Source organism: Vigna umbellata, chromosome 7, assembly GCF_029865625.1.
Source record: "Vigna umbellata cultivar VRB3 chromosome 7, Vumbellata_1.0, whole genome shotgun sequence".
NCBI lineage: Eukaryota > Viridiplantae > Streptophyta > Magnoliopsida > Fabales > Fabaceae > Vigna > Vigna umbellata.
In genome coordinates this window covers 1,864,288-1,936,376 of record NC_142171.1, presented here as the reverse complement: position 1 = coordinate 1,936,376, position 72,089 = coordinate 1,864,288, and the positions used below count along the sequence as shown (strand labels likewise).

At 35.6% G+C, this 72,089-nt stretch overlaps 4 protein-coding genes and 1 pseudogene across 5 annotated transcripts in view; all 5 read right to left on the bottom strand.

Annotated features, from left to right (window-relative positions):
* Positions 1–2,592, bottom strand: part of LOC148194931 (DNA-directed RNA polymerases II, IV and V subunit 3-like) — a 2,968-nt gene extending 376 nt beyond the window's left edge. Inside the window, exons 1-3 of the mRNA XM_088095566.1 lie at positions 2,048–2,592; positions 1,502–1,739; positions 1–57 (exon numbers count right to left, since the gene is read on the bottom strand). The exon at positions 1–57 is cut by the window's left edge and continues 376 nt beyond it. Of these exons, the coding sequence (XP_087951692.1) occupies positions 1–57; positions 1,502–1,739; positions 2,048–2,493 (741 nt within the window). The 5' untranslated portion in view covers positions 2,494–2,592. The remainder of the gene's footprint in view (positions 58–1,501; positions 1,740–2,047) is intronic.
* Positions 2,593–6,819: 4,227 nt separating this feature from the next.
* On the bottom strand, positions 6,820–9,229 carry LOC124830225 (sulfiredoxin, chloroplastic/mitochondrial). Of its 2 annotated transcripts, XM_047303882.2 has the most exons (6): positions 8,871–9,229; positions 8,613–8,782; positions 7,808–7,904; positions 7,474–7,515; positions 7,194–7,287; positions 6,820–7,109 (listed from the first exon to the last, which is right to left on the bottom strand). In XM_047303882.2, the coding sequence occupies exons 1-6, from the start codon at positions 8,941–8,943 to the stop codon at positions 7,094–7,096; spliced, it is 492 nt and encodes a 163-aa protein (XP_047159838.1). In that variant the 5' UTR covers positions 8,944–9,229; the 3' UTR covers positions 6,820–7,093. The 2 variants fall into 2 exon arrangements, with proteins under 2 accessions (XP_047159838.1, XP_047159839.1); XM_047303883.2 differs by lacking the exon at positions 7,808–7,904 and having other exon boundaries at positions 6,947–7,109; positions 7,474–7,507; positions 8,871–9,206.
* Positions 9,230–33,420: 24,191 nt separating this feature from the next.
* On the bottom strand, positions 33,421–42,016 carry LOC148194930 (putative arabinosyltransferase ARAD1). Its single transcript, XM_088094436.1, has 3 exons — positions 40,898–42,016; positions 39,701–40,066; positions 33,421–34,107 (listed from the first exon to the last, which is right to left on the bottom strand). The coding sequence occupies exons 1-3, from the start codon at positions 41,855–41,857 to the stop codon at positions 33,931–33,933; spliced, it is 1,503 nt and encodes a 500-aa protein (XP_087950562.1). The 5' UTR covers positions 41,858–42,016; the 3' UTR covers positions 33,421–33,930.
* A 7,657-nt stretch (positions 42,017–49,673) lies between these two features.
* Positions 49,674–58,268, bottom strand: LOC148194929 (putative arabinosyltransferase ARAD1). Its single transcript, XM_088094444.1, has 3 exons — positions 57,150–58,268; positions 55,953–56,318; positions 49,674–50,360 (listed from the first exon to the last, which is right to left on the bottom strand). The coding sequence occupies exons 1-3, from the start codon at positions 58,107–58,109 to the stop codon at positions 50,184–50,186; spliced, it is 1,503 nt and encodes a 500-aa protein (XP_087950570.1). The 5' UTR covers positions 58,110–58,268; the 3' UTR covers positions 49,674–50,183.
* A 10,965-nt stretch (positions 58,269–69,233) lies between these two features.
* On the bottom strand, positions 69,234–70,998 carry LOC148194928 (cytochrome P450 89A2 pseudogene; annotated as a pseudogene).
* Between the last annotated feature and the right edge of the window lie 1,091 nt (positions 70,999–72,089).

Here is a 72,089-nt window from a genome sequence, read left to right as displayed (position 1 = left end):
TGCTTTCTTGATCACCTCATCATCATATGAGTATGCCTCAGCGTCAACCACCATTACCTAATAAATGCCAAAAACATCACATTTGATTTTCATAGATGGAAAAATCAATCTTCTAATTCGATAATGCAAATTATATCAAAGAAGGATTCATTACAACAAAATAAATTGAACCCAAAAAGGGATGTTAACTGTTAAGTTTAAGCACCGCATATAAACATTTCAAAGTAGACAAAAATATGTATGACATTGTCGCTGACAGAATTAGCCAGATAGATCATACACTTAAGAACTCTTAATGTGCCTTCCTTTGACAACAATATCTTCAGTAGATAATGCTCCAGAATACCATACACCCACACCTCATGAGCTGGATAGCAAATCTTGATACTAAATTCTCGTTTACAGTAAATTTCTTTGCGGCTCAAGATTCTCTATGAAATTGATAACTTAAAAAACTGAATCAGTGCAAGTCCTTCACATTCATTCTAGCAATGTTTTGTTTTTCTTTTTCTTGGCACTTGAGATTATAGTTATCAATCTCAGATAATGACCAAACCATAAAACACAAGCATGTAGCAATAGCAGAAAGCAGGATAATGAGGAAAATTGAAAAGTCAATCACTTAGTCAATATTCATTATATATACATGATTAGCAATAAAAAGTCACACTTGTAATGCAAGAGATGATAAGCATGGGAACGCAAGAGTTAGTTTATTAAACATTCTGATCAAGTAGTGGGAAGGGTGCAAATTCAATATATATCCATAATTAACAATAAAAAGTCCAGGAGGTAAACAAACACATAACAGTAAATAATAACAAAAATCAAGGACGCACCACTCATTTGTGTTGGTCCTTACCCTACCCCCAGCCTAATAAAACAAAGTGTTTAAGGGTAAAAATGTTCACAAAACAGAAAGTTCACAAAACATTAGTTCTGTATAAGAGTTGTAAGTTAATGTATATTTGGATGAACAGGAAGTTCACAAAACATTAGTTCTCTAGTGCTTATGCTCTGGAAAACATATTACGTCTTAAATACTGAACGTGCCTTCTGCATGCCATTCTATAAGCCTATCCAAATTAGCTGAAAAACAAACTTGCAAATTATTTATTTTATACACAAGCAGCATCATGCTTTCAAAAGCATCAAATTACTAGTGTCTATCGTTGAACACACAAAGAAAACAAACGAAGTACCTCTAATTGCACTTTATTCTCAACTTTAATCCAAATGGTTGAAGTGAAAGCACACAATGTTCAGGTTAAAGGATTTGCATAAACTTGCGAATTTGATCAGAAATAATCGGCATGCATATGTTATGATAAATTCAAAAAAACAATACACTAAAGTGATCAAACAAACTAGCATTTAATCACCAAACACATAAGGCATGCGAGGTAATTTTGTAGTTCTGCACAGAATATGGATAAGATAACAACAATGGTAGAAAGTGCATAACCAAATTCATAAGAAAACAAATGAGAAGAACCCAAACCTGTTGTGTTACTGGATCAATTTCAAACACACGTGTAGGGCTGCTATCAACCCATTCTCTTTTCTCCTCAAGAGTCAGTGTCTCCATCAAGTCCTCATTTATATGAATCTCTGGTTCATACATGAAAGTGACAGTTGCAGCAGGTGACCACTTGGCATGATCTTTGCCAATCCCCTTCCTAGCTATCGCTCTCAGCCTCAGCTCTTGTCCTCGCCTCAGCTTCACAATGATAACCCCCCTGAATACACGCAATTCAAAACGAAGAATATCCATATGAAAAAACTAAATACCCAGTTGAAAACGAAGAATGCCAATTTAAAAATAAACACATGAGAAAAAGAAAACACATACGGCAAAACGAAATACCCAGTTGAAAAGGTAGAACACCCATTTGAAATCAATTAAGACCATTTCAAAAATCTAAATACCCAGTTGAAAACGAAGAACAGCAATTTGAGAAAAACAAAATACCCAGTTGAAATCAACAAAGACCCATTTAAAAACCAAGGGTTTAAAACCAAAAATAAAATGAAGAAAAGCACGCACCTGTTCTCGGAAGAATCAGAGGAAGCAGGGTCAGAGAAATCGACGGGAACGACGGAGGGGTCGGAACTGTAAAGGTCTTTGCTGGAGACGTCGAGGGTTTGATCAGTCATACACTTAACCCTAAGGTGAAACTCCACGGAGCAGAATTCACACTGGCCGTCGCCGTCACACGCGTCGCAGTCACGTGAAAAGCGCATGGACATGGCTCGCTCACTTGTGAGCGGAATGAGTCCAAGTCTGTGCGCAATGAACTCGTCGTTCAGCACTGACGAATTCACTTCTATCTCCACCAGATCAATCGCGATCGTCGGCACCTCCGCGATCATTACGCGCCGCAGCGCGTTCGCGATACTCGCATCCGTATCCCGGAGCTCGAACTTGGCATAATCATCCTTCAGCTCGCGGATTTTCACCCTCGGCATGCGCGCATACGATGCACCCTCCATCGCCTCCCTCTCTCTCTCCTCTCTTCCTCTTTCAGACAACACTGAAAAATGTAAAAACCCTTTTCAAAACCCAAACTTTTAGTTTGTGTTCTCTTACTGCAGGGATATCATCCTCATAAGCAATGGATATTTTAAAAATTAAGATGAAAAAGATGTGGAATCACTTTTATTTACTTAATAGTTTGAATTAAATAAAAAATATCTGCATAATTTAGCTTTGGGAATAATTTATTTTAAATATAAATAAAAGTGTCCATTTATTTTCATTTCTTTGAAATATTTTTTGTCCTAATTTTATATTATTACTTTTAATTATAACATTAGTTAAAATAATAACTAACCCAGTTGGTGAGCTTTAGTGAATTATATGTATGTTCAGAGTGTTCTATGTTTGTCATTGTCTTTTATAACAAAATTTCATATTAATACTACGATAATAAATTAATAAATAAATAGTCGAAATTTAAGAAAATATATATTTCAAAAAATTTAAAATAATTCATTTAGCATCTTCATGAGATAAAAGAAGCAAGGAAAATATGAAAATTAGGAGAAAATGAGAATAACTGGATTCAAAACAAGACTTTAACTTTGAAATATTATTAATATACTCTTTAGTATAAAGTAATCAGAAATTGAGCTAGGATTATTCGTAGAAAACCGAATTTTATATTCATACAGGGAAATATTTTTTTTAAATCTTGTACTCATGTCTCTCGATTTTAATTTTAAGATTAAATATATTTTTAATTTAAAAATGTTACATACAATTTAATCTTCAAACTTTAAAAATACCTAATTGTATTCAATTCTTTTGACATGTCAAATATTATTTTATAATAATATTGAGATATTTATATAATTTAATTTTAATATACGTTAACTTAAATATTAGCATGAAAGACTATTTAATATGTAAAAAAAAACATTAATATCGTTGAATTAAAAATAGTATAACCACTAAATTTTAAAGATTGAGATCAAAATATAAGTTTTAGACCAAGACAAATTTTAATTTTGTGTTGAAGTTTAAAAATTAAAAACATGTTTAAAATTTAATTTTATTTCACTTTACAAATTTTATTCCAACATGACATTTTAGAATAAATAAAAATAAACAAGTTTGGCTGATCTTGGACATTCTAAATGCGTATGATGTATTAAAGATGAGAATCACTTAATATGTTTGAATTTTTCTCTTTCATCTTAAGACTTAATCATATATTCATATTTTATAATTTGACATAATTTTAGAAAGAAGATTTCATTTTCTTATTTCATTTTTCATTAGAGTTTATTTTTAAAAGGTTTATAAAGTTTGGAAAGGAAGTTTCATTTCTTTGCATTTCATTTAAGGTAAGGTTAGAGTTATAAGATTAATTTGGTGGTAAAATTGGAAGGGAAGGTTGAAGAGGTCCTAAGTTAAAGTCCCTCACTTAATGATTTAAGAAAGTATGTTTCATCTTTTGTGGTGTTCAAGTGAAGTATTAATCATCTATTCTGGTATTTCAAAGAAATTGATTTATCATTATCTTTTGATTTTTTTTTTAGAAAATGTGTGTTTTTTTCTTGATTGTGATTTTGCATGTTTTACTTTGATCAGTAGTTGTAATATCTTATTCAAGATAATTTCATAATCACTTTGTTTCAGGTGATTCCAAGTGGATTTATGATCTGTTTTGATATAAATTAGTATAAATTGTTTATATGTAACTTTTTCTATTTCTTATTCATTGAATTTCACTGTTATTGAAAAATATTTAATTTTTATTTACTTTGCTAAAATACTTTGATATTTGTTATTACAATTTAATGCAAACTTAAGGATTTAATAAAAATAAGTTTTGAATAGCTTAATTTTTAAAATTAAAAATTTAACTTCAAACCATATCACCCTTTCTTTTCTAGGTTTTATTCAATCTTTTCTCTTATTCTAACACCTGAGATATTTAAGAGTTATAAGGTTAAAACAAATTAAATCATAATACTAATAAAAACATTTGATCACTTTAAAAATGGTTGAAAGTATGTAACAAAAATCAATATACAACAAAGTGCGTGACTAATGATTAAGGACGATTTCCAACTAAGGAACCCCTTCCTATCGGTTACAACTTTCGACATACGTAAGCACCAAGTACTGAAAAGGTCAAATCCAAACTCCTTCATAAATTGTTTAATGCTCGGGCTTTGGGACCCTGTGTACCGTATGTTTGTCCGGTCAAACCCAAAAAATCAAACATTAACCAAATGGTCTAACTCCAAGACTGATGACATTTGTCGAAATCTCTAGACCAAGATCCTTTGGTCAACCACTCTAGGTCGATCTCCCTCGGCCGACCACCTTTGGTCATCCATCTTTTCGATGAACTCTTGGGAATATCACCCATGGTCACCCTTGACCGACCACTTTGACCGAATAACCTTGTTGATCAATTACAAAAAGTCATTAACAAGAATGGTGATCACAAATCAACCTATTAATTGTTGATTAAGGTATGATTGTGTTGTGATTAGACCGACAAAAAGGTAAAGCCCCATAACAAGTACTATAAATAAGGTCTAAGGTATGACTTTCAGATATACATGCACATAACATGCATTACGACATTAATTGTTAACCAATTGGTCATCTATTGACTTTAGCATCATAATACATTTTCCAGGTACCATCCAATTGGACTAGAAGGTGACCCAGCATCTATTCGACCACATCTGAACAACTTAGACACACAAAAGACTCAAAATTGAACAATTTAGACTTTATACGACATGAGAAAATTAACTTGGGTTAATCTACTTTTCTATGAAAAACAAAGGGTTCCATTAATCAAACAATGATTAAAATTATTCTTTGTGCTGTCTATGCCTTATAACAAGTATACAAAAGCCTCTTGAGCTATCCGCTAAACTCACCTCGGGCTTAAGCACCAATATGCAATTTGTGTTAAAGATAAATATACAAAATATCTTTAAGCTATACAAAAATAAGTTGTTGGTTTAAAAGGTTTACCAAATGAAATTTCTCTCTATGCCACCAAGAAGACAAGTTACAAATGACCGCTTTAGAAGCTAATGAAGGCTTGTGTATGCATATGTATGTTTAGCTAAATTGACAGCAAGCTTTATTTGTATGACACGAATTTTATTTATAGGCATAAAAAAATATTTGTTATGTCAAAAGCTTTTACTTTGTGTCAATGCTTTATGAGATATGTGTGACTTTTAATACTCCTTCACTATTATATTCCTTTGTTGAGGGAAAGAACATGTTTTGTCTGGACAACTATCTTTTTATTGTACTTATTGCACTGAAATACGTACAACGCTTATAGGTAAGCTGTGTATGCTAGAATCTACTTTGAATATCATGACGTATGCTCCCATGAGTCTAAAGACATAAGCTTTAGAGGGCTTTGCATCTTTGGATGGTCGTTAGTCTTTGGTGTAGTTATTTAAAGATTTTTTTTTCGACATCATCAAAGTCTGGAGTGATATTTTAAACAAACATTTATGTGTAGAATTGTGTCCAATCTTGTAAGGTGAGGTTTGTAAGGTCTAATAGCGGTCCGACAACGGGTGGAATAAAAATGCGCAAGAAACAAGAAATATCGCTAGGATAGACTTTAACCATGACTCTGATACCATATTAGAAAGTGAGTTTTAAGCCTAACTCAACTCCACAATACGGCTTGTAAGGTGAGGTTTGCACCTCACTTATATATTATAATTTAGCCTTATCTCTAGTCGATGTGAGACTTCCAACAACAATAATAATAGAAGGACTGGTATCCTAGTATTACTTATGAAAATAATAACATTGTTGAGAATGACATTATTTGCAATGTTGATAATAATACTATTATAATTAATAATGTTGAGTATAACAATACTATTAGTAATACTAGTATTTCTGGTGAAGCAGCGACCCTAGTATTACCAATGTTAGTGGTGGTAGTAATTGAGTTTTTTTGGATTAACTTTTTTCACAAACACTTCCAGAGAAGAAAATGAAAAAAAAAATGAAAAAAATATTTAGATTGATTTCTTCATAAACTAAAATTTAACAGACATGCGAGTTCCTTGACTTTAACTTCATTAGAGAGGGTTTCTCATTCTTAAAAATTTTAAGTATTGTTCTTCTCTTTATTTGTTTCCCATCCTTGATTTTTTTTTCTTAATAATTATAATAAGAATAAGAGTACAGACCTCGAGAGATTTACATTATGGAAACATGTTTGGCTAAATATGTTGACAAAGTTGTTTGCTTCAGTGTTTTAAGTAAGGCAACAGATCTTGGTGTTGTTTTTTGATGCAAGAGAAGGGTAACAGATAATAACGCTTGATGTTGTTTATTGTTCCTAACTTTGTTATCCTTTTCTGGATGGACGAAACCAAAATGTGACCAGAAGAATAGTGCTTTCTACAAAGAACTTGAGGAAGCAATAACAGATGCAGCATAACACAGTAAGAGAAATCACATATATCATTTGCAATGTCCGCAGGAATCACAATGCTATGAGAAAAATAACACTTCTGTGTTGTGTCCTGTCATTGCTAATCGTCATATACCAACTTTGAACAATAAGATGATCACAGCTTAGCGCAGATGGTGCCTGCACAATGCAAAACGAAAACCAATCGACTGAGATGACGAATCTGAGTCACATAAACTTTACAAAAGAGTTTACCAAACCTACCTTAGAGTCTCTTTTGTACCACGGCGTATTTTGCAACGGATGGTGGGGAGTCCAAGGCGTTGGTGAGCCTCATAGCGATGACAACCAGAGAAACCTACAAACCAAAGACAATGGAGACATTGTCATATTATGTTTTCACTGTGAGAAGGCATGGATGGATCTTCAAAGCATATTGATTTTGTTGTTGGTGGAATCTTATAATTTTAACTATGAGCAGCATGACCAGGTAACAATGTAATAAAATTATAAGATTCCACAAACAATCCAGAAAAGAACATACCGTAATAGACTCCATCAACCTCCAGGACATCAATCTGCATCACTTAAAAGAAACTTGAATCAACAGTTCAGCAATATATTTTCTAGAACCAGACATTTATTTAATAACAATGGTATTGTAGTTAGAGCAGGACTGCCATCTGTAACTGGTGTTAAATTTTGGTTACTTTCCCCACTTTCTTCCGAATAATTGTACTAAAATTCAACCAAGCTTTGATAACAACTATTCACAATTCCACTCAAAATAAATGATAGGGGATGCATTCTGTCTTATTGTCCTCTATAAGTTGAAACTAAGCTTAATAATGTTGTCCGAAGCCAAAAGAGATTAATACCAAATCGTTGTCGAAATGATATTTTTATTTTCTTGTAGAAGTCATGATCTGGTGAAAGTTCTCTTAAACAAAGTGAGTAATCATCATAAAGGGCCATCTGAAAAAAAAAATACAAGAATTGGAGAATAAATGTTTTAGGATTGTTGTCTCAACTAAGCCTCAGTCACAAGTACACAAGTACACAATATAAAAGAAAATGGCTGTAACAATGAATCTTTGCATCCATCGGTAAACTCCTAAAAAAAATCTGACTCTGAAAGAGAGGGGACCTTGATAACTACTAAAGGCTCTATCTATGGCTAACAAACATAAGGGTCGCCCTGTTAATGGTGGAGATACTACAAAGAAAGACATCTCAAAATCTCCTTCAGCGAAACATGAAACTCTTACCTCTTAAATGAAAGTAACAATAAGGAAAAAGGGAAAAATCTTTCTATGCAAAGATAATAGCTCATTAACAGTTTGGAGTGGGAACGCAGATACTGCTATTCCAAATTCCAGTGAAAAATTGTTCCAACAAATCAATAAAAATCGTTTTAAGTTGGTTGCTTTCACATTTTTTTTTCTGTACTCGCAGATCTGAATAGCCAAAGCTTGAAGACCAAAGAAAGAAGCAATTTAAGCACATAAATCCAATTCAAACTACATCCAATAGATCCTGAAAACACAGAAAAGCCAACACCCGTAACTTCACTTTCCCATAAACCCAACTGAGACATACCAATATAGCAGAAACAGTACATAAACTCCAAAAGTAATGGAAAATATTTTAAACATGAATCAGCATAAAGGAGCAAGTGGTTACAGGTACTTGGAGACCAATTTCCTTGATACTATCCATTAATTCCTTTACTTTGTTTGGATCATTTGCTCTGGTCCTCATCAAAGGCCTTCTAATCTTATCTATAGGAATTTCCAATATCACAGGACCTCCACCCCCACCACTACTGCTTCCAGAGCCACCAGGTGGAGCACCTAAACAATTAAATAAACCATATGAAAATGAAACAAAGAGAATAAAAACGCAATTTCAATTGACAGAAAGAAATAGAGAGTATTGCACCGTTGGGGTTGGACGAAGCAAACATGGCGAAACTCCTTACGGTATTTGGAACTCGCAGAACAAAATTTGCCATTTTTCTTCTTCTTCTTCTTACCAAGGTATTTCATTTTTTTCTCTCACGGTTCTAAATATATAGTCAAAATGGTGTGAACGGAGAACCTGATGATTGCTATCACCACTCAAGCATGGCCCACTTAAATTCAACGACCAAGATTGTTCTTTTGAAGCTATATAATAGACCCTTCAACACGGAATTCGCTCCACAAATTGGTGAGAGGTTTTCCCTTAAAATTTGATTCCAAATAATTTTCAACTTCGCCGGGAACCATGGCAGCGATCGTTCTTTCTCATGAACTTGTAGAACACTGGCAGCTATGGATTGACATTAACCTTTCCTCAATATTTAAAAGGTTAAATATGTTTTTAGTATTTAAATTATTGTAGTTTTTGATTTTCGTCTCTGTTTTAAATTAAGGTACAATTTGATCCTATTTTTTTCAAAATTTTGGTTTTAGTTTCCGAAAACTAACACCGTTAAAAATGTGGTAGTTTTCGAAGACTAAAACCAAAGTTTCGAAGATTAAAACTAAAATTTCGAAAACAATGAAAATCAAATTGTACCTTATTTTGAAAGAGGGACGAAAACCAAAAACAGACTAAAAGCATATCTAACCCTTATTTAAAAGGCTCATATGATTTTTCTACAGAATTGATTTACTTTATAGTTTAGATTTTATAAAAAAAATTATTAAGTATTTAAAACTTCCAAGTAGATTTTTATGTTTAATATTTTTATCAATTGATATGTAGGAGTAATTCTTATAAATATGAAATTTATAGTAACTAATATTGTTTTTACTGGTGTTGTGAGCGTGTATTTGATACAAGTGGTATTAGGGATGATAGATATTGGTAGATAAAATAGTTAATATCTACATATATTTATTATTTATGAGTTAAGGATGGTAGATATTTTATTATTTATTTATAAATAGGTCAATTACGGGTATTATATTATCTAATATGTGGATACTTATTATTTGTAAAAAGTAAAAATAATAATTTAATTTATATTTTATTACAAAATTAATAAGTTAAAGATCAATGAATTTCAACTTTAAGATAGACTATTTCAATCTGTTGTGCTTTGGGCCTACCCACAACTTTAAACAAATTTAAAACATTTGAAACATAAGTTAATATATTAATATCATAATGAATTGATATGAAAGAATGTAATATTTACGTTTGTAACAAGGATTTCTAGTTATATTTCATCTTCCTAGACTGGGAACAAAACCATACAACTTGTGTTTTTCTTGGTATGTCAATGACCCATAATATGTACCAACAAATAGTGAGTCTATTAATTAAATTTTGATAAAAATGGATAATATTGAGTAAAACATACACATCAATGTATGACGCGATATACAACTCTCTTCTAGACTCAACCATCCATGTTTGCATATGTGATTGTGTGTGTGTGTGTATATATATATATATATATATATATATATATATATATATATATATATATATATTTTTTTTTTTTTCTTTTTTAGTTTTGCGAATGAAAATTATTAAAATACCCTTAACCTTAAAACTTAGAATTCATGATATATAAGGGTATTTTTGTCTACTAAAATCTGGTACACATTGCTAAAATGTACTAATTGAAAAACAGGCATACGCGCGTTATCAATTTTGCCCAGGAGTGCAAAAGGATAAGTGTGGGGGTGTGACGAGTGCATATTTATGCCCACATTTATGCTTTAAAATTTAAATTTTTTGATGAGATATTTGTGCTTAAATGATTGATTTAAAGAAGATTTGTGATGATTGGATTGATTGTGTTTGGAAATAAAGGGGCGTAAAAAGTGTGTTTTAGCGCATAAATTATTCTTGGATGTTCTAATGTTTGTTGATGCAACTGAAATATAAGCTTTGTTGGTCCAAATTTTAATTCAAGGCCCAAAATCAGAATTATTATGAAAATAAGAAATTAGTTTATTCAATAAAAGGAGCTGAGTGCACCATTGTTTTTACAAATATACACTCCCAACTCTGAAACAGGCCCAAGAAGACCAAGCCCAAAACATTGAACCTTCTACACCCTAAACTTTCTTACACACACCTCTCCTACCACTAACTAGTCAGATTTCACCATATTACGCCATGTGGCAATCCATCACCAACATACCAAACCGTCCAGATGATGCCATATCACTGATCCTTGCACTCACTAGTGAACCAATCAGAACATGCCGCCTCTGCCACATCACCCTCCTCTGCCACATCATCGTCATCTTCCACCCACTGAAACCCTAATTCCCAATCCAAACCCTAGCCGCCGTTCCACTTCCTCTAGGCCATCCGCCGTCAGCCACCGCCGCACCATGTGCCGCTGTGAAATCGCACAGCAACCACCGTCAACCACCAAGGCCGCCGCCAATTCAAAATCCAGCTTGTCGTCATCATCACGCAACCTTTCTTCTTCCTCGCGAAACCGCGCCACCGTCCATCACGCACATCTATGGCAGCCACCAGAGAGTCGCCGCAAGCAGCTCCATTACTCTTCTCATCATCATCTCGTCGGGCAACCATCTTCCTCGCGCCTCGCCACTACAGCGCCGTCGCTGCCGTAGAAACCCTGGCGTCACCATCGTCACAGATCCACCTCCACGCCGCCGCACTGCTAGCCGCTAGTCACTTCCGCCACGACGCAAATGGCATCAGCCTTCATCGCGAGCAACATCCTTGCTCCACCATGTCGCGCCGCCACAACATCCACCTTCATTGCGTCATTAACGACGACACCACTTCCTCCATCTCTGATCGCCACATCTCCCAGCCACGATGGCCACCATGCTGTCGTTGCCTTCGTTCTCATCCATGGACTTTGCAACCTCCATCATCAACGAGAGTCATCTCCTTCGCACAACCTGCACTCAGAAAACCAAGAACCAGAAACGCAAAAACGCGGGCAACGGCATAGAGGAGCAATGCGGCACATGAGCTCCCTTTCCCCCCAATCTGAAACCCTAATCTTGGGTGGGAAAGGGGCTGAGACGTGTCAGTCCCTCATTGGGCACGCCTTTATGGTCAAAATTGGTCAAAACTGGTCAAATAGATTGGTTCTAGTCAACTAAGGGGTTATGATGCAATTTTGGAGAATTTTGAAGGGGCTAAAGTGCAGATAGAAGAAATTTTGGGGCTTATGTGTAATTTTGGAAAATTTAGAATAACTAAAAGATAAAATCCAGTTGTTGAAATAATTTAATTTGGGAATATCAACAGAAAATATCTTCCAAATAATATTATAATTATCTAGATCTTTAAGTTATTTGGAAGATATAAGATAAAAGATTCTGTCAACTGAATATTCAGAGTTCAAGCCCAATCAAGCCCTATATAAAGAGACCCACGGGAGGCAGAAAAGGGACTTCACTTCATTCATTCATTCACCACTTCTCTCTCTCTTATTTCATCTTGTATTCAACTCCATTCATGGAGAGCTAAACATCTAGGGCTATTCTGCTGTAATTCCATTATGGATTCTGAGGTTAGATTGAGTTAGTGCAATTGTTTATTTTGATTATTGATTTAAGTTGTTCTCTCTCTATGTCTTTGATCTCCCTATCAAGTTAAAAGCAAAGATTTTTGCATCATAATGTGTTTGAATCTACATGCATATTGATTATATGAGTTCTAGGGTTTCTAGGTTTAATTGAGAATCTACTTTGATTTAATTTACGAACTTTCATATGATTAAATGGTTTTTACTATCAATTGAGAATGTACTTTGATTGGTAGTAATAATTTCAACTATAATCAATTGAGAATTTACTTTGATTGATTAGTTTTTAATTTGGTTGGCGATTTAAGAATAGACATGATTAAACACAATAGGATTTGATTGAGAATGTACTTTGGTTGAATTCATTGTGAATAATCTAGAAAGGTTTTGCATTTGATTGAGAATTTACTTTGGTTAAGTGTATGATCGTTCTCAAATTAATTAAGAATGTACTTTAATTAATTTGAAACTTAAATAATAATCAATTGAACAATTATCTGTGAATAACCGATGATGAATCTATCTTGGAAAAGCAGTGGAATTAGCCTATTTCATTATAATCGTTTTTAAGTTTCTTATTTGTTCTTTAAACCTTCTCCAAACATCATTTTTATTCTTGAACATTGCATTGCATTCATAAGATTCAAATATTAAACGGCAATTCCATATTTGTTGGGAGACGACTCAGGGTTACTTTAACCCTATCTACTTTCTTGAATACTACTTGGCAATACTGAAGTTGTCTTGAAAAGTAGTATTAATTTGATAGCTTCAACGACAGCCTATCAGGGGGTCTCTGACTTCATTAATTGTGACCTGCAGGAGAGTGGACAATAAAAGAGCACCATGAGTGGTCTGTCCTCCTACAATTCACCGTCCCATGGCCACTATGCGCGGAGGATCCTCATCAACCCAAAGCTCTACTAACAAGTGTAATAAGTAGGATTTGTAGTAGATCATGAACCTTTGGTGCTCACACAAGGTCCGTTAGGATCTTCTGTGAGGATGTCCCCCCTTTGTTGTTGGGACATCATATACATTTTTTCTTTAAGAAGCTTTTGATATGCTTCTTGTTGTTGGAAGCATTTCGTGACAATTCTTATGTGCTCGTGCAATTTTTCCTCCATTTGGAGCTCTGATGAGTGCATATTTATGCCCACATTTATGCTTTAAAATTCAAATTTTTGATGGGATAATTGTGCTTAAATGGTTTATTTTAAGTGAACTTGTGATGATTGGAATTGTTGGGTTTGGGAAATAAAGAGATGTAAAATGTGAGTTTTAGCGTATAAATTATTCTTGGATGTTCTAATGTTTATTTGTGCAGCTGAGAATATAAGTTTTATTGGTCCAAATGGCAATTCAAGGCCCAAAATCAGATTTTATTTGGAAAATTCAAAAGGGGCTAAAGTGCAAATAGAAAAAATTTCAGGGTATTTGTGCAATTTTGGAAAGTCAGAAAATCTAAAAAATAAAATTCAGTTGTTGAATTTAATTTGGGAATATCAACAGAAAATATCTTCCAAATAATTTTATCATTATCTAAATCTTTTAGTTATTTGGAAGATATAGGATATAAGACAATTGAGTTAATATCTATCAAATATTCTTTAAAACTGATTTAATCTAATGAATATTTGAAAGATATAATATATCAACAGAAAATATCTTATCAACAAACTATTCAGAGTCCAAGCCTAATCAAGCCTATATAAAGAGACCCAAGGGAGGCAGAAAAAGGGGACTTCACTTAATTCATTCTCTCATACTCCTCTCACTTTTCTTTCATCTTGTATTCAACTCCATTCATGGAGAGCTAAGCATCTAGGACTATTCTGTTGTAATTCCATTATGGATTCTAAGGTTAGATTAAGTTAATGCAATTGTTTATTTTGATTATTGATTTATGTTGTTCTCTCTCTATGTCTTTCATCTCTCTATCAAATTAAGAGCAAAGATTTTTGAATCATAATGTGTTTGAATCTACATGCATATTGATTATATGAGTTCTAGGATTTCTAGTTTTAATTGAGAATCTACTTTGATTTAATTTAGGAACTTTCATATGATTAAATGGTTTTTACTATCAATTGAGAATGTACTTTGATTGATTAGTAATAATTTCAACTATAATCAATTGAGAATTTACTTTGATTGATTAGCTTTTAATTTGCTTAGGAGATTTAGGAATAGACATGATTAAACACAATAGAATTTGATTGAGAATGTACTTTGGTTGAATTTATTGTGAATAATCTAGTAAGGTTTTGCATTTGATTGAGAATTTACTTTGGTTAAGTGCATGATCGCCCTCAAATTAATTAAGAATGTACTTTAATTAATTTGAAACTTAAATAATAATCAATTGAACAATTATCTGTGAATAACCGATGATGAATCTATCTTGGAAAAGTAGTGGAATTAGCCTATTTCATCATAACTCTTTTTAAGTTTCTTATTTATTCTTTAAACATTCTTCAACCATTACTTTTATTCATAAGCATTGCATAACATTCATAAGAGTCAAATATTCGAAAGCAATTCCGTGTTCGTTGGGAGACGACTCAGGGTTACGTTAACCCTATCTACTTTCTTAAATACTACTTGGCAATACTGAAGTTGCCTTGAAAAGTAGTACTAATTTGATAGCCTCAACGACAGCGTATCAAGCTCCATCTCTTGCTTTAGTTACTCAACGCCTCCTGACTCGAGGCCTCTGTGCTTTTTGGTTTAGGGCCAAAGTAGTCTTTCAGTCCAATAGATCCTTCAACGACACACACAACTTAGGTGGTCCAGCCGACCCTTGGCTATTGCTAGAATGTCCTCCCAACCTTGACCAACAAATGTACCCTAAGTCTGTTGCTCAACCAACTCATCGTACATATCATAATAAACTTTGATACTTAAAATTTTTTTACAATAAATTGATGTTAAACCACTTCTTCTGCGGTTCCTATTTCTGTTGGGTTTTCTCAAATATGTCCCTTTCTTATTTCTTTTTCCAATTGGTCCCTAAAAGAGAAAAATTGAAGCAATTTAACGATAGGAAGTCAACTGCTTCAAATTTTCACTTTTAGGGACCCAATTGGGGAAAACAAAATAGGAAAGGGACTTATTTGAGAAAACGCAACATAAATAGGGACCACGGAAGTGCTTTAACCTAAAATTGATATGAATTATGATAATGGGTTAAGAGTGTCTACTTACAATTCTTTGGGATATAACTTGAGCTGTCTGGGATGTCATCTAACCATTGGACTTAGTCTGTTCAACCTTCCACAATTTGTACCTAGCTAGTGGAGGTGCTAGGTCAGGTGACTCAAGACCTAAAGCCTCAACACGAGTTTTTTTCATCTTTTTTTTCTAATAATGCATAATCACAACGTGAGAGTACGTGTAATGCATCATTAAGTCTCTGCCTTTGTTGGGCGGCTATCCTTTTTCCCTATGAAACAATAAAAGTTAATAAGCATAAATCACAAATTAATGTATTGTATGACTATAACAAAATATTAAAAAACATACATGTGAGTCCTCAGAAAGTCTAAATGCTTTAAATTGCACAAACTCCTCCTCAGTTATTTTATATTTTGGACAAGGAGTATCATCATGTCTAGCCCCGAACATGTATAAACGTGTAAATCTAGTCTTAAAATCCCTCCACCGGATTGCAATGTGGGATAATATCTTCTTCCTTAACCTATCAGAATTAGGAATTTCAAAATTTTGCTTTTGAAAACAAAAATAGTGTTAAAGCATCTTAAACAAAAATAATGTTAATGGTTTAAGGAAAACATCTTAAACATACCAAAATATCCTATTTTTCTCAACCTCAGCAATATCATCCCAAGTGGGAATGACTATTGAGACACGTGTTTTTGCTAACATGCCCAAATAACACCTAAACTTTTCCACATATGGGCCACTAGGAGTACCCAATTGGGGATCAATCTCCACCGTTAACTTCTCCCTGACAACGTCACGAGATGTGACTTCAGGCAACCGAGTCATAGATCTACCATGTCCCGTCCTTCCTAATCCAGAGTTCGTCATACCTATTTACAAAGTGTTAGTACAATAAAGTTAGGACAGACAAAATAAATAAATTGTGAAAGTGACTAAAATAATAAAAAGACACTTATTTCTCCCACATGTCTTCGTTGTGATTACTTCAAATTGCATGTATTTCATTCGGTACATCATCAACCTCATTTTTAATGGTTCTTGATGAGAAGGAGGTTGTCTCAATTATATCTAGAGAGTCTTGATCATCACTTGTGTGCATGGTTCTATCTTCCAATACCACTGACCATTTATGATTCGTTGGATCAGTGACATAGAATATTTGTCTTGCTTGATTAGCCATAATAAATGGTTCATCCGTATAACTCATCTTGTTAAGATCCACCAAAGTGAACCCAGGGTCATCTGTCATAAAACCAGAATTGCCTATAAACCCATTTACACTTGAAAACTGGAACTCTAAAACTAACATAATCAACTTCGCAAATTTCTTGTATTATTCCAAAATAACTCATTGATGTTGTAATTGGATTATTATCCTTGGAACTGGCAAAGTGTACAGCTTCAGCTTGTAGGGTAACTTCACTATTTTGAACTCAACTTTTATTATCTTCCTCCTTTGAATAGAAACAATAATTGTTTATGAAATAGCCGTTGAAAGTGATCACATTGATGTTAGGTCCATGAGCTAGTCTCAATAAACTTTCATAAATTTTTGGAGTCGCATAAACCTTTTTCTTAAACCAAGTTAAGAAGAATTTGTTATGTTCATGAAATGTCCACTTTTATTCATATGTGGGTGTGCAGACTTTATCTCATCAATGTGTTGTGCAATGTCAGGAATAACATCATATACGTTGTTTAACATGTACAAATGAGCTTGATTAACTTCTTTTCTACTAACATTTTCAATCTCCAGTCCTCGAACTCCCTTACCTTCACATTTGTCTTCATGTCTATTCTTTGGAAGTCCTATTGGTTCATAATTTGACATATAACTTGAACAAAATTCAGTTGCTTCCTCTGCAATGTAGCGCTCCTAATCGAAGCTTTAGGTCGAAATTGATTCTTAACATATTCCTTTAAGATCTTCATGTATCTCTCTACTAGGTACATCCACTTCAAGAAAACCGGCCCACATATTTGAATTTCTCTCACTAGATGGACAATCAAATGAACCATGATATCAAAAAATAAGGGTGGGAAATACATTTGCAATTGACACAATAGCTAATGACCTCATTTTGCAAATCATCTTGTTATTGAGGATCAACAACTTTCTTGCAAATGGCATTAAAAAGCAAAGTCAAACATGTGAGAATACCTCTAACAAAAGCAGGTAATATAGCTCGAATAACTATTGGTAAAAGTTGTTGCATTAAGACATGACAATCGTGAGACTTTAAACCAATTAACTTTAAATCGTGCATAAAAACAAGACTACTAATATTTGATGAATAAACTTGTGGAACCTTCACACTATGGAAACACTAACAAAAAAATTATTTTTCTTTTTTTGAAAAAGTGTGACAAGCTCGAGGAAGATAGGTGTGTCTTCCAATGGATTATAGATGTAACTCATATCAGATTCCCATGTTAGCCAAGTCTTATTGTGCTTTCAGTCCACCTTTTGTCTTTCCTTTTATGTTTAGTAAAGTCCCCACAACATGATCACATACATTTTTTTTAACATGCATCACGTCTATGCAATGTTGCACATCAAGTTTACACCAATATGGAAGATTAAAGAATATTGATCGCTTCTTCCAAATGTTTTCTCAATGGTCTTCTTTTTATGTTTTCCTAACAGAACATCAGTGTTCTTCACCTGCTTGTATATTTCTTCTCTATTGTGAAGTATAGACACAACATCATCTTCAGGACTTCGATTAAACACTTTTTTCAATCTATGGTAAGGTTGATTTCGAGAAAGGAATCTCCGGTGTCTTGTACACACATTGTTTTGCCCATGCTTCAATTGAAGATAGCTAGTATTTTCTTCACAAATCGAACATGCAAAATGACCTTTAACATTGTAATCACTCAAGTTTCCGTATGTTGGGAAATCGTTTATGGTGCAAAGTAACATTGCATGCAAACGAAAGTTTTTTTCTAAATATGAATTGAAGACCTCAACGCCCTCTTGTTAAGACTCCGGCAAGTGTACCAAATTGTATCAAGTAATAAACATGGTAAGACCAAGTATCGTTTCCCTAGAGACTCACGGCCTAAACAGTTATGTGATTCCTTGATTAAATAAGACTTGAAAACAAACTCTTTTGGGTTTAGAATGCAAATACTGAAAAGTAAATATGCATGCAATTTGATCAATTGGACAAAACTGCAAAGATGAACAGATTTGATATATTCTTGTGTTCGCACTCGTACATTGTTCGGTATATTCTTGTGTTTTCTTTGTTTCTTGTTAATAATACTTTCGTTCTTGATGTTTCTATGTGTTGAGTGCTTGTTGATTTCTCTGTTTCATTACATATATGTTCTTGATCGATGATGTGCGAGCCTTTGTATTTTGTTTTGAAATTTCTGATTTAGACCCTGTGACTCCACACAATTGAAATTCCTTAAGGAATCACATGACTCCACAGTGAGCATGACTTATCGAGATGTCTTCTCGAGTTTGGAGATGAGTCTAATGAAAAAAAAAATATTGTGATTTCAATTCTGCTATTGTTGTCTTTTCAGAATACAAAATTTTGGTTTTATTTAGGTTTTGGATTGTGAAACTACACTTTATTTTCTCTAATCAAAGAAACTATATTGACTCCACAGTGAGCTTTTCTTTTCCAAGGTGTCTCCTTGAGTCAGGGTGCAATTCAAAACACTGAATGAATCAAAATATTTGGTCTGGATTTAATGTTCGTGATTTTTAAGTGTTAGTTCTCTATTGTTTTCTTGCAAATTTTTGAGTTTGTTTGGATTTACTATAGTGAATTGTGAAGTTGATGTTTAGATAGAAATCTTGAAGTTTATATGTGTTTGCTGATATTAGTTAGAAGATTGAATTAGAGTTGAAATTGTTGAGGTTTGTTACAGAGAGTATGCATTTGCACAAACTAAGTTCTGATTTGGGACTTAATTACTCCAAAGAGGGTATACCTTTACAGGATGTCTTCCTGAGTTGCAAATAAATACTATGTTGTGCTAATCCTTGCATTTTGGATTCCAATTCATGAATCTAATCAATGATTTAGTGTTTGAGTAATAGTTCCAGGTGTTCTAGATTCTGACTTAGTAATTCTTCATCCATTTATATTGATTTGTCTTTGCTTAAAGATTTGAATTGATAATTTCTTTTTGTTTGAGAATTACGATAATTGGATTTTGGATTTTAAATTTTTAGATATTAGGTTCTTTACTCATTCCACTTTGACTTTTCACTTCATTATACTATTCTTTCACTGTTCAGATTAAGTTCATTTTTTTTCATTGTATCATTTCATTTAGGCTCATGTCATTTAACATTTAGATTCCTCAGCTTTTATATTCGTTCAAAATAGCATTGTTTGTTCTTGTCTCCATCTTTTCTTTACATTTTAGGTTTATTTCTTAATAGTTTAGATTTCTATTTCTTTTTCTTGTACTTCAATTTTTTTCTTTCTTTGAACAGATTTTAGTTTACATTTTTTTTCTTTGTTTTAATTCCTTTTCCCCACCTGTTAGTTAGTAATTAGTAAATAAATACAAGACTTAACTCTACATTTTAAAACTTAATTATGTTGAGTCCTTGGATTGATCCTAGGTTGTCCCTATACTTCATTAGTGGGGAAACTTAGTTTGTTTTGAGTTTGTGTGACCAAACTCAGTTTAACATGCATCTTCATCTGCAACTTTATGACTAGTCTTCCTCACTTGATTATGCTGCTTAGTATTGAAGACATTAAAGATCATCACCTCTTCTTGGTCTTTAAGTGTTATCGTTCCATCATCCACATTGATGATTACCTTGACTGTTTCATGAATGGCCTTCCAAGAATAATAGGAGTCTTCACATCTTCCTCCATCTCCATCACTACAAAATCAACCAAAAATCCAAGTTTGTCTATGCGAACCACAACATCTTCCGCCACACCATAGGGCTTTTTGGTATATCCATCCGCCAGTTGCAAAGTAACCTTTGTAGGCTTCACTTTAAGACCATCAATCCTCTCAAACACATATAAGGACATCAAATTAATGCTTGACCCTAAATCAATTAGGGATTTCGCTATATTAATATTTCCAATGATGCAAGAAATAGTAAAGCTTCTTGGATCTTTAACTTTTGGAGGAAGTGTCTTCTACAACATAACACTACAATTTCCTTGTACATCAATGGTTTCCTCATCTATATATATCTCTTCTTTTTTAGGAATCTCTTCAGAAATTGTGCATACACAGGAGCTTGTTGCAATGCTTCAACCAAAGGAATTTTAATCTCCAATTTCTTGAAGATTTCTTTAAAACACCCTAATTGCTTCTCCTTTTCTTTTCTGCTACTCTCCTTAGGATAAGGAAGAATCTTTTCAACTTTTTCAATTTTTTTCTCTCCCCTCTTCTTTTCTTTTTCTTTTCTCTCAACCTCACCATTCTCTCTCTTTTTTCTTCTTCTAACTCAACTCTTTCTTTTCTCTCCCCCACTCTCTCATCACTTATGCTCACAATAGCTTTACATTCTTCCTTAGGGTTAACCCCAATATTAGCCCAAAATTGCCTCTCAACTTTATCCTCCAACTTATTGGCATGTTGGCCCACCTGCATCTCTAAATTTCTTATAGCAACTTTAGTGCTCTTGTGGTTGGAGATAGTTACCTGCATAAATTGTTGAAAGGTTTCTTCAAGCTTTGAAGTTCTATCAAATAATGCAGATATCTGTTGCCATTGTGATTGTTGTTGTGGTGGTCTATTGAATTGTCCTACTTGCCCAGATTGCCCAAATTGATCTTGACCCATACTTGGGTGAGGTTTCCACCCTTGGTTGAAATTACCTTGGCGGAATTGATTGCCCATATAGTTGACGTCTTCTTGGGCCTCCACTGGAAAAATACATTGACCATTGATATGATCACCTCCACATAATTCACAGAGTCTCTGTTGAACCTATGACACATTCTGCAGCTCCTTTGGCAATTGAGAGAGTTTTTTCGTCAAATTCTCCAATTGTTGCGTGATAATCTTATTTTGTGCAAGTAGAGCATCATGAGATTGTAACTGTAGGACTCCCTTCTGCTGAGATGGAGCTCCTCTTTCATTATGCATCTCATTGTCGTTAGTAGCCATGTTGTCAATCAATTCATAGGCTTCCTCTGGAGTCTTGCACTTGATATTACCTCTAGCCGAGGCATCTAGCATCAATTTAGTTTGTGACCCAAGACCTCCAAGGAAAAGAATGACTATTGTGGCTTCATCAAAGTCGTGCATGTGCGTCTTTCTCAACAAGCTCTTGTATCTATCCCATGATTGACCTAAAGTCTCTTCCATGCCCTACCTAAAAGAAGAAATTTCCTGCTTACCTTTGTTGATTTTCGACTGTGGGAAGTATTTGTTCAAAACTTTTGCCACCACGGCTTCCCATTCAGTAAAGTTATCTTCTGGGAAAGAATGCAACCATAACTTAGCATTGCCTCCAAATGAGAAAGAAAACAAGCTAAGCTTTATAGCGTCATCCGGCACTCCATTGATCTTTACAGTGTTACAAATCTCGTTGAATGTGGTCAGATGCTCATATGGACTTTCATTTAGACAGTTCATTAAATTGGTTGCTTTTCACTCATTGTATCAATGCAGGCGTTACCTCTATGTTTGCAGCATTGACCATCGGCCTTGCAATGCTATTAAAATTATTAGGGCCAACAATTGTTGTGTAATTTGTCAGAGTGTGTCTGCCGTTATTTTCTCCAACCATCTCTTTAGTGCTCTGGTTAGATCCTTGCAGTGAAGGTTGTAAAAGTGTCTCTAGAGAAGGGAACAATTCTCTACATGTTCGAATTCTCCTCCTCCTTCTACTCTCGTCCAATCGTTCAAGAAGAGGTTTCGCGATTTTCTTGCTTCTAGTTCGAATTGTATCCTACATACACAACAAAAACAAAACCCTAGAAAACACTGTTAGCATAAAACAAAACAAAATTAAAATAAAAAACTCAAGTCAAAGCTAATCAATAATCTCACAAATAGAATAGTTAAATCACGAGTCCCCGGCAATGGCGACAAAAACTTGTTAAGACTCCGACAAGTGTACCGAATCGTATCAAGTAATAAACATGGTAAGACCAAGTATCGTTTCCTTAGAGACTCACGACCTAAACAGTTATGTGATTCCTTGATTAAATAAGACTTGAAAACAAACTCTTTTGGGTTTAGAATGCAAATACTAAAAAGTAAATATGCATGCAATTTGATCAATTGGACAAAAGTGCAAAGATGAATGGATTTGATATTATGGAATGAATATGTTGTTGGGGTTAGATTTCACCTAGTTTACTCTCATGTATATATGACTTCTACTTCATGCAAATCATAAATCATGCTAAAGAATTAGTTAAACAAAGCAAGCATTACGCGAAGAAGAATTACCGTAACAATTAATTTAAAGAAGCATATATAATCAAGAATAAATTCAATACATGAGAGTTTACAAAGGTTACATCATTCCCCAACAACAAATAGAGTTTAGTTCATCATTGACATGGTGAAACTAGATGAATAATGGAAAAAGAATGCAAGATAAAACCCTAGAAATTGAATATAGGAGCTTCCGCATCCAAATCCACCTCTGAGGGATCAAAGAGTGTGTTTCTGTGCCTATTTCGTCCAAAGATGTGAACCCTAGGACGTCCAAGTCCTTAAATAAAACATAAAAATAACAGAAAATGGGTCCAAGCCCAAGAGACTAGCGCTCAGCGCCCCACTTAGGGCGCCCAAGTGGTGTGCGGGTCAGAACTGACGCTTAGGGTCAGCTCAGAGGGCAAGCAAGTGTGGTGTGACTCGAGGAAGTTACGCTCAGCGCCCCTAAAGAGGGCGCCCAGGCACGAGCCAGGGGTATCCTGCGTTGAGGGCTCTAGAAAAAGGTAGCCAAGCGTGAGACAATGTACTTTGGCGCTGAGGGCCCCTAAAGTGGCGCTCAACGCTGCTGCGATCCTCTTTTCTTATGCTTTTTCAGTTCTTCCTGAGTTCCAACTCCTTACTACTTCAACTCTTCTTCCAAATCATCTCAATTGCTGTTAAAAATAAGGAAATCTAGCACAAAACCATTAAATTCACCTTCAAGTCTCTTATTCATCAAAACTATGAGTCCAAGCTATGAGTCCAAGTTAGTTTCTAAGTCAGAAAGGGTGTTTTTAGTATCAAAATAAAGTATCAAATAACGGTAAATTCAACCGTTATCACCTCTTCCACAACATTTTCAAATCATCAAGTAACAATGTCAGATAGACATCAATGTCATTTACAGGTTGTCTAAGACCGACATCGTCATGGACAACATCATATATTTTGTCTTTGTCAATACCAAATTTGTCCGGATTGATTTTTGGCTTTACCGTAGTCTGTTCTCCTATGTTTTATTATTTACTTATTTTTATTTTCGTTTTTATTTTTATTTTTATTTATTTTTTCATTGCCATTTTTTTTATTTTATTCTATCTTTTTTAATATATATTATTTATTTTATTTTATTTTTCACTTTATATATTTAATTGTTGTTTTTAGTTTAACCTCTTTATATTTATTTTGTTTTAATATAATTAATATAGCTAAAAAGAAAAGAAAAGAGAAAAAAAGAAAAAAAAGGGTGTTTTGTCTTTAGTAAAAAATGGGTTAAATATGTTTTTAGTCCCTAAACTATTGGCCGTTTCTGGTTTTCGTCCTTCTTCCAAAATAAGGTACAATTTGGTCCTCATTCTTTAGAAAAACGTTCGTTTTAGTCCTCAAAATTTTGTTTTAGTCCTCGTTTTAGTCCTCAAAACGTTCGTTTTTTCGACTAAAACGAACGTTTTTTAAAGATTGAGGACTAAATTGTACCTTACTTTGGAAGAGGGACGAAAACCAGAAACGGTCAATAGTTTAGGGACTAAAAACATATTTAACCCGTAAAAAATATGTGAGAAAAGAAAAGAAAAGGTGTTTTGGTTGGGGGTACAGCGTGTACATGTGTTGGAGGGGGAGGGGGCAGAAAATTGTTTCCTGCAGGTAAGGACTATGAGAGCGGGGGTGGTGGCAGAGGCGATTTGGGGCATACGGAATTGGTACAGGGATTTCCGCAAAAAAGCATAGAGGGAGCATGGAAGAAGGATGAGCACAAAAGGCACGAGGGAAGGATTAAGAAAGGGAGAGAGATTTCTTTCGAGAGGGGATCATCCTCCATTTCTGGGAACAAGAGACATCATTCACAGGAAAGAGAAGGGAGAAGCCAGCCAGCCAAAGGAAAGGGAGAGACCCATTGGAGACACAAGGTTTGGAATAGCAAACGGATCTTCAAGAGGTAAGTAATGCCTTGCACTCCATGTTTTAGTGAGTTGGTTGCTTGTCCTTGAACATATCTCTGTTACGTTGTTGTTATGTTTGCATATGATTGTTGTTGAATACATTCCTAGTGTTGTGGATATTTGTATATGTCCATTGTTACCGAGCATCATCATCACCCTCCCCACATCCACTTCTACGGTCCTATTTCTCTCCTCCAAGCGAGTTCATCTACTCAACCAACGGTCAAACGAGATTCGATACACCTGTTTCCCTTTCTCAAGGGAGACCTCAAATTTCATCCCGAGTTGATCACAGCAGCCATAGACCGTAATGGACAACAAAACTATGCCCCGCGCCTCTGTCCATCTCCAATCATCAACAACGAACTTGAATCATTAAACTGAACACTCACTAGAAAAACACAACAGAAAGAAAAAATAACAAAACAGTATCTTCATCTTCACAGAACCATTCCATTTACCCATTGGAACCTCCATCCCAACTCACGCATAACACCATCCTCAACCTGCATTGCACAAAGCTACCGAGATAAGCACCAATCACTAAGAGCAATGACCAATTTCCAGCACCCACACACAAGCTCGTACTTTACCTTCACTGAACCAAAGCGAGAATTTGCCACTATGCCGTCCACCATCGCCTTCAACCATTCAACACCAATCTCCACTTTCATTCATTCTTGTCCAATCTAAGAAGAGGCACACGCAGCCACCTTCAGGCTCACCATCACGTTGTAGAACACTAGATTAAGGTAGTAGTGCGCAGGGGGAGAAGAGAAGAGTCTTCGTGCGATTCTCAATGGATTGGGCTGTGGCGAAGGGGACCACCACTGCACCGGTGGCAGCAGACCTCTTCAGTGTCGGGGAGCTCGCGCCCTGGAGCGGCAGCATTGGCTCGGTGGACGGTTGTCGCCGCGTGGAAAGAAAAGGGGGGAACGGCCTGGTGCCTTGGCTGACGATGGCTCTGGCATCGCGCGTCGTTATTGGCGATGCCACAGACAACGGGTCACGGCTGTCGGTTTGAAGAAGTGGTGGTGCATGTGCGACGGAGGCAAACCCTTCCTTAGGTTGTCGTTTTTGAAGCGAGGAGAGAGAGAGAGGGCGGTGACGCCGTGGCCGATGGTGGCTCCGGCTGAGTAGTGTCGCCGGCGACGCCAAGGCGGGTAGGAGGCGGTGGCACGGTGACTGGTCGGACGAGAGCAGTGGCATGCGCGTGTGCAGGGAATGCAAACTTGGGATTCTTGCTCAGAGAAGAGACCTTGGGTCTCATGTGCTTTGAGTGAAACGTGCAAATGGGGACGAGGATAGGAAACCCCTAGGGAATTCTAGGTTAGGGAGCAGAAAGGAACCACCTGGGCCAGTGCTGGGCCGAGCCCCAAAAAATTAAAAAAGAGAAAGATATTCTTCCTTGCAACCCCCTGTTTTCCTTTTCACACCCCTTTCCGCTTGGGCTTAGGCCCAGTCCGTTATTGGAAATAAACTTGGTTTAAACACTCCTGTTCTCACTTCCACACCCCCTTTCAGCTTGGGTTTAGGCCCAGTCTGTTTATAAAAGGAAAAATGGTTTGGACACCCCATTTTCTCATTTAGGCACCCTTTTTTATTTTTTTTATTTATTTGCCATTTTCTTTCATTTGTTTTGTTTCCTATTTATCTTATTTCATTTGTTTTTTTATTTTAAATATCTACCTATTTTAAAATATATATAAATATATATATATATATATATATATATATATATATAATAACAAAATATGTTTTAAAAGGTTAAGCACACGTGTGACCGCTCGCATCGTCCTTGAGTTAGAAACCTTTTCTCTTTCTTATAAAAAAATAACAAAAGTATATTTTAAAGGTTAAGCACATGTGTGACCGCTCGCGTCGTCCTTGTGCTAGAAACATTTTCTCTTTCTTATAAAAAAAATAATAACAAAAGTATGTTTTAAAGGTTAAGCACACGTGTGACCGCTCACGTCCTCCTTGTGCTAGAAACTTTTCCCTTTCTTATAAAAAATAAATAAAAGAAAACAAAAATATGTTTTAAAGGTTAAGCACACGTGTGACCGCTCGCGTCGTCCTTGTGCTTGAAACCTTTTCTTCTTTCTTAAATAAAAATTACAAAAATATGTTTTAATGGTTAAGCACACGTGTGACCGCTCGCGTCGTCCTTGTGCTAAAAACCTTTTCATCTTTCTTAAATAAAAATTACAAAAATATGTTTTAAAGGTTAAGCACACGTGTGACCGCTCGCGTCGTCCTTGTGCTAGAAACCTTTTCTCTTTCTTTTAATAAAAATAACAAAATATGTTTTAAAGGTTGAACACTCGTGTGATCGTCCGCATCATCCTAGTGTTCAATATCTTTCTCTCTTATTTAAATAATTAAATGAGGATATGGATGCTCCTACTATCATCTGCATCAGCCTATTACTATATCCTCAATATTAAAAAATTTAAATAATGGTATGAGTGCTCGTGTGACCGTACCGTCCGCGTCGGCCTAGTACTCATTACCTTCTTTTTCTCGAAAATATTAAAAAACATAAAATCTTCAAAAATTAAAAACATCTGTGTTTTCAAACAACAAACAATCTCTCACCCAGAACTACGTGATCCTTGATTCTCCATCAAAAGTGGAGATACGTAGGAGTAAGGCTAGTCCTTGTCAGGTTCACTTCCAAAAAATCCAAAATTATCCAAAATCATTCAAAACAAATTTTCAAACAATTTCCCATCAAATTTCTCAAACAGCTCCAAAAGAACTACGTAACCCTGATTTCTCATTTTGAGTGAAAATACGTAGGAGCAAGGTCAATCCTTGTCGGGCCCAAAAAACTAAAAAATATATTTTGTTTCTTTAGAGTTTTATTTTTGGGGATAGTTAAACATTTTGAAAACCACATCACATTCGCGTATTTAATTAAAGGTATTGCCTTAGGGCTGACGTCGTAGGGTGCTAATACCTTCCCTACACGTAACCGACTCCCGAACCCAGAATCTGATTTTCATGGACTGAGTCTTTCCTTATGGTTTTTCCGTAGTTTTCCATAATAAACTATGGTGGCGACTCCAAATCTTTTTTTCTAACTCGCGTTTCTTTTTTGGATCGTTGCGACAGTTTTCACGCACAACATAAGAGATAGATTGTAAATCATCAACAAAATTGGCCATGAACTATGTTTACTGCTTAAGTTGCTAAAATGATTCATATCACTGGTAGCAAGTGCAAGTCTTAAGTTTCTTGGCTCTACACTAAATTTTGGAAATGTTGCATCAATCTTCTTCCATCGTAGGGAATCAACTGGGTGTTGAAGAAGATTATTACACTTTCTTCCATCAAAGTGTCACTTAAGATTCTACGCATCTTCTTTAATGGAAAACAAAACTTTGGTTTAGAACTGTTTCATTATTGAAAATATGTTGGATCCATTTTTATGTTTTCGTGGAGATCTTTCTTTCCTTCAAATTTCAGAGCATTTGTCTTCTTCAAATAGCAATTTTCTCTCTTGGATTTGAAAGTGCGCAATCATGATAAGGACTCATTTATGTATCAATGAAGGTGCACTTTCAAATCCGAAGACGATAAAATGTGTTTTGGGGATACAAATGTGATGAAATCTTATTGAAAGGGAACCTTTCTGAAAACTTAAACCATGGTTCAAAACATGGTTAAGAAATATCAGTACTATTGCATAATTTGATCTAATACAGTCTAAATGTTTATCATATTTGGATTATTCATTCTTTAAGTTTTCCTAGAGTTATTTTTACGATCAGATTTCATGAAAAAATGATTAATTATGTGAAAAACAACTTCAGGAACCTTGAAAAATGAATCATCATATATACAAAATGACGTCGAATGATGGAACTAGCCAACGTCAATATATATTATGATGTCAAATTTTGGCATAAGCCGACATCATATACCTTAGAGGATTTAAAAAAGAAATCCATTTTTTCAAACCTAGGGTCAAAAATAAAACAAAACCAACCAACAAAAATACCTTAGAATAAAACATAGGCAAAAAATGAAATCCAAATTTGTTAACTTTTTTCTTTGGATTTCTATCATACCTTCAAGCTTTACAAAAACTTTTCATAATGATGAATCAATGACAAAGAAATGTCTTGGTTTTGTGAACTTGAAGAAGTTAATAGAAATTCAAAGAAAAAAAAGTTAACAAAATGATTGTTGGATATGAAAGCTCTATAAAAAAGAAAAGTTTAATGAATGGAGGTGTAGGGTTTTTCAAAGGATCTGAAACTTTATTTAAAGGGAAACTGTAGGGAAACAAAGGAGCATTTCATATTCATTTATTCTGGTATGGACGTCTATTGTTGCCTAAGTGGACGTTATATGTTAGACGTTATTAGCTAAATAACGTCAAATTGTGGTGCTAACAAACGTCTAAGATATTGAATTTATTTACAACAATGTCACCGGTCATTTTTAACGTTGGTTATTCAAAGATTGGACGTTGAACATGTGACGCTATACGTACTAGTGCTAACTAAGTCGGTCTTTCATCTCTATAATTATTCTACTTGTATTTCTTTAGCACAAAAAGGGACACAAAATAATAATAGAAATATAAAGAAATTTTTTGTGGGATGAGGGGATAGGGGATAAGAAGATAACTTGTATCAAATGGGAAATATGATTAAATCAAAGGAAGATGATGGGTTGGACATAGGAGAAATATGAAAGTTCAATGCACATCTGTTGGCAAATGGGAGGATAGGAACATAAGAACAAGGATTGCAGAAGGATGTATCTAAATGTAGCTCATGGAGAAAAATAAGACTGCAAAACTCAACAACAGAAGGGTTGTGGTGGTGGAAAGATATATGCATCATATGTGGCTAGGGGGCTCTTTATAACTAGTTTGACAATAGTCTAATTTAGAGGGTAGGGAGAGGGAACATTGTAAAATTTTGGGAAGACAAATGGGTGTGAGATATACCTTTCAGGGATAGGTTCCTAAGACTATACTTAATCTCAATTTCTACGAAAAAATTGATATATCGGGTTGGGAAATTGAGAGATGGATCTTGGGAGTGGAAACTAATATGGAGGAGAGAAAGATTTATGTGGAAAAAATGTCAAGAACATTAGTTTTATAAACTTATTTATGTCCACCATTAGGAGAGGAAGAGAGGACAAATGTGTTTGAAAATTTAATGAGGTGGGATTATTTTCTATCAGCTTTGAATATAACACTCTGCAACATAACCTAATTGAGGAGAACGAGACATTATTCAAATAATTTTGGAGTGTGTAGGCTTTACCTTATGCACAATACTTTGGGTGGTGAGTGTTACTTGATAAGGTACCAACAAAGGATAAGTTAATAAGCAGGAGAGCGATTATAGTAATAGCATGTGTGAGTTATGTTATGGACAAAATGAAAATGTGCAACATCTATTCTTCTGGTGCACAATAGCACAGTGGGTTCAAATTTATGTGATAGCTAGGTGGGAGCTAGTTTAGTAAACTACATCAAACCTAAAACCCATTTTAAGCACTTAAATTTAATACATATAAATAAGAAACACTATAAAATATGGAAGAGTTTATGGATAGCAATCACATGGACCATATGGAATCATGGAAATAAGGTTATTTTCAGACTAGGCAAAATAGACATAGAAGAAATATTTAGCATGGCACAACTAAATACATGGCTATGGATGAAACATTAAAAACCCAAATTATCATTTTCATTCTCTGATTGGTAATGTCCTTTTATATGCTTAAAATCTTTGTGACAATGGTAATCAATTGAGGATTACACTATCCCAACGATGTACATTTTATTTTCCTTATTTATATGCCTAAAAAATCACTACAATTTTATACCTAAGGCTATTATTAATATGCGATACTTTATTGAGTTCTCATGCTTTGAGTAAGCTTTGATGGTGCTGAGACTATTTGTTAGGGATTACAATGAAAATTACATTCCACAAATGTGTATATGGTTATACATCAAATGCAGGTATCAGATCATTACTAGCAAATACAAAAGTGGTAAAGTATAGCAAGTGTTACAAGGTGACTGATTAAGATTGGTACTTAGGATACGTGAATTGGGTAACAACCTCTCAACAGGACACATGGAACAATGCATATTCAATGACTCAAAATCAATAGTGTTAATTTACTTTATATAGAGTTTGTGACAGATTCATTGAGTACATTTTAGATGTGAGGGAGTTGTATTTTGGTAAAAGTAACGTGGAAATCCATAGGTTTTGCCTTAAAATATAGATTTAGAAAAAATTGTTGATAAGTAGAGGATAAACTTTGTATATATTTTTTTGTAAAAGGGTTAGAGTATCGTAAGTATCCTACTATTAATATAACTAGCTAATAAGAAAATGGAGGAACAATTAATTTGTCTCATGGTCTCCATTTTTTTGGCTTTTTCTTTTCCTACAATGACTACGTTTTTCTTTAGGTATGTGTTTGTGGTGCTTTATATAATAAAGAAAAAAGGACTCTAATGGTTGGATTGGAAGTCAAGGGCAACTATATCCATAAAGAAAATTAATAAATTTAAATTAAATTAATTTTATCAATTAAATTAAATTTAGTGAGACTAATGAAATATATTTGACTAATAGGATTGACTTGTCTCAAACTTTGGCATGAGCTAAGTTATCACAACCTCTAACATGGGTTGAGTTGTCATGACCTTTGATCTAAGCCTGATTCGGTTTGACCTTCGGTGAAATCTCCCTTGACTAGGCTTTCAATTGTGACTGACTCAGCTCAACCTTTGACCTCGATAAACTTTGCTTAGCCTTCGGCACAAGTCAGCTTAACTTAACCTTCGGTTAGGACCGATTCGACTAAAGCTTCGACTCGAGCTAACTAATCTCGATCTTTGGTCTAGATCGACTCATCTCAACTTTCATATCTATCAAACTCAGCTCAATTCTTTATTTGGCCTGCCAAATCTCGACCTTTATATTAGGCTAAGCCAACTTAAATCGAACAAGGCCAACTAGGGTCGAACTTCGACTAAGGCAAATTGGACTCAAATTCTTTGACCTAGATTTGACTCATCTCGATCTTCATATTATGCCAACTCGTCTCGATTTTTCGGCCTTATCTAACTCAACTCAACCTTTAACCTAGACCTACTCATGTCAAATTTCATGTCAAGCTAACTAATCTCAATTCTGCGACCTGGGTCAACTTGACTTAACCTTCAACCAAGAGAACTTGTCTTGATTCTTTCACTTAAGTTGACTCATCTCGATACTTATATGGGATCAACTCAATTTGATCTTTAATCCAAGTTAACTCATCTCGATCTTTGGTTAGAGCAATCTCAACTTGATCTACGACTCGACCTGTCTAGGCTTGACCCATCATAGATCAACCTTTAGTTTAGGCCAACTCAGCTTAACCTTCAATCAACTCACGATTTTCATTATGCTAACTCAACTTAGTTCTTCGTCCCTGGCCAACTCAACTCCATTCTTCGACCCAGGTTGACTTGTCACGAACTCTTTTGATATCTTTCTAACTCAACTTAATTCTTCAACTTGACTAACTCGGATCGACCCTAGGTTCATTCGTGATGACTTAAGTCCATATATTCACTTAGGTCAACTTACATTAACTTTTGGTCGAAGCAGTCAGCTTTATCTCAAACAAAACTGACTTCCTTCAACCTTTGACCTAAGTAAACACTTTAGATCATCGATCTAGGTTGACTTATTTCGACCTTTAATTCATGTCAACTCATCTTGATTCTTCAAGTTAGACCAACTCGTTTCTACTTGAATCAATTTAGCTCAACCTTTGTTTTAGATCGACTTAACTCAACCTTAGACTCAAACCACTTTGACTCAACTTGATCTTCAATCGCCTTAGTTCAATAGTAATTATTTAAATTTTAAATTTTCAAAATCCAAAAAATAATCAAATCTAAATCCAATTAGGTACATTGAATTTAAAATTCAAAAATATGAATTTGGATTTGAAAAAATCTATTTAAATAAAGTTAAACTAACACAGATTTGTTGGCTGTCGGCCAGGGTTAGGGTGACTAATTTGCATCTTTTAGTGACAAAAGTGAGGAAATTAACAATGAGATTGTTATTGGAAGCCAAAGTCATGGTGGGATACTGTCTACATAAAGTTGAAGGACTTCAATAAATATTCTCGTTCACATTAAAAACAGAAAAGTCGGATCCAAAGTCAGGCATTGAAACACAAATTCTTCAATTTGAAGTGCTTGTCAAACCAAAATTCAAAATCTTACATTGAAATATGAAGCCATTTTTCAAACAAGACTTACATGTATAAATATTTCGTTTAAATCTGATCCATTTCGGTAAAGTCCATTTAAAATTGCACCATTGTCATAAATTCCCCCCTAATTACATAATAAACCTCTACGAGTCCCCACGTCAGTAAACGATGCAACAGCACTAGTGCTACTGGTACATAATCAAACCAAGAAAGAGACTATATTATGATGCAAAAGAATAATAATGCCTTTATTCTCATCCTGTACAGTTCAATCACGCTATAATGTTAATTTTCCTTCCTACTCTAAATCTGAACGCTTAAACTTAAAAGGGGCATACTGGAATCTACAACAGAACTTGTTGGGTATACTCGCAGTACATATCAGGTGACAATCTATGCACAGAAGACTCGACATATCGTACTTGAGTCAAACCCCACACTACATGAAAGGACTTTTAATGTAATGGATAATGATAATTGCAGATATAACTTTCTGTTGTATATCTCATAAGCATTCCCTGGTGGACAAGTTGTTGAGTAGACTGAGATTATCAAGTTTCGTCAAGTCACCCATATGCGAAATGAGAGAAACCATATTTACAACCATCATTATCGCTCATTCAAATGTGTCCTCATCACCTCGGAACGTCCTGACAAAACTGACCACTGATTTCACGGAATGCCAAACATGATAGAAGGACAAGTGCTATAGGGTTCTAACCGCAGTCTGGTTTGTGCATACGCAAGAGCACACCGACTCCCTTCCAAAAAGCCTTTTCTCACGGTTAATCATCAATTTAATCAAGGGAAGTTTTTTTGTAACTTGGCGCCAGATCTCATTAACTGTCCCGTTGGGTTCTTCATATTCGAAGTATCGCTTAACCTGAAACAAGTTTAAACTAAATTAAAGCCTTGTGTAACAAGGGGAAATCTTCAAAATATAATCAATCTAGAATTAATGCTCTTAATCAAACTTTGCACATCAAAGGTATAAGTACCATAACATGAAAACAATGAGAAATTAGCACCCTCTTACTGATGAATAATTACTAATTAACTCCTGAGTTAAATAACCATAATGAGGGAACTTGTCTTCCGATCAATACAACATCACTGTATATGAATACACAAAAATAATAAAGGAGATAGAATCAGGATAAGATAAGGTGTTAGAAAACCTACTCTACTACTCAGAAAAACAGAGGTCACTGAAGAATGAAAAACATTATTCACCTTAACCTTGTAACCCTGAATACATGGTCTTATATAACAGATATTTGTAAATACTAAAACTCAGAAATGAAAAGATAATACTGCTAATAAACTAACAGAATGTCAAAACAGAAAATAAAGCAGACAAATAAAAACATCAGATTCTGACAGAATTATGTGCATCCTAACAGTCCCTCAAACCCAAAGTTATTGAAAATAATCAATAACTTAGTTTGGAACGCAGAAAAGAGAAATGAGCTTGAGAAAGGGATTTTGTCAATATATCAGCAAGTTGATCCTGGGCAGGAATATGAGTAACAACTAAGGAGGAATCCAGCACTTTTTCCCGAATAAAGATATTCAGCTCCATGTGCTTCGTTCTAGTGTGTAACACAGGGTTATGACGGAGGGCAACAGTGCTTTGGTTGTGGCAGTAAATGATAGCTGTAGGACAGGGAATATTTAACTCCTTTAGAAGAGACTGCAGAAACAAAATTTCAGAAGCAGTAATTGCAAGGCTTCTATATTCCGCTTCAGCAGTTGAACAGGCAACCGGTGTTTGTCTCTTAGACCACTAGGAGACCAGATTATTTCCAAAGAATATACAAGCACCAGAGGTTGATCTTCTGTCATCAACCTCTGATGCCCAATCTGCATCACAGTGTGCAGTGAGGGTGTACTGGGCAGAATTAGAAGCAGGTTGAAGGTTTCAGACCATAACAAATGGTGCCCTTGAGATAGCGTAGTATATCTTTGACTTCCTTCCAGTGTTCTGTCAGTAGTCAATCTCAGGTTTGGTGATAGTAATATACTGCAATGCACCAACAACACTAGACCTATAGAGTATCGGATCATCAAAATAATCAAATCCAAACTGCTACTGAGTTTTAAGCCACCTTGAACAGGAGTAGAAGTACCATTAGCATCAGCCATGCCAGCCTTTTCAGGCAAATCACGAATGAATTCAGTTTGGGAGAGAAGCAAAGAACTTCAGGGAGATGCTTTTCTTCAATACCCAAAAAATAGTCAAGCTCACCAAGTTGTTTGAGAGTAAAGACAGCATGTAATTTTGAAATTAAATATTTCAGCAGAGTGGTGGAGGAACCCATGAGAATTATGTCAACAACATAAATATGAACATAAAGGCAGTCTACTGCAGTGGTAAGGACTAATAGAGAAGGATCACATTTACTCTGCACAAACCCAAAACTGACCAAAGCAGAGGTGAGCCTGTCATACCAAGATCGGAGGGGCTGTTTGAGACCATACATAGAATGCTGAAGCTTGCAAACAAGAGAGGAATCAGTGGACTAGAAACCAGGAGGTTGAGTCTTGTAAACATCTTCATGAAGAATGGCATTGAGGAAGGCATTATTTACATCAATCTATTGAATAGACCAATGGTTTGTAAGAGCCAAAGTAAGAACGATGTGGACTGTAACAAGCTTTATAACAGGGTAAAAAAGTTTCAAAATAGTCACACCCTGTTGGAAGTCCCACATCGACTAGAGCCAATTTATAATATATAAGTGGGTGTAAATCTCACCTTATAAGCCGGTTTTATAGGGATGAGTTAGGCTTACAGTCAGTCTACTTTTTCACATCATATCAGAGCTATGGTTAGAGCCTATCCTAGCAATATTTGTTGTTTGTTGGGCATATTGTTTCACCCGCTATCGAACCACTCATTAATGTTTAGTCTCACGCTCGAGATGATGTCTATACCTCACCTTATAAGCCGGTTTTGTAGGGTTGAGTTAGGCTTAAAGTCCACTTCTTCACACACCCAAACTTTTGATTAAAAGTTTTGGCCACTAAATGGGCTATGTACTTATTTACAGTACCATTCGAGTTCTCTTTTAATTAGAAAGACTCATCTACAGCCAATAGCAGTCCGGCCAGGAGGAGAAAAGTGAGATGCCACATATCATTAGCTATTAAGGCATCATATTCAGATTGCATTGCTTGTCTCCAAAGAGGAGAGGAGAAAGCTTGCTTGACTGCAACAGTAAAAAGTAAGGTAGGAGAATGACTAGGCTTGACACTACCAAATTTTGAACGGGTTTGCATGGGATGGGTGGGTCTAATAGAGGAAGAACTGAACTCGATGCAGGTTGTGAAGAAGACCCAGTAGGAGACTGAACAGAGGGAATAAAGGAAGTGCTGGCTGTAAAGAATGTGAGACAGAGGATGATTCAACAACTGGAGAATCTGGATTTGCATGCTGAGTGGGACAGTCAACAACAGTAGGAATGATCCCAAGAGGTAAAATGTGGGAAGATGAAGAGGACAGTAAAGGAGTCTGAGTTTGAGTGGCAAAGGAAAAAGTGTTAATCAAAGATAACATCCTTAGAAATAAAGATTTTGCCATTGGAATCAAGACACTTGTTGTACCCTTTGTGACACGGGAATACCCCAAAAAGGTGCAGGCAGTGGACCTAAACTGTAGTTTATTGGTGTTATAATGTAAAGTGTGAGGATAACAAGCACAACCAAAAATTTTGAAAAAATGGTAATTGATATCTTTATTAAAGAGAGTACAACAAGGGATGAAATGAGGAAGCCTGTTAAAAATATAAGTTGCAGTGTGACAGCCATGGTCCCAAAAAGTTGTAGGCAAAGATGCTTGAGAAAGAAGAGTAAGACTCATTTCAACAATATGCCTATGTTTACATTCAACAATACCATTTTTTATGATGAGTATGAGGACAAATTAAACAGTGATGAGTGCCCAATGAGTTAAGATATTGAGTGAAAGGTCTAAATTCACCACCCCAATATGTTTGAATTTGCTTAATCTTATGATTGAGTTGAAGTTCAGCAAAGGATTTAAATTGTTTAAAAGCATTTAAGGTGTCAGATTTTTGTTTTAAAAAATAAATCCAAGTATATCTACTATGGGCATCAATGAATGAAACATAATATAACCCATAGAAGATTTTACATGCGAAGGACCCCAAAGATCACAAAAGACTAGTTGTAAAGGTGCAGTATAAGAGCTTAAGGAAGTGTGAGAAGGTAATTGGTGAGACTTTCCCGTACAACATGCTACACAGAAATCTGCAGTAGTTTTATTTGGTGGAGATATATTACAGCGTTAGAGAACATTATGGAAAACAGCAACTGAAGGATGACCTAGTCTATTATGACAGGGAAAACCTAGTGAAATTGTGTGTTGGTACAGTGGAAAGAACGGGGGATTTGTGAACAACAGAAACAATGGAAACTGGTGGAGACACGTTCGAGGCATGCAGCAGAAGATGAGGAAACTGGTAGAGACCATCAAGACCAAGATTACACAACAGGAAAGAGTTATCAACTTGAGACTTGACAAAACAAACAGTGGAATGAAATTCAAAATACACATTATTATCTCTAGCAAATCGACTGACACTAACAAGAGTTTTATTAACAGAGGGAACATGCAAGAGGTTGGTAATAGGTGCAAAGGAACAAGAGGATTATGAGAAGAAAGAGTTGCAGAGCCAAAATACTGAATAGGAAAACCTTGTCAGTTCCCAAGGAAGACACAAGCATCTCTTGGAGCAGGTGTTGGATTCTCAAGATTGACAGAATCAGTGGTTATGTGATGAGATGCACCAGAGTCAATAAATGAATTCTGAGATTGTTGAGCATGCTGATAGACCAGTGTGGACTGAGCAATATAAGCATGGGGTTGTGAAGCTGGTACAGTGGTACTGTAATGGGCCTGAGAGGGAGGCAAAACAGGTGGTGAAGGCAAGAGAGGACATGACATAGTGGATGGCCCTGGAAGCTGATAGCCTGGAAAATGAGCAAATGCTCCTGGAGGTGGTATACCAGGAAATGATGGCTGATATGAAGGATATTACAGCACTGGATTTGAGCAGAAGGATTATTGTAGGGCTGAACAGCATAGTTGGGGTTAAAGCGATGATAACAAAGGGATGTGGTGGTGTGACCATATTTGTTGCAAACTTGACATTGAATACTTCCACGACTAACACACCTTGATGTCCATAATTTCCTTGGTCCCATTGAAAATAACCACCACTATGGGAAGGGGGATGAAAAGTCAAAGAAGAATCGGAAGCCATCTAAGTAAGCTGAACATTTGGAGCAAAAGCTGTTTCAGAATTTGCTTGAGTGAGATTCAGAGAAATATTGTTAGTATCATGCTTTGCAATCTATGCTTCTTGAGCAACAAGGAGAGATTCAACTTCGCCCAGTGAGAACAAGTTTAAATTTACTATTGATGAGAGAAAGGAAGGACTCATTCAATCGGAAGTTCTTCAAAGATAACATTGAGTTGTTCGCATTCAGATACAGAATCTCCAATCAAATGAAGAAAATCTACCGATGCTTTGATGCGTAAAAGGAACTCATTGATTGACCATTCACCTTTCTTCATGGTATCCATGCATAGCTGAGTGCTCGAGCTTTGGTTTGAGAAGTGAAATGAGCACGTATCTTCTCCCAAACTTGAAATGAGTGTTAACCAATGATTCAAGCTAAGAAAGGAGGATTGAAACCTCGAAAGGAGGATTGAAACCTCGAAAGGAGGATTGAAACCGCGAAAGGAGAAGTTGATCCTAGGTCTCCCAGGTGGTGTATATTCAGGATTTTCAATCCCTAAATCACCACCCGAAATAGAAAGAAATTGGGACAGAATCTGAGGGTTAACCAGAAAGCAATGTAGGCTGTGGGCTTTGATCACAGGCTCCACTTGTTGTTGCTAGAGGAAGAAATTAGTATCAATGAGTTTTTCCAAAATGGAATAGGAAACAAGAACAGGAGTGAAGGCGCCATGGAAGCAAGACAATGGAAGCAAGACAAGTACCCATAAAAGAGACAACTCTCGCTCTTGATACCATGTTAGAAAACCTACTCTACTACTCAAAGAAACAAAGGTGACTGAAGAATGAAAAATACTATTCACCTTAACCTTGTAACCATGAATACATGGTCTTATATAACAGAATATTTGTAAATACTAAAAACCAGAAATGAAAAGATAATACTGCTAACAAACTAACAGAGTGTCAAAACAGAAAATAAAGCAGACAAATAAAAACATCAGATTTTGACAGAATTCTGTGTATCCTTACATAAGGAAATAGCCATAATTTGCAATATCAATCAAAGTCCACCAAATATCCTTCTATGTACTGATTCTGTCATACTTTACAAGGGATTAAAAAATGCAACAGGTGAAGTGAAAGAAAGAATGTAGTAATGGCACCCAAAAATACCATAGCAAAAATAAATTATGCTGCACTACTAACCTCCTTTAGTTCCTTTTGGTATTCTAAGATTTTTTGTTTGGACAGAGCTCTCAATTTTGACACCAAATATCCTGGCTTTATAGCAGAAGTAGTTTCTACATACACGGCAAATTTTCTGTAGTCTAAAGTATCTTCAAAAGGCAACTCAATACTATCACTGACAATGACTGGGATGCACAAGCTAACTATAGCATCAAACAGTCGGCAGGCTGATGGAGTATCTCCAGCAGGATGTAAACAGAACTTTGATGTATGCATTCCTTGTGAAGCTGCCCGCCGACTCTCTCTGGATTGTGCTCCATGCTTTATTATGACATCCTTCTCATTTTCAAGAATTTGAAAGAGTATATCACGGATTTTCCCTCCCTGTGAAACAGATTTGAGCAACAAGAATTCAATACAGGAAAAGTAAACCATCCAAATCAGCAGTGATGTTCGGGTTATTTAAGCATATACAAGGAAAACAACAGTGTTACTGCATCATGCTGGAACATTTAAATGAAATAAAATGGGGAAACCTAATGAAGATACTTAGTGCTATTGATACTACACAGAATACAATACCACCCAAAATGTACAACATTATCCCAAGCAAAGAATACATACAATTTAAAGATGATAATTTATATTTTGCTTGGTATCCCTATGGTACTGTCTTTCTTTCGAAGAAAATCCTGTTTGAGGCATTGATTAAGACACTCAATAACAAATAACGAAAGGGAGTCTGGTTCTGCAAACAGTCAGAATAGAGTAAAATTTAATGCCTATGAACCTAAAAGGGCCCGAGACAAAAACAAAAGTAAATCGAAGATCACCCGAGAAGAGGCTCTCCGATAATACATCAATAAAATACTAAAATCGAATTGCATCCGTCATTTGCTGCTTAAAACTATATTCATAACTAAAAGACGTTTTCAAAAGTTCATAGCGCGAACTCTCCCAACTAGATCAAATTCATTTGCCCTACAGCACCACGTTAATTCCACCATCGATTCTAAATGTACAAGCTAAATTAATTATTCCCGTTCCAGGTAGAACCAAGATTTTAAAAAATGTGCTTTTGACAATCTCCCCCAATGTCTTGGACAACAGCGAATTCAAAAATTGGGGTAGAGCTATAGAATATCAAATTACACATAAACAATTCATTATCTTAAAATTGAAATCCAAAGTCCCGATCAGAGCAGAAGACAATACCTCTTTGCGATACCGATTGCCCATGAAAAATAACAAGGTCTTGCGATCGGAGACACCAACATCACCAGGGTACGTTTTGATGCGGTGCGAGTAGGGTACAACAACATCCTTCACCAGCGATCCCTGGTCGGGTCGCAACCGCCCGAAATCTGAGACAAGCAGCACACAATTTTTTATCCGGTCGATAACCCGGTACATCGCATTCGGATCCGAAGCCACGAGCACGTGGTCCCTCCCGTTGCTCCTCTTCCAATACTCCTGCTCCTCAAGCCACTCCACCAGCGCCTCCTGATTCTCCTCGTCGCTGTAGATCGGTTTCTCCAAACTTGCACCGGAGCCAGGAGGTCGAGGCGGGTTCACGATCAGACTCAGCGACGAGAAGAACGGCACGAAGAAGAAATCGGCTTCCTCGGGATCCATGACGCGAACCACGGGCGAGCCTGATCGTTCGGAATCGGCTCGGGAGAGATCGGCAAAGAGGTACCACTCGGCCATATGCTGGTGGCCAGGGTACTTGAGGGAGGAGACGTCATCGGGTTGTTGGGAGAAGTGTGCACCACGCGCGAGGGCGTGATGGCGGATGACACCGTGGGTGAACCTGCTGGGGAGATCGTAGAGGAAGACTTTTACGGTGGGGAATTTAGCGCCGCTGGCAGCGAGGAGGACGGAGGAGGCGGAGTTGAAGGAGAAGGGGGAGTCGAAGGCGGAGGAATAGGTGGGGTGGAAGAAGGCGTTGAAGATTGCATAGAGGACGAAGAGGAGGAAGAGCGTAGCTAGGGTTTGCTTAAGAAGAGGTTTTCGCGCCATGGCGGAGAAGAGTGTCTGGGAATTGGTGGTGATAGATGAAATTAAACTGGGTTTGGGTTTTCTGATTTTGGCTTTGCCTTCCTCGTTCATGTTTTTCTGGTACGGCATCCTGATCAGTTTTTTCAACCTGCTATATGTACGCCTAATTTCCATTTATACGCCCACCTTTATCCATCTATGCCATTGGATCCAATTCTACCATTCATTACACAGCCTCTAGTGCTCACCCATACCACTGCGTTTACACAACATAACTCCATAACCCTACATTCAGATTCCTCCTTTTTTATATTTTATATATATTTATTTATCAAATATGGAACGTGAGAAGTCAGATACAAGATGGGGAGCCTGCAATCGATCATAGGGCTTGGATTTTTAAATCATTGGGTTGGGGAGAGTAAGTGTTATCACCAGTAAATAAATATTAATTAAATAACACCTGGCTTAATTCCAAATTCCAGTACTATAATTCATTTTTTTTAATTGTTATAATCTTGGAAAAAATTATTTTAGTCTATGCGGTTCTGTTTTTATGATTTTTTTTTTCTAGATCTTTATTTCTATCGTTGAAGTTTTGGAACGAAATTATGAAAATAGTTTATAAATTATTTCTAGCTTATTTTGGTGGTGTCTCTATTCTACCCGCCAACTTTCGAGAAATTTGGAGAAATTATTATATTTGAGTATAGTTCACAATATCTAGTATGAAAGATAAGTTTGATATATCTCATCCAACTAATAGTATATATGTTATAACTATAAGAATAAAAGAGATAGCAATGATACTTAAATACTTAATAATTAATTATATCTTTTTTTATCTAAGTGGTTATTTTAAAGGTTTAGAAACGTCTAAATATAGATAATAATGTGATAGGAAGTAATTACTTACCTTTCTTTTTTTTCAATACTCATAATACTTGCGTTAAATATATTTAAGTTTTTTTAATTTTAATATTACGAAATTGGATTTTTTAAGTTTTTAAATTTTAATAGGTTTAATTGCTTACTTGATCCCTACATTTAGAGGATTTTTTTAGTTTAGTATCACTTTTAAAAATGCCTCTATTGCATTCTCATATTGTATAATTTGCACTGATCACGTCCCTTCCGTTAAATTGGCATAAACAGAGTTATCTCCGTGGGGACGTGGCTTTGAAAACTCATCTTTTTTTTCTCTATCTTTTGCTCTTCCTACAATGATCAGCTTCTTCTTTCTCTTCTATCAATGTCTCGTTTTAAGGGTTTTAAATTTACCAATCTCTGCACATCGAACTCTCTACTGAGCATAGTGAGCTAAACATGCGAATGCTCCTGTTGCTGCCTCAGTTTCAAAATTTCCAACTTCAAAATGTTCTCGTCCTTCTTCAGTTTCTCCACTTCAGCCTTCACGCCTGGCTTCATCATATTGAAAGCTCCCTGATGCAGTCTGTTATACTTACCCATCCTCCTTATGTTCTTTAGCAAATGCATATTCCCTCCTTGGAAACTTCCAATGGTCTGAATCAAGCTTCCTGAAGGTTGTATCCGTTACACCATAAATCCTCCGTTTACATCGCAATAATGATATTATATATAAAAACAGATGAATCGAATTACTTCACATAGAACATGTATATGCAATCATACTAAAAGTTAAACTATTATTAAATGTGGAAGAAATTTATCAATATGGTTATAGTAAAATTATGAAATCATAATTTATTAATCAAATATTCAATTTATACAAATTACAAATCTTTCGTTCCATAGATTAATTAGGAAGAATAAATGGTGTCAGTTGATATAAATCAAAGGTTATTTTATAGATTTGAATATTTGATCCTAATTCATAAAATTATTAAAAAAAGAATTTTGATGTATCATAGTGTGAGCAGTATTTTTGAGAGAGAAGAGGCCAGAGAGGTACAATAGAAGGGTAGGGTGAGAGAAAATTAAGGAGAGACAGAAGCAAAGGTGAGAATGTGGAAAATTTGACATAGGTGTTGAGCTAGCGAACGAAGCTGGAGAAGTTGTTATGTTTGAAGTATTTGGGAAGAAGGGTTTTAAAGAATTTATGGGAGTCCCATTTACAATAGCAGAGAAGAATCATCTTCCAATCCAAACCCTGAAATGGACGACAAAGACAAATCCGAAAAGAGAAGTAGAGATCGTCACTCCGAACGCCATCGCGACTCCGATGACCACTACCCTCGCGACTCTAACGACCATCGCCATATCGATCAGACAAGCATCATAGGTGTGACCCTAAATCTAGGGATAGAGATAGGGATAGGGCTTATGAAAGAGAAGGAAGCAAGGACAGAGATAAGGATAGGAATAAGGTTTAAGAAAGAAAGAGTAGGTCGAAGGTGAAACGCGATGAGGAGAGGGAAGATTCGGTGGAGCCGCGACACTCCTCGCAATCTCACAAGCGCAAAGAGAGGGAGATAAGCGAGGAGAGGGACTTCGAGGATAAGAAAATTAGGGTTACCATCGAGAGGAGGGAACAAAGGAAATTTGGGGATGAAGTAAAGAAGGAAGAACAAGAAGAGAAAGTAAACAGTGATGGTAAAATCGGGGGTAGAGGCCAATGTCAAGAAGGAAGTCACAAATGGCTCCCATGTCATGTCAAGCTGATCGTTGCAGGAAGAGCAGAGGAGAGAGAAAAAAAATTCAAATTTCATAGCCACGTCACAACGGAGTTAACTCCGTTTATGCCAATTCAACGAAAGGGATTTGATTGGTGCAAATTATACAACATGAGGACGTAATAGAGGCATTTCTAAAAGCGGGTACTAAACTGAAAAAATCCTCTAAATGTAGGGACCAAGTAAGCAATTAAGCCATTTTAATATTATGAAATTGGATCTTAACCTATCTTAAAATTCAGTTTTATTTCAAATTTTAAATAGATATATTTTTTGTGTTAAACTTTTCTTTAACATGAATTTATACATAGTTTTTTTTTAATGTTTATACGTGGAATTTTTAATGTTTGTATGTCATAACTAAATTCTCATAACCAAGTATTTTTCTTAGCGAGCTTTGTCATTTTCTTCTCCTTTAACGTCACCAACCTTGATTCATTCTCCGTTTGTGATGGGCTTATTTTTATCATCAACTTAAGAAAAAACTTATTCTTACCTTGAGCATAAATAATGGTTACACCTTTTAATCGCTAATATGTTGTTATTGACATTATCAAATTAATACTACTTAACAAGACGACTTCAATATTGTTAAGTTAATAGTTAACAAACTAGATAGNTTCCTAGAGTTATTTTTACGATCAGATTTCATGAAAAAATGATTAATTATGTGAAAAACAACTTCAGGAACCTTGAAAAATGAATCATCATATATACAAAATGACGTCGAATGATGGAACTAGCCAACGTCAATATATATTATGATGTCAAATTTTGGCATAAGCCGACATCATATACCTTAGAGGATTTAAAAAAGAAATCCATTTTTTCAAACCTAGGGTCAAAAATAAAACAAAACCAACCAACAAAAATACCTTAGAATAAAACATAGGCAAAAAATGAAATCCAAATTTGTTAACTTTTTTCTTTGGATTTCTATCATACCTTCAAGCTTTACAAAAACTTTTCATAATGATGAATCAATGACAAAGAAATGTCTTGGTTTTGTGAACTTGAAGAAGTTAATAGAAATTCAAAGAAAAAAAAGTTAACAAAATGATTGTTGGATATGAAAGCTCTATAAAAAAGAAAAGTTTAATGAATGGAGGTGTAGGGTTTTTCAAAGGATCTGAAACTTTATTTAAAGGGAAACTGTAGGGAAACAAAGGAGCATTTCATATTCATTTATTCTGGTATGGACGTCTATTGTTGCCTAAGTGGACGTTATATGTTAGACGTTATTAGCTAAATAACGTCAAATTGTGGTGCTAACAAACGTCTAAGATATTGAATTTATTTACAACAATGTCACCGGTCATTTTTAACGTTGGTTATTCAAAGATTGGACGTTGAACATGTGACGCTATACGTACTAGTGCTAACTAAGTCGGTCTTTCATCTCTATAATTATTCTACTTGTATTTCTTTAGCACAAAAAGGGACACAAAATAATAATAGAAATATAAAGAAATTTTTTGTGGGATGAGGGGATAGGGGATAAGAAGATAACTTGTATCAAATGGGAAATATGATTAAATCAAAGGAAGATGATGGGTTGGACATAGGAGAAATATGAAAGTTCAATGCACATCTGTTGGCAAATGGGAGGATAGGAACATAAGAACAAGGATTGCAGAAGGATGTATCTAAATGTAGCTCATGGAGAAAAATAAGACTGCAAAACTCAACAACAGAAGGGTTGTGGTGGTGGAAAGATATATGCATCATATGTGGCTAGGGGGCTCTTTATAACTAGTTTGACAATAGTCTAATTTAGAGGGTAGGGAGAGGGAACATTGTAAAATTTTGGGAAGACAAATGGGTGTGAGATATACCTTTCAGGGATAGGTTCCTAAGACTATACTTAATCTCAATTTCTACGAAAAAATTGATATATCGGGTTGGGAAATTGAGAGATGGATCTTGGGAGTGGAAACTAATATGGAGGAGAGAAAGATTTATGTGGAAAAAATGTCAAGAACATTAGTTTTATAAACTTATTTATGTCCACCATTAGGAGAGGAAGAGAGGACAAATGTGTTTGAAAATTTAATGAGGTGGGATTATTTTCTATCAGCTTTGAATATAACACTCTGCAACATAACCTAATTGAGGAGAACGAGACATTATTCAAATAATTTTGGAGTGTGTAGGCTTTACCTTATGCACAATACTTTGGGTGGTGAGTGTTACTTGATAAGGTACCAACAAAGGATAAGTTAATAAGCAGGAGAGCGATTATAGTAATAGCATGTGTGAGTTATGTTATGGACAAAATGAAAATGTGCAACATCTATTCTTCTGGTGCACAATAGCACAGTGGGTTCAAATTTATGTGATAGCTAGGTGGGAGCTAGTTTAGTAAACTACATCAAACCTAAAACCCATTTTAAGCACTTAAATTTAATACATATAAATAAGAAACACTATAAAATATGGAAGAGTTTATGGATAGCAATCACATGGACCATATGGAATCATGGAAATAAGGTTATTTTCAGACTAGGCAAAATAGACATAGAAGAAATATTTAGCATGGCACAACTAAATACATGGCTATGGATGAAACATTAAAAACCCAAATTATCATTTTCATTCTCTGATTGGTAATGTCCTTTTATATGCTTAAAATCTTTGTGACAATGGTAATCAATTGAGGATTACACTATCCCAACGATGTACATTTTATTTTCCTTATTTATATGCCTAAAAAATCACTACAATTTTATACCTAAGGCTATTATTAATATGCGATACTTTATTGAGTTCTCATGCTTTGAGTAAGCTTTGATGGTGCTGAGACTATTTGTTAGGGATTACAATGAAAATTACATTCCACAAATGTGTATATGGTTATACATCAAATGCAGGTATCAGATCATTACTAGCAAATACAAAAGTGGTAAAGTATAGCAAGTGTTACAAGGTGACTGATTAAGATTGGTACTTAGGATACGTGAATTGGGTAACAACCTCTCAACAGGACACATGGAACAATGCATATTCAATGACTCAAAATCAATAGTGTTAATTTACTTTATATAGAGTTTGTGACAGATTCATTGAGTACATTTTAGATGTGAGGGAGTTGTATTTTGGTAAAAGTAACGTGGAAATCCATAGGTTTTGCCTTAAAATATAGATTTAGAAAAAATTGTTGATAAGTAGAGGATAAACTTTGTATATATTTTTTTGTAAAAGGGTTAGAGTATCGTAAGTATCCTACTATTAATATAACTAGCTAATAAGAAAATGGAGGAACAATTAATTTGTCTCATGGTCTCCATTTTTTTGGCTTTTTCTTTTCCTACAATGACTACGTTTTTCTTTAGGTATGTGTTTGTGGTGCTTTATATAATAAAGAAAAAAGGACTCTAATGGTTGGATTGGAAGTCAAGGGCAACTATATCCATAAAGAAAATTAATAAATTTAAATTAAATTAATTTTATCAATTAAATTAAATTTAGTGAGACTAATGAAATATATTTGACTAATAGGATTGACTTGTCTCAAACTTTGGCATGAGCTAAGTTATCACAACCTCTAACATGGGTTGAGTTGTCATGACCTTTGATCTAAGCCTGATTCGGTTTGACCTTCGGTGAAATCTCCCTTGACTAGGCTTTCAATTGTGACTGACTCAGCTCAACCTTTGACCTCGATAAACTTTGCTTAGCCTTCGGCACAAGTCAGCTTAACTTAACCTTCGGTTAGGACCGATTCGACTAAAGCTTCGACTCGAGCTAACTAATCTCGATCTTTGGTCTAGATCGACTCATCTCAACTTTCATATCTATCAAACTCAGCTCAATTCTTTATTTGGCCTGCCAAATCTCGACCTTTATATTAGGCTAAGCCAACTTAAATCGAACAAGGCCAACTAGGGTCGAACTTCGACTAAGGCAAATTGGACTCAAATTCTTTGACCTAGATTTGACTCATCTCGATCTTCATATTATGCCAACTCGTCTCGATTTTTCGGCCTTATCTAACTCAACTCAACCTTTAACCTAGACCTACTCATGTCAAATTTCATGTCAAGCTAACTAATCTCAATTCTGCGACCTGGGTCAACTTGACTTAACCTTCAACCAAGAGAACTTGTCTTGATTCTTTCACTTAAGTTGACTCATCTCGATACTTATATGGGATCAACTCAATTTGATCTTTAATCCAAGTTAACTCATCTCGATCTTTGGTTAGAGCAATCTCAACTTGATCTACGACTCGACCTGTCTAGGCTTGACCCATCATAGATCAACCTTTAGTTTAGGCCAACTCAGCTTAACCTTCAATCAACTCACGATTTTCATTATGCTAACTCAACTTAGTTCTTCGTCCCTGGCCAACTCAACTCCATTCTTCGACCCAGGTTGACTTGTCACGAACTCTTTTGATATCTTTCTAACTCAACTTAATTCTTCAACTTGACTAACTCGGATCGACCCTAGGTTCATTCGTGATGACTTAAGTCCATATATTCACTTAGGTCAACTTACATTAACTTTTGGTCGAAGCAGTCAGCTTTATCTCAAACAAAACTGACTTCCTTCAACCTTTGACCTAAGTAAACACTTTAGATCATCGATCTAGGTTGACTTATTTCGACCTTTAATTCATGTCAACTCATCTTGATTCTTCAAGTTAGACCAACTCGTTTCTACTTGAATCAATTTAGCTCAACCTTTGTTTTAGATCGACTTAACTCAACCTTAGACTCAAACCACTTTGACTCAACTTGATCTTCAATCGCCTTAGTTCAATAGTAATTATTTAAATTTTAAATTTTCAAAATCCAAAAAATAATCAAATCTAAATCCAATTAGGTACATTGAATTTAAAATTCAAAAATATGAATTTGGATTTGAAAAAATCTATTTAAATAAAGTTAAACTAACACAGATTTGTTGGCTGTCGGCCAGGGTTAGGGTGACTAATTTGCATCTTTTAGTGACAAAAGTGAGGAAATTAACAATGAGATTGTTATTGGAAGCCAAAGTCATGGTGGGATACTGTCTACATAAAGTTGAAGGACTTCAATAAATATTCTCGTTCACATTAAAAACAGAAAAGTCGGATCCAAAGTCAGGCATTGAAACACAAATTCTTCAATTTGAAGTGCTTGTCAAACCAAAATTCAAAATCTTACATTGAAATATGAAGCCATTTTTCAAACAAGACTTACATGTATAAATATTTCGTTTAAATCTGATCCATTTCGGTAAAGTCCATTTAAAATTGCACCATTGTCATAAATTCCCCCCTAATTACATAATAAACCTCTACGAGTCCCCACGTCAGTAAACGATGCAACAGCACTAGTGCTACTGGTACATAATCAAACCAAGAAAGAGACTATATTATGATGCAAAAGAATAATAATGCCTTTATTCTCATCCTGTACAGTTCAATCACGCTATAATGTTAATTTTCCTTCCTACTCTAAATCTGAACGCTTAAACTTAAAAGGGGCATACTGGAATCTACAACAGAACTTGTTGGGTATACTCGCAGTACATATCAGGTGACAATCTATGCACAGAAGACTCGACATATCGTACTTGAGTCAAACCCCACACTACATGAAAGGACTTTTAATGTAATGGATAATGATAATTGCAGATATAACTTTCTGTTGTATATCTCATAAGCATTCCCTGGTGGACAAGTTGTTGAGTAGACTGAGATTATCAAGTTTCGTCAAGTCACCCATATGCGAAATGAGAGAAACCATATTTACAACCATCATTATCGCTCATTCAAATGTGTCCTCATCACCTCGGAACGTCCTGACAAAACTGACCACTGATTTCACGGAATGCCAAACATGATAGAAGGACAAGTGCTATAGGGTTCTAACCGCAGTCTGGTTTGTGCATACGCAAGAGCACACCGACTCCCTTCCAAAAAGCCTTTTCTCACGGTTAATCATCAATTTAATCAAGGGAAGTTTTTTTGTAACTTGGCGCCAGATCTCATTAACTGTCCCGTTGGGTTCTTCATATTCGAAGTATCGCTTAACCTGAAACAAGTTTAAACTAAATTAAAGCCTTGTGTAACAAGGGGAAATCTTCAAAATATAATCAATCTAGAATTAATGCTCTTAATCAAACTTTGCACATCAAAGGTATAAGTACCATAACATGAAAACAATGAGAAATTAGCACCCTCTTACTGATGAATAATTACTAATTAACTCCTGAGTTAAATAACCATAATGAGGGAACTTGTCTTCCGATCAATACAACATCACTGTATATGAATACACAAAAATAATAAAGGAGATAGAATCAGGATAAGATAAGGTGTTAGAAAACCTACTCTACTACTCAGAAAAACAGAGGTCACTGAAGAATGAAAAACATTATTCACCTTAACCTTGTAACCCTGAATACATGGTCTTATATAACAGATATTTGTAAATACTAAAACTCAGAAATGAAAAGATAATACTGCTAATAAACTAACAGAATGTCAAAACAGAAAATAAAGCAGACAAATAAAAACATCAGATTCTGACAGAATTATGTGCATCCTAACAGTCCCTCAAACCCAAAGTTATTGAAAATAATCAATAACTTAGTTTGGAACGCAGAAAAGAGAAATGAGCTTGAGAAAGGGATTTTGTCAATATATCAGCAAGTTGATCCTGGGCAGGAATATGAGTAACAACTAAGGAGGAATCCAGCACTTTTTCCCGAATAAAGATATTCAGCTCCATGTGCTTCGTTCTAGTGTGTAACACAGGGTTATGACGGAGGGCAACAGTGCTTTGGTTGTGGCAGTAAATGATAGCTGTAGGACAGGGAATATTTAACTCCTTTAGAAGAGACTGCAGAAACAAAATTTCAGAAGCAGTAATTGCAAGGCTTCTATATTCCGCTTCAGCAGTTGAACAGGCAACCGGTGTTTGTCTCTTAGACCACTAGGAGACCAGATTATTTCCAAAGAATATACAAGCACCAGAGGTTGATCTTCTGTCATCAACCTCTGATGCCCAATCTGCATCACAGTGTGCAGTGAGGGTGTACTGGGCAGAATTAGAAGCAGGTTGAAGGTTTCAGACCATAACAAATGGTGCCCTTGAGATAGCGTAGTATATCTTTGACTTCCTTCCAGTGTTCTGTCAGTAGTCAATCTCAGGTTTGGTGATAGTAATATACTGCAATGCACCAACAACACTAGACCTATAGAGTATCGGATCATCAAAATAATCAAATCCAAACTGCTACTGAGTTTTAAGCCACCTTGAACAGGAGTAGAAGTACCATTAGCATCAGCCATGCCAGCCTTTTCAGGCAAATCACGAATGAATTCAGTTTGGGAGAGAAGCAAAGAACTTCAGGGAGATGCTTTTCTTCAATACCCAAAAAATAGTCAAGCTCACCAAGTTGTTTGAGAGTAAAGACAGCATGTAATTTTGAAATTAAATATTTCAGCAGAGTGGTGGAGGAACCCATGAGAATTATGTCAACAACATAAATATGAACATAAAGGCAGTCTACTGCAGTGGTAAGGACTAATAGAGAAGGATCACATTTACTCTGCACAAACCCAAAACTGACCAAAGCAGAGGTGAGCCTGTCATACCAAGATCGGAGGGGCTGTTTGAGACCATACATAGAATGCTGAAGCTTGCAAACAAGAGAGGAATCAGTGGACTAGAAACCAGGAGGTTGAGTCTTGTAAACATCTTCATGAAGAATGGCATTGAGGAAGGCATTATTTACATCAATCTATTGAATAGACCAATGGTTTGTAAGAGCCAAAGTAAGAACGATGTGGACTGTAACAAGCTTTATAACAGGGTAAAAAAGTTTCAAAATAGTCACACCCTGTTGGAAGTCCCACATCGACTAGAGCCAATTTATAATATATAAGTGGGTGTAAATCTCACCTTATAAGCCGGTTTTATAGGGATGAGTTAGGCTTACAGTCAGTCTACTTTTTCACATCATATCAGAGCTATGGTTAGAGCCTATCCTAGCAATATTTGTTGTTTGTTGGGCATATTGTTTCACCCGCTATCGAACCACTCATTAATGTTTAGTCTCACGCTCGAGATGATGTCTATACCTCACCTTATAAGCCGGTTTTGTAGGGTTGAGTTAGGCTTAAAGTCCACTTCTTCACACACCCAAACTTTTGATTAAAAGTTTTGGCCACTAAATGGGCTATGTACTTATTTACAGTACCATTCGAGTTCTCTTTTAATTAGAAAGACTCATCTACAGCCAATAGCAGTCCGGCCAGGAGGAGAAAAGTGAGATGCCACATATCATTAGCTATTAAGGCATCATATTCAGATTGCATTGCTTGTCTCCAAAGAGGAGAGGAGAAAGCTTGCTTGACTGCAACAGTAAAAAGTAAGGTAGGAGAATGACTAGGCTTGACACTACCAAATTTTGAACGGGTTTGCATGGGATGGGTGGGTCTAATAGAGGAAGAACTGAACTCGATGCAGGTTGTGAAGAAGACCCAGTAGGAGACTGAACAGAGGGAATAAAGGAAGTGCTGGCTGTAAAGAATGTGAGACAGAGGATGATTCAACAACTGGAGAATCTGGATTTGCATGCTGAGTGGGACAGTCAACAACAGTAGGAATGATCCCAAGAGGTAAAATGTGGGAAGATGAAGAGGACAGTAAAGGAGTCTGAGTTTGAGTGGCAAAGGAAAAAGTGTTAATCAAAGATAACATCCTTAGAAATAAAGATTTTGCCATTGGAATCAAGACACTTGTTGTACCCTTTGTGACACGGGAATACCCCAAAAAGGTGCAGGCAGTGGACCTAAACTGTAGTTTATTGGTGTTATAATGTAAAGTGTGAGGATAACAAGCACAACCAAAAATTTTGAAAAAATGGTAATTGATATCTTTATTAAAGAGAGTACAACAAGGGATGAAATGAGGAAGCCTGTTAAAAATATAAGTTGCAGTGTGACAGCCATGGTCCCAAAAAGTTGTAGGCAAAGATGCTTGAGAAAGAAGAGTAAGACTCATTTCAACAATATGCCTATGTTTACATTCAACAATACCATTTTTTATGATGAGTATGAGGACAAATTAAACAGTGATGAGTGCCCAATGAGTTAAGATATTGAGTGAAAGGTCTAAATTCACCACCCCAATATGTTTGAATTTGCTTAATCTTATGATTGAGTTGAAGTTCAGCAAAGGATTTAAATTGTTTAAAAGCATTTAAGGTGTCAGATTTTTGTTTTAAAAAATAAATCCAAGTATATCTACTATGGGCATCAATGAATGAAACATAATATAACCCATAGAAGATTTTACATGCGAAGGACCCCAAAGATCACAAAAGACTAGTTGTAAAGGTGCAGTATAAGAGCTTAAGGAAGTGTGAGAAGGTAATTGGTGAGACTTTCCCGTACAACATGCTACACAGAAATCTGCAGTAGTTTTATTTGGTGGAGATATATTACAGCGTTAGAGAACATTATGGAAAACAGCAACTGAAGGATGACCTAGTCTATTATGACAGGGAAAACCTAGTGAAATTGTGTGTTGGTACAGTGGAAAGAACGGGGGATTTGTGAACAACAGAAACAATGGAAACTGGTGGAGACACGTTCGAGGCATGCAGCAGAAGATGAGGAAACTGGTAGAGACCATCAAGACCAAGATTACACAACAGGAAAGAGTTATCAACTTGAGACTTGACAAAACAAACAGTGGAATGAAATTCAAAATACACATTATTATCTCTAGCAAATCGACTGACACTAACAAGAGTTTTATTAACAGAGGGAACATGCAAGAGGTTGGTAATAGGTGCAAAGGAACAAGAGGATTATGAGAAGAAAGAGTTGCAGAGCCAAAATACTGAATAGGAAAACCTTGTCAGTTCCCAAGGAAGACACAAGCATCTCTTGGAGCAGGTGTTGGATTCTCAAGATTGACAGAATCAGTGGTTATGTGATGAGATGCACCAGAGTCAATAAATGAATTCTGAGATTGTTGAGCATGCTGATAGACCAGTGTGGACTGAGCAATATAAGCATGGGGTTGTGAAGCTGGTACAGTGGTACTGTAATGGGCCTGAGAGGGAGGCAAAACAGGTGGTGAAGGCAAGAGAGGACATGACATAGTGGATGGCCCTGGAAGCTGATAGCCTGGAAAATGAGCAAATGCTCCTGGAGGTGGTATACCAGGAAATGATGGCTGATATGAAGGATATTACAGCACTGGATTTGAGCAGAAGGATTATTGTAGGGCTGAACAGCATAGTTGGGGTTAAAGCGATGATAACAAAGGGATGTGGTGGTGTGACCATATTTGTTGCAAACTTGACATTGAATACTTCCACGACTAACACACCTTGATGTCCATAATTTCCTTGGTCCCATTGAAAATAACCACCACTATGGGAAGGGGGATGAAAAGTCAAAGAAGAATCGGAAGCCATCTAAGTAAGCTGAACATTTGGAGCAAAAGCTGTTTCAGAATTTGCTTGAGTGAGATTCAGAGAAATATTGTTAGTATCATGCTTTGCAATCTATGCTTCTTGAGCAACAAGGAGAGATTCAACTTCGCCCAGTGAGAACAAGTTTAAATTTACTATTGATGAGAGAAAGGAAGGACTCATTCAATCGGAAGTTCTTCAAAGATAACATTGAGTTGTTCGCATTCAGATACAGAATCTCCAATCAAATGAAGAAAATCTACCGATGCTTTGATGCGTAAAAGGAACTCATTGATTGACCATTCACCTTTCTTCATGGTATCCATGCATAGCTGAGTGCTCGAGCTTTGGTTTGAGAAGTGAAATGAGCACGTATCTTCTCCCAAACTTGAAATGAGTGTTAACCAATGATTCAAGCTAAGAAAGGAGGATTGAAACCTCGAAAGGAGGATTGAAACCTCGAAAGGAGGATTGAAACCGCGAAAGGAGAAGTTGATCCTAGGTCTCCCAGGTGGTGTATATTCAGGATTTTCAATCCCTAAATCACCACCCGAAATAGAAAGAAATTGGGACAGAATCTGAGGGTTAACCAGAAAGCAATGTAGGCTGTGGGCTTTGATCACAGGCTCCACTTGTTGTTGCTAGAGGAAGAAATTAGTATCAATGAGTTTTTCCAAAATGGAATAGGAAACAAGAACAGGAGTGAAGGCGCCATGGAAGCAAGACAATGGAAGCAAGACAAGTACCCATAAAAGAGACAACTCTCGCTCTTGATACCATGTTAGAAAACCTACTCTACTACTCAAAGAAACAAAGGTGACTGAAGAATGAAAAATACTATTCACCTTAACCTTGTAACCATGAATACATGGTCTTATATAACAGAATATTTGTAAATACTAAAAACCAGAAATGAAAAGATAATACTGCTAACAAACTAACAGAGTGTCAAAACAGAAAATAAAGCAGACAAATAAAAACATCAGATTTTGACAGAATTCTGTGTATCCTTACATAAGGAAATAGCCATAATTTGCAATATCAATCAAAGTCCACCAAATATCCTTCTATGTACTGATTCTGTCATACTTTACAAGGGATTAAAAAATGCAACAGGTGAAGTGAAAGAAAGAATGTAGTAATGGCACCCAAAATACCATAGCAAAAATAAATTATGCTGCACTACTAACCTCCTTTAGTTCCTTTTGGTATTCTAAGATTTTTTGTTTGGACAGAGCTCTCAATTTTGACACCAAATATCCTGGCTTTATAGCAGAAGTAGTTTCTACATACACGGCAAATTTTCTGTAGTCTAAAGTATCTTCAAAAGGCAACTCAATACTATCACTGACAATGACTGGGATGCACAAGCTAACTATAGCATCAAACAGTCGGCAGGCTGATGGAGTATCTCCAGCAGGATGTAAACAGAACTTTGATGTATGCATTCCTTGTGAAGCTGCCCGCCGACTCTCTCTGGATTGTGCTCCATGCTTTATTATGACATCCTTCTCATTTTCAAGAATTTGAAAGAGTATATCACGGATTTTCCCTCCCTGTGAAACAGATTTGAGCAACAAGAATTCAATACAGGAAAAGTAAACCATCCAAATCAGCAGTGATGTTCGGGTTATTTAAGCATATACAAGGAAAACAACAGTGTTACTGCATCATGCTGGAACATTTAAATGAAATAAAATGGGGAAACCTAATGAAGATACTTAGTGCTATTGATACTACACAGAATACAATACCACCCAAAATGTACAACATTATCCCAAGCAAAGAATACATACAATTTAAAGATGATAATTTATATTTTGCTTGGTATCCCTATGGTACTGTCTTTCTTTCGAAGAAAATCCTGTTTGAGGCATTGATTAAGACACTCAATAACAAATAACGAAAGGGAGTCTGGTTCTGCAAACAGTCAGAATAGAGTAAAATTTAATGCCTATGAACCTAAAAGGGCCCGAGACAAAAACAAAAGTAAATCGAAGATCACCCGAGAAGAGGCTCTCCGATAATACATCAATAAAATACTAAAATCGAATTGCATCCGTCATTTGCTGCTTAAAACTATATTCATAACTAAAAGACGTTTTCAAAAGTTCATAGCGCGAACTCTCCCAACTAGATCAAATTCATTTGCCCTACAGCACCACGTTAATTCCACCATCGATTCTAAATGTACAAGCTAAATTAATTATTCCCGTTCCAGGTAGAACCAAGATTTTAAAAAATGTGCTTTTGACAATCTCCCCCAATGTCTTGGACAACAGCGAATTCAAAAATTGGGGTAGAGCTATAGAATATCAAATTACACATAAACAATTCATTATCTTAAAATTGAAATCCAAAGTCCCGATCAGAGCAGAAGACAATACCTCTTTGCGATACCGATTGCCCATGAAAAATAACAAGGTCTTGCGATCGGAGACACCAACATCACCAGGGTACGTTTTGATGCGGTGCGAGTAGGGTACAACAACATCCTTCACCAGCGATCCCTGGTCGGGTCGCAACCGCCCGAAATCTGAGACAAGCAGCACACAATTTTTTATCCGGTCGATAACCCGGTACATCGCATTCGGATCCGAAGCCACGAGCACGTGGTCCCTCCCGTTGCTCCTCTTCCAATACTCCTGCTCCTCAAGCCACTCCACCAGCGCCTCCTGATTCTCCTCGTCGCTGTAGATCGGTTTCTCCAAACTTGCACCGGAGCCAGGAGGTCGAGGCGGGTTCACGATCAGACTCAGCGACGAGAAGAACGGCACGAAGAAGAAATCGGCTTCCTCGGGATCCATGACGCGAACCACGGGCGAGCCTGATCGTTCGGAATCGGCTCGGGAGAGATCGGCAAAGAGGTACCACTCGGCCATATGCTGGTGGCCAGGGTACTTGAGGGAGGAGACGTCATCGGGTTGTTGGGAGAAGTGTGCACCACGCGCGAGGGCGTGATGGCGGATGACACCGTGGGTGAACCTGCTGGGGAGATCGTAGAGGAAGACTTTTACGGTGGGGAATTTAGCGCCGCTGGCAGCGAGGAGGACGGAGGAGGCGGAGTTGAAGGAGAAGGGGGAGTCGAAGGCGGAGGAATAGGTGGGGTGGAAGAAGGCGTTGAAGATTGCATAGAGGACGAAGAGGAGGAAGAGCGTAGCTAGGGTTTGCTTAAGAAGAGGTTTTCGCGCCATGGCGGAGAAGAGTGTCTGGGAATTGGTGGTGATAGATGAAATTAAACTGGGTTTGGGTTTTCTGATTTTGGCTTTGCCTTCCTCGTTCATGTTTTTCTGGTACGGCATCCTGATCAGTTTTTTCAACCTGCTATATGTACGCCTAATTTCCATTTATACGCCCACCTTTATCCATCTATGCCATTGGATCCAATTCTACCATTCATTACACAGCCTCTAGTGCTCACCCATACCACTGCGTTTACACAACATAACTCCATAACCCTACATTCAGATTCCTCCTTTTTTATATTTTATATATATTTATTTATCAAATATGGAACGTGAGAAGTCAGATACAAGATGGGGAGCCTGCAATCGATCATAGGGCTTGGATTTTTAAATCATTGGGTTGGGGAGAGTAAGTGTTATCACCAGTAAATAAATATTAATTAAATAACACCTGGCTTAATTCCAAATTCCAGTACTATAATTCATTTTTTTTAATTGTTATAATCTTGGAAAAAATTATTTTAGTCTATGCGGTTCTGTTTTTATGATTTTTTTTTTCTAGATCTTTATTTCTATCGTTGAAGTTTTGGAACGAAATTATGAAAATAGTTTATAAATTATTTCTAGCTTATTTTGGTGGTGTCTCTATTCTACCCGCCAACTTTCGAGAAATTTGGAGAAATTATTATATTTGAGTATAGTTCACAATATCTAGTATGAAAGATAAGTTTGATATATCTCATCCAACTAATAGTATATATGTTATAACTATAAGAATAAAAGAGATAGCAATGATACTTAAATACTTAATAATTAATTATATCTTTTTTTATCTAAGTGGTTATTTTAAAGGTTTAGAAACGTCTAAATATAGATAATAATGTGATAGGAAGTAATTACTTACCTTTCTTTTTTTTCAATACTCATAATACTTGCGTTAAATATATTTAAGTTTTTTTAATTTTAATATTACGAAATTGGATTTTTTAAGTTTTTAAATTTTAATAGGTTTAATTGCTTACTTGATCCCTACATTTAGAGGATTTTTTTAGTTTAGTATCACTTTTAAAAATGCCTCTATTGCATTCTCATATTGTATAATTTGCACTGATCACGTCCCTTCCGTTAAATTGGCATAAACAGAGTTATCTCCGTGGGGACGTGGCTTTGAAAACTCATCTTTTTTTTCTCTATCTTTTGCTCTTCCTACAATGATCAGCTTCTTCTTTCTCTTCTATCAATGTCTCGTTTTAAGGGTTTTAAATTTACCAATCTCTGCACATCGAACTCTCTACTGAGCATAGTGAGCTAAACATGCGAATGCTCCTGTTGCTGCCTCAGTTTCAAAATTTCCAACTTCAAAATGTTCTCGTCCTTCTTCAGTTTCTCCACTTCAGCCTTCACGCCTGGCTTCATCATATTGAAAGCTCCCTGATGCAGTCTGTTATACTTACCCATCCTCCTTATGTTCTTTAGCAAATGCATATTCCCTCCTTGGAAACTTCCAATGGTCTGAATCAAGCTTCCTGAAGGTTGTATCCGTTACACCATAAATCCTCCGTTTACATCGCAATAATGATATTATATATAAAAACAGATGAATCGAATTACTTCACATAGAACATGTATATGCAATCATACTAAAAGTTAAACTATTATTAAATGTGGAAGAAATTTATCAATATGGTTATAGTAAAATTATGAAATCATAATTTATTAATCAAATATTCAATTTATACAAATTACAAATCTTTCGTTCCATAGATTAATTAGGAAGAATAAATGGTGTCAGTTGATATAAATCAAAGGTTATTTTATAGATTTGAATATTTGATCCTAATTCATAAAATTATTAAAAAAAAGAATTTTGATGTATCATAGTGTGAGCAGTATTTTTGAGAGAGAAGAGGCCAGAGAGGTACAATAGAAGGGTAGGGTGAGAGAAAATTAAGGAGAGACAGAAGCAAAGGTGAGAATGTGGAAAATTTGACATAGGTGTTGAGCTAGCGAACGAAGCTGGAGAAGTTGTTATGTTTGAAGTATTTGGGAAGAAGGGTTTTAAAGAATTTATGGGAGTCCCATTTACAATAGCAGAGAAGAATCATCTTCCAATCCAAACCCTGAAATGGACGACAAAGACAAATCCGAAAAGAGAAGTAGAGATCGTCACTCCGAACGCCATCGCGACTCCGATGACCACTACCCTCGCGACTCTAACGACCATCGCCATATCGATCAGACAAGCATCATAGGTGTGACCCTAAATCTAGGGATAGAGATAGGGATAGGGCTTATGAAAGAGAAGGAAGCAAGGACAGAGATAAGGATAGGAATAAGGTTTAAGAAAGAAAGAGTAGGTCGAAGGTGAAACGCGATGAGGAGAGGGAAGATTCGGTGGAGCCGCGACACTCCTCGCAATCTCACAAGCGCAAAGAGAGGGAGATAAGCGAGGAGAGGGACTTCGAGGATAAGAAAATTAGGGTTACCATCGAGAGGAGGGAACAAAGGAAATTTGGGGATGAAGTAAAGAAGGAAGAACAAGAAGAGAAAGTAAACAGTGATGGTAAAATCGGGGGTAGAGGCCAATGTCAAGAAGGAAGTCACAAATGGCTCCCATGTCATGTCAAGCTGATCGTTGCAGGAAGAGCAGAGGAGAGAGAAAAAAAATTCAAATTTCATAGCCACGTCACAACGGAGTTAACTCCGTTTATGCCAATTCAACGAAAGGGATTTGATTGGTGCAAATTATACAACATGAGGACGTAATAGAGGCATTTCTAAAAGCGGGTACTAAACTGAAAAAATCCTCTAAATGTAGGGACCAAGTAAGCAATTAAGCCATTTTAATATTATGAAATTGGATCTTAACCTATCTTAAAATTCAGTTTTATTTCAAATTTTAAATAGATATATTTTTTGTGTTAAACTTTTCTTTAACATGAATTTATACATAGTTTTTTTTTAATGTTTATACGTGGAATTTTTAATGTTTGTATGTCATAACTAAATTCTCATAACCAAGTATTTTTCTTAGCGAGCTTTGTCATTTTCTTCTCCTTTAACGTCACCAACCTTGATTCATTCTCCGTTTGTGATGGGCTTATTTTTATCATCAACTTAAGAAAAAACTTATTCTTACCTTGAGCATAAATAATGGTTACACCTTTTAATCGCTAATATGTTGTTATTGACATTATCAAATTAATACTACTTAACAAGACGACTTCAATATTGTTAAGTTAATAGTTAACAAACTAGATAGGGTTAAAGTAACCCTGAATCGTTTTCTAACTAATACAAAATTGTTTTCCAAATACTTGACTATGGAGACTCTGAAAAGTTAGTAAATGTTATGCAATGCTTAAAAATAAAAGTGAAAAGTTATGCCAATGAAATTAATGTTTGAAAAATGTTATGAGTTTAATTAAAGAACAAAATAGGCTAATTTCACTACTTTTCCAAGATAGATTCATCATCAGTTATTCATATATTATTGTTTAATTGATTATTGTTCGAGTTTCAAATTAATTAAAGTACATTTTTAATTAATTTGAGGGCGATCTTACAATTAATCAAAGTAAATTTTCAATCAAAAGCAAAACCTTTTTAGAATATTCACAATAAATTCAACCAAAGTACATTCTCAATTAAATCCTATTGTGGTTAACCATGTATATTCTTAAATCTCTTAAGAAAATTATAAGTTAATTAATCAAAGTAAATTCTCAATTAATTATTGTTAAACTTTTTACCACTAATCAAAGTACATTCTCAATTAGTAGCAAAAACTTGTTTAATCATATGAAAGCTCCTAAATTCAATCAAAGTACATTCTAAATCAAACCTAAAACCCCCCCTTGAACTTATATGATCAATATACATGTATATTCAAACACCTTATGATACAAAAATCATTACTTTTAACATGATTAAGAGATTAAAGACATAGAAGAAGGATAACTCAAATCAATAATCAAAAGAAACAAATACATTAATTCAACTTAACATCATAATCCATAATTAAATTACAGTGGAATAGCCCTAGAAGCTTAATACATGGTAAAATAAAATGAGACAAGTGGTGGATGATTGCTTCCCACTGGAGGAGTCTGAGTGGATGAATGGAGGAGCTACTTATGGCACGGTATTGAGTGTTGATGCGCGAGGAAGATGATGAACATTGGCCATGGTGGCTTCGCGTTGAGATCTACCTAGTCTACGATGAAGATGGTGAAGCATTGGAGGTTCACGGTGGTCCAAGGAGGTTTGTGGTGGAGAATGGATAAGAATGGGGTGGCCTTCTCTGGTGGTTGTCATGCTTGACGGTGGCCGACGCAAGGTGGAAGATGGTGGCTAGGGAAATTAGGGTTCTGTCTTGGGTAATGAAGGTGGTGATGGCATGACATGTTGTCATTGACTGATTGGGTGTGTAGAGGACCATAACATGTTGTAGGATCTGATTGGCTCATCTTTATTTGCTAGGATTGATGCATACATGACATCATCTAATTAAATTTGACTTGTGAGTGGTATGACGGGTGTAGAATAGTGAAATTATAGGGTATGGAAGTAAAAATGGCCCAATGCTGAGAAAGAGGTTGTATAAATGAAAAATTATGGGTGTATTTAGCTCCTTGTAATTTTCTTTTCATGAATAAACTAATTCATACTTAAATGTGCAACTTGGACCACTTATTTTTACGTTTTGAATCAATCAAACTTTAATTTCAACTACATCAACAAACATTAGACTATCCAAAATAATTTATGCAACTAAAATTCACATTTTAAGTGTCTTTAATTCCCAAACCTGATAAATTCAAACGTCACAAATCTTATTTAAATCAATCATTTAAACATAATTATTTCACTAAAAATTTGAAATTAAACTTAAAATGTGGCCATAAATATGCACTCATCAACCACTACAATAGTGTTAGCACTCCTGAGAATCACACCCTTGTACACAATCCTAAAACACACAATGACCAATGAACCCCATAGTGGTAAATTTTAGTTAATTGTAGTTAAACTCTTGAAGCGTTATAATAATCACCAACTCAATAGATTGACCAAATTTCTTCATTCGTTTCACCTTCTTAGAATACGCTAAAACCATGAACTATCAAAGGAAGCAAGAAGAAAAGCACCAACAATGACAACCCCAACAATAACCCCTACAATACCCTTCCAAGAAGACTTACTATCTCTTTGTCCAAGTGTTCAAGTGGTGGAGGGTGTTGACATAATGGCAGGAGCCACTAGGGAATCGGAAAAGAAATTGAAACTTTACCACTCAACATTGTGCACACCTTCATGCTACCTTAGGTAGACCCAAAAAAGCCCACATACATGAAATCATTAACATACATACCCACATTAATATCTACCTTCAAGATCGAACTTTTCAGCCTCATAGTTGAGTATAAGACCCACACAAGCAACCATTTGTTGCTTCCATCATATATGTGGCCATCGAGACCCACACGTCATCGATAAAGGATGGATCAAGGTTGGGGACAATGAAGGAGAAGAAAATGGAAAAGCTTTGTTGGGTTGCCACGCAACAATCCAAGTATACCAATAAGTATGGGTAGTTTGTAGTATAACAAGTATTGTATCCATAGAGATTTGGTAGAAAACACTATGTTTTAACTATCTTTATCATTATGTTGAGTAGTGATGATTTTGATGTTTAGAAAACATATTTAGTTCATGAAAATAGTGTGAAATGTGTTGAAAAACAATTTGGATTATCAAGCGAGTGACTTTTAGTTGATTTAACCATGATGAGGTTCGACTCACCACTTTTCCCTATCTTGTATCATATTAATATTTAGATATGGTGTTGCAATATGAGGCAATAACATGGCATAATAATTGTGGACATGCAAGCTTCAGATTAATCTCAAAGTTGCAATGTCATTATCTCGTAAGAGAACTACCACAAGTATCAATCAATGATTCAATCTTCTATAGTGCATGCATGAAGGGCAAATAGGTCAAAGAGTCTTTCAAAAGTAAAAACATTATTTCAACTAAACAACCTCTTGATTTGCTTCATATAGATTTATTTGGTCCTACAATAACAACGTTTATAAGCGGTAAACGCTATGGATAAATAGTAGTAGATGATTTTTCTAGATGGACTTGGGTCTTATTTCTAACTCATAAAGATGAGACCTTTAATGCTTTATGCAAACTTTGTAAAATAATAGAAACTAAAAAGATTTTAAAATAAGATCTATCCGAAGTGACCATAGAGGAGAATTTGAAAACAAATTTTTAAAAAAAATTTGTGAAAATCTGGCATTAACCACAACTTTTCAACATCAAGGACTGCACAACAGAACAACGTCGTTATGAGGAAAAATAGGTCTCTACAAAAGATGGCCAGAACAATGTTAAACACTTTTAACTCTCCTAAGGACTTCTATGTAGAAGTAGTTAACACTACGTGCTATATTCAGAACATAGTTTACATTAGGTCAATCCTCAGAAAAACACCTTATGAATTATGGAAGGACAGAAGGCCAAATATCTCCTATTTTCACCCTTTTGGTTATCAATGCTTTATATTAAATATTAAAGATAATTTGGAGAGGTTTGGCTCTAGAAGTGATGAAGGAATCATGCTTGGTTACATAAAAACATCAAAAGGGTTTAGGGTTTACAACTCTAGAACCTTAAAAGTTAAAGAAGCCATCCATGTAAAATTTAATCATGAGTTTGACCTAAACAAGTTAGAGTTAGACGACTCTTTCTTTAAATTGCAGATTGATGATAATTTTCCAAGGAAGCAAAAACATCCAAGGCACCCAAAGATCAAGAAGAGATTCAACAGGAAAGACCACTCAATGATACTTCTGAACAAAGAAGAGAACAAAATAGCCTACACCGTCTAATCACCAAGGATCACCCTTCAGAAAAGATCATAGGAAGTTTGGATGGGCATGAGACAACAAGAGCATATCATAAGCATCCTACCACAACTCTCATCTCTCAAATAGAGCCATTAAACATCAATTAGGCTTTGGAAGATAACTTTTGGGTTGAACTCATGAAAGAAGAGTTGGATCAATTCAAGAAAAATGAGGTATGGAAATTTGTAGAGTTACCTCAAGGAAAGCATGTAGTCAGAGCAAAATGGCTCTATCGCAACAAACTAGGTGAAGATGGAAAAGTCACCATAAATAAGGCAAGACTTGTTCCGAAAGGCTATTCTCAAACCCGGCTTCAGACTTAACAAGGCATTGTATTTATTAAAGAAAGATCCCAAAGCTTGGTACGAAAGGTTAAATCTCTTCCTTATAAAGAATGGTTTCACGAGAGGTCAAGTAGACACCACGCTATTAAGGAAAAATGTCAATTAAGACTTCATTATCATTCAAATATATGTTGATGACATTATCCTTGGGGCTACTAATGAAAAACTATGTCAAGATTTCTCAATCATGATGCAAGAAAAATTTCATATGAACATGATGGTTGAGCTAAAGTTCTTTCTTGGACTGCAAATCAAACAAGAAAAAGACACGATCTACATTCATGAGACGGAGTACATAAAGGAGCTGCTCAAAAAGTTCAAAATGGATGAAGCCAAGGAGATGAAAACTCCAATGCATTCAAAAACTAGCTTGGGGCCATTATTTGAAGATAGATTTTATCGTTTAATCACCCACATTGGTATGAAAATCATTGAATGAATTTGATGCAACATGTTTTAGTGTGTTCATATAGCATCTAGAGAGTCAAAAGTCTAGGATACATAGTCTGAATGACGTCATACATAACATCGTCTAAGACATATTGTCTACAAGACATCTGCATACATGCATTAGGTAGTGTCTATATGTTGAGCCCATCTCTAGAAGTTGTCTAAGATCTCCAAATCTCAACTCCTCTCTCTCCAATCTACTCAATATCTTTCGTGTGTCAATCAAGTTATCTTCCCTAACATCAACTCTCTTTCCCTCTTCCTCGAGATGACAAACTCTCTGACTTTGTCACCTTTCCCATTCTTCTTCGTTACATTAGCACTTTATTCCAAAATTTCTTAGTCTTCAAGAGATACAATATCTCTTTTCAAAATCTAATTGTATTAAGCACATTAAATGGATGAGACAAATCAATTGCCTGTGACTAATCTTTCATTATATTTAACTCGACTCTACTCTTCACATTCTCAATTCATTCACTCTAACGAAAACTTAACTCCTCTCTTTCTCTCTTGCTTTCGTACTCTCTCAAACTCCTAAGTTCTCAAACTCTCAATGGTCTGAACTAATGATGCCTTCTTCCAAACCTCCAGAACATGATCATCTTATTCGTTCACTAGACCAAGATGAATATGATAATCCAACCTCCTTTCCTACTCTTGTATTCAGAAATTACTTGCCTTACGCAAGTAGTTATTCCACTTAACCTACACCCTTCCCCGTCAGACCTTGCCTCACCCCATCTCTATATTTGCTTTCACATTTTCTTTCTACCCTATTCTTCTCCCTTCTCAACCCCTCTTCAACCCTTTTTCTCTTCTCTTTCACCATCCTTCACTAACTCCATCTCTGTCGGGCGGTGATGTCCTCTCTTTCTTTCCCCTTTGATGTTTATCAAATAAGGGGGAGTAAAGAGACGCGTCAACATTTAGGAGCATGTACTCAGAGGGAGTACACTAGAAGATATGATAGAATAGGATAGCACAAAATCAGGCGGAGTCTTCAGATTCTTAGAAGTTCATCTTAGGAGTTCATTTACACATTCATATAATATGTTTATGTTTTAAAATACAAGTCTTTTATCAGTCTTTTAATTGTTTCAGTATTTATTTATTTTGTTTCAGTCTTTTCATATGTTTCTATATATTTCAATTGTGACCATCAACCCGCATGCAAAAGATAAAACAATAAAAGAGATAAAACTTGCAAAACCCATAAACAACTAAAAATTGTAAACGTATAAAACTACAACTCTACATTGAACTAAGAAAAATCATATTGTTTAGATGTGTATTTGTTAAACATAAAAAAAGGGAGAGATTGTTAAGAAAAAATTGTCTATAATACTTATATGTCTAAACGCTCTCATGTTTTGAAGTTTAAAAAAATAACATTAAACAAGTTAAGAATCTGAACATGCTTAACTAAAAGAATAGGATAGGCAGAAACATAAGTGCTATGAACAAAATCCCCAATCATCTAGCAACATAAAGAAGCCTTAGGAAAACACTTAGGGTTATAAGACATGCATAAACAACTAAGTTAAAGCTTTCAGACGCAATGCTAAACGACTTAAAGGTCAAAGCGCCTATATGAGTTATGTTAAACGCGTAAGCTATATTGTAACCAATGGTAATCAGTTGAACTCTCAAAAAGTGAAAAGGTGTCGAGATAATGTCTCAGACTAAAATCTTTAGAAGCCTCAAGCAAACATTCGAACACATGAAAGAAACAATACTTGTTAAACACTTTAGTTCTAAAAAGCCAATATCCCAAAAAGCGCTTTCCAACGATGAATTTCTTACTCAACATTTGGCATCTTAAATAACAACTTAAATGATAAACGCTATCTCAATGGTAGAAAATGTAAAAAAACACTTTATTGTTCTGAACAAGCATTAAATGTCATTAAATGTGGAACGTTAAAAAGCAACAAAAGTTATAACAGAAAAGACATATCTACTACATGCACAATATACTCTATTTTATGTGGATAACTTACTACACACATCCACATGTTTTATTTGAAATATATCAAAAGTAGACGTTACAGACAAATATATTCATGGAATCTCTTCATAAGAAGATGTGTCTAAAAGATAGTACAACCTACTTCGAGCAAAGTACTAAAAAAGTAAGCTTGCTTTGACAAGTTGACTTTAATCAATGGTTGCTTCACACGCAAGATGGAGAAGACACAAGATTCAAGGCTAAAAGCTCGGTCTAATGGATATCTTTTGATAAAGCCTTTAAATAGATGATCATTCAAAGGAATAATCAAAAGGATAGCTTATAATGAAAATATCAATCCTATGAAAAGCGTTTAGAATAAAAGCAAAAAAAAGCTCAAGCTCAAAGAGAATATCTAAGAAGAGAAAAAGAAAAGTTAAGCAATACTCTCAAGCTTCATTGTAACATTTGTTTACTATTGTAAGAAGAGAGAATAGAGAAAAGAGAGAGAGAGACCCAAGGAGTCTATAGATTGTATTGTATTGAACACATATCCTTTCTATGAGAATAATTATATAAACGACTTGTAAGTAATTGGTTAATTGTAATTCTCAAGAGAATTAAAACATTTGTGATGAAACTGAAGCGAGTTAAGGAAATTTATGCAGCGTATCAGAGGATATCAGGATTTTCTAGTACTAGAAATGGTGAACCTTAACCAGTCTAGGATAATAGGAGTTATTCGTTGATTAGGGATACCAGGAGTGGTGAAGAATATTGCACAGCCAAGAGCGGGTGAAACCCAACTAGGTAGCACATCGGAGGATACTAAGAGTGCCTAGGGATACCAGGAGTGGTGAGAATGCTCAGTTGTAATCTTGTTGAAGATTATAGTGGAACCCTTTAAGGATAGAGAAGATTGGACGTAACTTAGTTGGAGTGAACCAATATAAAAATATTTGTGCATTTATTGTTTACTTTTGTCTCAACACTTCTCTTATAAAACATATAGTTTCCTTTTAGTTTTGAATGCAAAAGCTTCCCATACTAAATGATTGTTCATTAAAAAGGAAGTTCTTACAAACACTGCAGTGAATATCCTGAATAACACGTGGAAAGAATTCATTATTTAAAATCATTTACAAGGTCGAGCGTTTAACAACTACTTGAAAAATTTTGTACTCGACGAAAGTGCTATATCAGCGTGAAAAAGTTTTTTCATTAACATTATTGAACCCCTTCTAGTGTTTTTTAAATACTTCAAATTTGTCTAAGTAAATATTATCTTATACGATGTTTTTATTAAAGACAAAATCATTTGTGCATCTAGACGCTCTTATATTTTAAATTTTAATCAAATAACATTAAAATAGGATAATAATCGAAAAACAACTTAAAATGAAATCACAGAACTTAGAGGATGAATTCCAAAACACACAAAACCTAAAACCACATAACACATTACTTCCTTTAGTAGATTAGAATCTTTATAAAACTGACTTTCAAAATATTTGAAATAGTAAAAGAGAAAGAATATATTCTTTTTGTTTTATAATTTCTTTCACTAGCCTTTTGAATATGTCTATGTATTCTCATTAAAGAAATCTGAAGGCACATCAAAGCAATAAACCATGCTCGTATTAAAACCATCAATCTTATCAATTATACATCATCAAATTATTTTCCAACTTATTTATACAATATAGTGAGATGCGTACATTGCAGAGTCTAGATTCTTGGAGAAAGATGAACTTTCAATGCATTTTTCATTACCACAGTAAACTCTTGTTTCTCAGACAAATCCACATCCCCACCCTCTGGAACCTTCCACTCAAAATTCGAAACCAAATTGGCCACAAAGTATTCCAAATGAAGCAATGCCAGATTATAGCCAGGGCAAATCCTCCTGCCTGCACCAAATGGCATCATCTTGATCTCTTTACTCCCAGTAATATCAAACTCATCATTCATAAACCTCTCTGGTTTAAACGCCATTGGATCCTCCCATACCTTTGGATCCCACCCCATCTCTGCCACCATGAAGTTCACTGTCGTATTCTTAGGCACCAAGTAATCATTCAAAACCACGTCCTCAGTCACTGAATGCGGCAGCACAAAGTGCCCCGGTGGGTGACGCCTCAAACCCTCCAAAACCACAGCTTTCAGATAAGGCAGTTTCTGCAACTCCTCCTCTTTCACTTCCCTCTCTTCTCTCTCACCCAATACCTCCCTTATCTCATCCACCACCCTCTCTTGCACGTGCGGGTACTTCACCAAATTTGCCATGATCCACTGCAACGCAGTGGAAGTCGTATCCGTGCCCGCGTTTAAAAACTCATTACACAGCGTCACAAGTTCCTCTTCGTTGAGCTTGCGTTTCTCCTCAGGCAACTGCAAATCCAACAAAGTATCAACATACGAAACAACGCCTTCCTCCTTGCCTTGCTTTTGCTTTTGCTTTTGGTTTTGCTTCCTGGTTCTTATAAGCGGAACCAGAACATCCTCTTGCTCCTTCCGAAGCCTCAGCAACTCTTCCCAGTGTTTGCGGAACAAAACACGCGTGACTCTGGGCCAGAAATTGAGGATGTTGAAGCTTCTAAAGCGCAGAAGCATCTGGCGCTGCACGCGCTCGATGTCTCTGACTTTGCCATCGTCGAGTCGTTCCCCGAAGCACATGAAGACGAGCAAGCAGAACATGGAGTATTGGAAGTGGTCGATGACTCTGACAGAATTGTTGGATTGGGATTGGGATTTGAGGTGCGTGAGGAGGGTGTGGAGGACCCAGGTGCGGATTCCGGAGAAGGACTTGACGCGGGAGTGGTGGAGCATCTGGGAGGTGAGGTTGCGGCGGAGGGTGCGCCAGGTGGCGCCATAGGAGGCGGAGCTAATGTTGTGTTGGTAGGTGGTTATGATTTTGGCGACGGCGAGGGCCTTGGGGCGATCGGAGAAAAGAGAACCATTTAGGACGAGGGCTTGGTGGGCGAGAAAGCGGTCGCGTACGAAGACGACGGGAGTAGTAGCAATGTGGAGGGTGAGAATGGGACCGTATTTGGCGTGGAGGGTTCGGAGAATTGGTTCGATTTGAAAGGATTTTGTGAGCCATAGGATGGTTGAGATGATTGGTATGTGTGAAGGGCCAGGAGGGGTGGTGGGTTTGATTCGACGGGAGAAGAAGAAGCGTCTTATTAGGACGCAGAAACAGAGAGACAGTATGATGAAGATGCAGGGCTCCATGAGTGGTTTGACCAGAGGGTCGCTGCGATGTTGTGTTGATGATGATGAGTCAAACCCACTTAAGAGACACCACATGAATGTAACATGGATATTACATTGTATGAAGAAAGGGATAGGATCGTGATTAGGGGTTTTCTTCTTGCATCTCTCATTTTTCTCCTTGCATCTCTATTTTTGTTTCTTCACCCCAATAAATTTAATGTCATGTCAAATATATATTCCTTGAGAATATATATATATATATATATATATATATATATATATATATATAATATTAAATTAATTAGATAAACCGTTATTATTATTTATTAAATAAATTTATTGCGAAAGGTATTATATTTACTAATATGGTAGTGCAAGTTAACTCTAATGATGTTTTTTCTCTTCAATTTTAGTTTTTTTAGGATACTGTTTTTGTATGTTTCTTCCTTCACGTTTGTTTATCTTCATTAGTATGAAATAGGGAAGTAGGTATTCATTTCATTTTTTCTTCACTTATACAATTGGCTTTTGAACTTTTTTTTACCAAAATCGTCCGTATTAAATAAATATGTATTTTTATAATATTTTGTATGTATATTGAATTTCAAAACTTATATTTGCAAAAATATTTACCAAATTTTGAAAATCGTAGGAAAAATTTTCAATAATAATCAAATTTCGAAATTTCATCAAGAATAACATCGGATTTTGACATCAGTTTAAAAAAAAAATATCAAATTTTGAGATTCGGTGAACTAAATTGTTAAAAGTTTAAAATTTGATTAAATAACACAAAATTTAAGAATATATCGAACTTTAAAATTTAGTTTAAAAATTCATCGAATTTTAAAATCAAGTTAAATATTTTCTTTATTTATCCTCATGAAATTTGAAACTTGTTACTATTTTTATTTTTTATTTTATTTAAATTTATTTTACTTGTTTATTATTTTTTATTGTTTTTTTAATTTATTTTGCTTGCTTTTGAATTGGTTGGTATCCATTTTAGTTATTATTTTAGTTATTATTATTGAAAAAGTGAAGTATTCTATATGATGTTATGTTGTAAGTGGTTAAAGCCTTTGTATATCCAAGATGAAATATATTTCAAGTTTTCTTGAAGCTCTTCTCAATTGGTCCATCAAATCATCAATTCTTGATAACAAATACTTATTCTTAATCGTCAATTTATTCATTACTGATAATCCACACATAGTTTAGAACTTTCATCTTTCTTCTTGACCAATAATAATGAAGC

Coding starts and splice junctions, on each gene's coding strand:
- LOC124830225 (XM_047303882.2), bottom strand. CDS start 8,943: ATGGCAAATTTTGTTCTGCGAGTTCCAAATACCGTAAGGAGTTTCGCC. Junction 7,905..8,612: donor AAATTGGTCTCCAAGTACCT/GTAACCACTTGC, acceptor TTTTTTTTTCAG/ATGGCCCTTTATGATGATTA. Junction 7,288..7,473: donor GGTTGATGGAGTCTATTACG/GTATGTTCTTTT, acceptor TTTGGTTTGTAG/GTTTCTCTGGTTGTCATCGC.
- LOC148194930 (XM_088094436.1), bottom strand. CDS start 41,857: ATGGAAATTAGGCGTACATATAGCAGGTTGAAAAAACTGATCAGGATG. Junction 40,067..40,897: donor GCAATCGGTATCGCAAAGAG/GTATTGTCTTCT, acceptor TCTGTTTCACAG/GGAGGGAAAATCCGTGATAT. Junction 34,108..39,700: donor ACCAAAAGGAACTAAAGGAG/GTTAGTAGTGCA, acceptor AACTTGTTTCAG/GTTAAGCGATACTTCGAATA.
- LOC148194929 (XM_088094444.1), bottom strand. CDS start 58,109: ATGGAAATTAGGCGTACATATAGCAGGTTGAAAAAACTGATCAGGATG. Junction 56,319..57,149: donor GCAATCGGTATCGCAAAGAG/GTATTGTCTTCT, acceptor TCTGTTTCACAG/GGAGGGAAAATCCGTGATAT. Junction 50,361..55,952: donor ACCAAAAGGAACTAAAGGAG/GTTAGTAGTGCA, acceptor AACTTGTTTCAG/GTTAAGCGATACTTCGAATA.